The sequence below is a fragment of the Myotis nattereri genome (assembly GCF_964212035.1).
Source record: "Myotis nattereri genome assembly, chromosome: 4".
Taxonomy (NCBI): domain Eukaryota; kingdom Metazoa; phylum Chordata; class Mammalia; order Chiroptera; family Vespertilionidae; genus Myotis; species Myotis nattereri.
The window spans coordinates 112,112,321-112,183,532 of record NC_138079.1 but is presented as its reverse complement, the minus strand read 5'-3'; the positions used below and the strand labels follow the sequence as shown (position 1 = coordinate 112,183,532).

The following is a 71,212-nucleotide window of genomic DNA, read 5'->3' as shown; positions in this document are numbered from 1 at the left end:
AGAACACCCCAGCAGCGGTGGGGCAGCCAAGGCCCTGGAATGGGTTCATGGCACGTGTGTGGGGAACTTGAGGAGGCCTGTGTTGGGAGCCCAATGGTAGCAGCCCAGTCTGGGGGAAGGGAGGGTTAGGACGTGTAGAACCTTGTAGGCTATGGACAGACACACAGTGGGTGCTCAGTAAGCGTCTGCTGAATGACTGACCGACAGCTGCGTGCAGGGCTCGCCCTGAGTCACACCGATAGTTGATGGTTACATCAGCATCTTGCCGGAGGCTCGGCAGCAGGAGGAGTGGTCGGTGTTTGTGTGACACACACCGCATCTCACACTTGCCGTCCCGGACTCACGCATCACTTGCCACGTCTCCACAGGTTGTTATTGCAGCTGAGGACCTGGGCTCCGAGCCACCGACTTCAGTGTCGCCCGCAGGACGGCCACGGCCCGGGGCCTCCTGCCGCCGCGCAGCTCCGGGCCGCCTGCAGCCCCGCCGGGGTGGCGCCTGGAGAACAGCACCCACTTGCCTCTGACCCCCCTGCTCCCTCTGTGAGCAGTTTCCGCCTCCGGAAAGCCCCCTGCGGCTGTTTTCAGCGACCACGCATACACCAGGTAGAGGGGCGGCTGCATGTACTTGCTCAATCCCTTGTGATTGGATCTGTGGCTGTTTCCATGTTTTTACTATTGCAAACAGCTCTGCCAGCGGGTGCCCTGGATCTGACATCGTCACACGTGTGTCTGATTTTGCTCTTGAGGTAAACCCCTGCCGTGGACAGCTCGGTGGCTGTAAGCAATAAGGCGAGCCCCCGATTCAGGGTCCTGGGGGCACAGGGGGCACACGAGGCGGCAGGCAGACATCTTTCCTTCTCCGCAGAAAGGCGCACGCGTGGTCTGGGAGCAGCGCCCACCGAGCAGGTCTGCTCGGCTTTTTAATCCAGACACGTGACCTGTCCTCACTCTTGATTGGAGCTCAGGTGCAGAGTCTTGCGCCATTGGCTAATTCAAGGGGCGGGGCTGGCCTTTGCTGTTTCAAGATGGCGGCCCCCAGGAAGCTGCAAGGCCTGTGGCCCACGTGACGGCTGCCTGAACTGCGCTCTGGCAGGAAGGACGTGTCTGTTCTCACGCGACCGAGATGCGCAGTTCAGAGTCGTGGAGACACAAACCCAACGGCCCTTTGGCAGCACTGGGTCCATTTCAGCGTTTTCCGTGGGGCGGCTGCCTGTGAGGGGCACAGATGAGCCGCTGTGTTCACGGGCAGGACCCAAAGCTCCCCTGTTCCGTGAGTGAAGAAGAGAGCCCCATTGGGCGGGAGGCGATTGCAGAGCCCAGGCCACACCCGAAACCACACTCGGGACAGAGGTCTTGTCGCCTTGGAGCAGCAGAGGCCGTGGGAGACACGGGGAGACACGGGGAGACATGGGGAGACATGGGGAGACACCACCGGGAGACATGGGGAGACACCACCAGGAGACATGGGGAGACACCGGGAGACACGGGGAGATGCTGGGAGACATGGGGAGACACCGGGAGACATGGGGAGACATGGGGAGATGCCAGGAGACACGGAGATGCTGGGAGACACGGGGAGACATGGGGAGACACCGGGAGACATGGGGAGACATGGGGGGATGCCAGGAGACACGGAGATGCTGGGAGACACGGGGAGACATGGGGAGACATGGGGGGATGCCAGGAGACACGGAGATGCTGGGAGACACGGGGAGACACGGGGAGACATGGGGAGACACCGGGAGACATGGGGAGACATGGGGAGATGCCAGGAGACACGGAGATGCTGGGAGACACGGGGAGACATGGGGAGACACCGGGAGACATGGGGAGACATGGGGAGATGCCAGGAGACACAGAGATGCTGGGAGACACGGGGAGACATGGGGAGACACCGGGAGACATGGGGAGACATGGGGGGATGCCAGGAGACACGGAGATGCTGGGAGACATGGGGAGACACGGGGAGACATGGGGAGACACCGGGAGACATGGGGAGACATGGGGAGATGCCAGGAGACACAGAGATGCTGGGAGACACGGGGAGACACGGGGAGACATGGGGAGACACCGGGAGACATGGGGAGATGCCAGGAGACACAGAGATGCTGGGAGACACGGGGAGACATGGGGAGAGGGCAGTCCTCCAGCAGCTGAGAGTCCTGGCATAGACGTCACTTGGTGGGTTTCCCATTCCCTGTTGTCTCGGGAGGCAAGTTGAGCTTGTGGGGTGACTGGGCTTTGGGGATTCCAACCTGGGTTTGAATATGGACTTTATTTCCTCACTGTGTTGTGATGGGTAGTTTCAAAACACCCTGAGCCTCAGTTTTTACATCTGTTAATTGGAGGTAAAACCATTGCCCGTAGGAAGGTTAGAGACTAGACAACGTCATCTCCATGTGCATCGTCCAGGTGATGGGAAGTGAGGGACCCCGTTGTGCCCCTAGGCCCAAGGTGTCTCCTTGAGTATGTCTGGGAGGCTCGGAGGCCGCCTGAGCAGCATGTTCTCCTCCCATCCTTCCCCGTGTGCCATGGTGCTGCCTCAGCGAAGCAACCTGAGGGTGGCCTCTGCTGATGACCTGGGTTGCTCTGGCCTCAGGAGAGGGGCACAGTCTCATTCCTTCAACAGATATTTATTGACCACCTACTATGTGCCAGGTACTATCCTTGTACCTGCCCTTGTGGTACTTACAGCCTAGCAGAGGAGTAAGATACTGATCAAACAATCCCAACCAATAAATATGTAACTACCAGGAATATGATCATTGGGCTTCTTGAGAACCTACTGGGCTGGGGAGTGGGAGTTAGGAGAGTGGGGGAGTTTTCTGGAGGAGGTGGCACCCTCGATGATAGCTCAAGTAGCAGCACCCACTTGCCTCTGACCCCCCTGCTCCCTCTGTGAGCAGTTTCCGCCTCCGGAAAGCCCTCTGCGGCTGTTTTCAGTGACCACGCATACACCAGCAGCAAGCGTGTCAAAAGAGAGGTGAGTGCGAAGGCCCGAGGCAGGGAGGAGCGTGCATGCCTGCGGGACGGAGGGGAGGCCGGAGTGTGCATGCCTGTGGGACGGAGGGGAGGCCAGAGCGGCATGCCTGCGGGACGGAGGGGAGGCCGGAGCGGCATGCCTGCCACCTCCTCAGTGGGAGGCGCTTTGCCTCCCTTTGCCTCATTAGCACAGAGACCAAGACACATTAACAAGCTGTTGCTGGTGATTTGGGACTCGTTGAAAAGAAACACACAGAAAAATGTACAATGACGGAGCAGGTGGCTGGTCTCAGCTCCTACCTCCTGGCTCCAGTGTCTCTCAGCCTGCACTCCATGCTGGCCGGGTCCCCTCCTTCCCTCACCAGAAAGGCTCCAGGCATCTCAACACGGGAGCCTAGACCCAGTGGAGCCCAGTCAGAGAGAAGAGACAAGTTTCATCCCCCCACTTAAGGTCTATTTACAGAATCCTCATTCCTTGCTCTAGGACTGACCACCTGCCAGGGGCTGACAGTGGGAGCTGTCACCCACCCCCAGGGATACGGTGATCTCCCCAGGCCACACAGATAAAACACTGCACATCCTCTCCTTTGGCTATTTTACATTATGTGAAGTTGGAAGCGAGGCGTGGACCTCCCGGTAGCTATGGTGATACCTCTCTCAGAGCATGTGTCCATCACAGGTCCTTATCACAGGTCCGAAAGCTCAGGGTCTCACTTAGAATCGTCTTGTATGACACAGCATCTTGCTGTTCTGTGGTGCCATGGTCCTCATCATCCTCTTCCATAGTAACAGAGCCTCTGATTTCTAACAGGGGCTGCTACCTTGATTGAAGACTACATTTCCCAGCCTCCCTTGCAGCTGGGCATAGTCAGCTAAGTCTGGCTGATGGAAAATGTCATCTATAAGTTCACGTCTTTGAAGGAAAGGGGCATTCCTTTGCTCTCCTTCTCTTCCTAAGGGCTGGCATGTAGCGATGCGCTGTTTGGAAAGGCAAATGAGGTCAGCATCTAAAGATGGCAGCAACACGAAGGAGGCCCTGGCCTTCCTGCCCCTGCCCACGTCCCTGGCAGCCTTCTCCTAACTGCCAAATGGAGAGAAATGAAATACAACAGTTAGCCACTGAAGTGTGAGGGTCTTTGTTTTAGGAACCAAACGTATGTCCTAAATAACATAATTTATCACTGTGTAAGATCCATGGCACGTAGTAGGTGCTCACTAAATTGAGCTGTCATTATTTCTGAAATTCTCCAGCAACAGTGAAAATGCAATTGCAGGCACTTAAGGAGTGTTCTTACGGGATGACCTTTAAAGGATGTGCCTTAATGGAGATGAAGCAATATTGGATTAAGATAGATCTTTACAGAAAAGATGCAAAGGACAGTAATACATTTGGTCAGTCTGTGAGATACACAAGACATATTTTATGGTGCAATGGGATGTAAATGTGGATTCCGGCTTAAGCAAAGTGAAAGCATTGATCCCCTCCAAGGAGCCTGGAGCTGGGAGGGAGGAAGCTGCGGAGACACTGGAGGCTTAGCCTGAGGAGAGCAGCACCCTTTGGGCCGCATCTGACATCCCACCCTGAGCATGCCCTCCTTCCCCAGCAACCATCAGCCCTGAACTAGAAAGCTACCTTTCTGTTCGACCTCTGTTTATCAGTCTGGGCAATGGGCATGGTGAGAGCTAAGGTTTTCCCCACAGACCCACTGACCCTCAGAGAAGGAAAGGAGGGACCTGGGAAGGGGGTTGAGATGGCGTTAACCTCCAACAGGGCTGAGCCTTCATCCAGACTGTGGCCTTTTGTCCTGGAGGCCTTTCTTTCTTTCCCCCCTTTAATTTATTGATGAGAGAGGAGAGAGAGAGAAACATATTGACTTATTTTTTCACTTACTTATGCATTCATTGGTTGATTCTTGTATGTGCCCTGACCAGGATCGAACCCACAACCTTGGCAGGTGGGTCGACGCTCTAACTACCTGAGCTCCCCAGCCAGGACGAGGCCTTTCTGTGCGGCAGAACTCCAGGCACATCTCCTTAACCCCCACCCAGAACCCAGTCTCTCTAGGTAAGTGCTTGGGTTTGGACTCAGAAGACCCGAGTTTGAATTGAACATTACAAGTTCCCCACCAGATGCGTGAACGTAAGTGCTTATTGCTAAGTCCGAGTTTGGTTTGGAAAGAGGACTTGTTCGGCTCATAGCAAATGGACTCACAGCCTGCTCAGAGGGTGTGCAGTTCAGCTGCTCGAAGACCCACCGCCGCCGCCCCGTGAGGGAAGGTGGGAGCGGCTGCACCACGAAGACAGCTGTGCCCAGCCCTGAGTCCACTGCTCACTTAGTGCTATGGGTGCAGAGATGAGATATCATGGCTCCTGCCCCCAAAGGGCTTAAACTCAGTGGTGAGACACACACAGAGAACTCGCCAATGCCCGGGAGCTGGTCTGTCATTCCACATGCAAGGACAGGCCTGTGGTTCCGGAGAGCTGCAGACACACCCTTGCCTTCTGCTGGTCCCAGCAGCTCTGCTCTCTGCTCATCTGGGCCTTTGCAAGTGCTGTTCCCAACACACGTGACCCTCTTCCTCCTAACCTGCTGGCTCGTCTTGCTAATGTTTATTGGGCTCTGGACCATGTTGAGTGCTTAATTTTAATAATCCCTTTAAAGCCCAACACTTTATGCAATATGGACTGTTATTTTTAATCCCATTTTGCAGTTGAGGAAACTAAGGCACAGAAAAATTTAATTAACTCACTCAAAACACAAGGTCAGGACGTGGCAGATCTGGGATTTGAACCCTGTGCGGTCTGCCCACAGGGGAGGAAGCCACTCTGTGTGCTACGCTGACATGAGTGAGATGCTGCCTGCCCCTGCGTGTGCCCCCTGTGTGTGCCCCACTTTGCCCCCAGAGCTGAATTGTCAGGCCCTCAAAGCCAATGGTATCCCCACTTCTGTCCCCGTTTCAGTCAGCTCCTGCCCGCAGTCTCCTCCAGGCCACTGGCCTCCTAACCTTCAGGCCACCAGAGGGCGTGCCCCTCCTCAGCTCTAACAGGTTATTCCAAACAGACAGCAGAGGCCTGAATCTGCCCACTGCACTGAGCATGTCCCAGCAGAGGGGCGGGGAGGGAGGTGGAGAGAGAGAGAGAGAGAGAGAGAGAGAGAGAGAGATAAAGCTCTGAGAACCACTGCCTTCAGTCTGCTTTGCTTCCCTCTTTCAAATGGGTTCTGTTCAACTGGAACTTGAGAGATTGACTTTGAAGTCAAAATTAAACCCTAGGAGCAGGTCTCATCTGATGTTCAACAGGCCCCTAAGGAGCCGGGAGAGCAGCTCACTTTCTCACAGGGGTTGGGACGGAAGCCGGGAGGGCAGCAGGGGGAGCCCAGAGGCTTTCTGCACACTCTGAGCCCAGGCGAGCTCCCACTTGGGATGGCCCAAGTCACGCAGTGACAAGGCTGAAGCTGAAGCGATCGCCTTCCTAATGCCGCAACCCTTTAATACAGTTCCTCGTGTTGTGGTGACCCCAACCATAAAATTGTTTTCGTTGCTACTTCATAACTGTAATTTTACTACTGTTATGAATAATCATGTAAATATCTGATATGCAGGATGTATTTTCATTGTTACAAATGGAACATAATTAAAGCGTAGAGATTAATCACAGAAACAATATGTAATTATGTATGTGTTTTCCGATGGTCTTAGATGACCCCTGTGAAAGGGTCGTTCAACCCCCAAAGGGGTCGCGACCCACAGGTTGAGAACCGCTGGCCTGGCAGGATGCACTTGGCAGGACCTGAGGGGGGTGGGGAGCTGAGGCTTCCAGGCCTGGCAGGGGAGGGGTAACGGGACCAGGATGCTGGGCCGATTCTCACACGTGCCAGGCTCGCTCATGTCCATCTCACCTTTCACTGTGCCTTTCGGTGGCAAAGAGAGTGTCACTTCTTCCCATACGATTTTGCCACAATCTGATCCAGTAACCGCTCCTTGCTCCAGCCTCCGCCAACAAGACACTTCTGTAGCCTCGTGAGTGAGACACAGCGGGGTCATCTGAGGCTCACTCACCGCCCCCGAGCCGGTCCGTCCCTCACACCCACACAGCTGCCCGCGGCCGGCTCCGGCTCCGGGGTCCTGAGTCCCCCGCGCTGAGAGCCTGGAGCCCAGGCCTCGCTCACACAGGGTTCACTTGCCTTTTTCTCTGCCTCGTTTGGAGTGGTTCCTCACAAGCCTCAGGGGAGACTCTGAAAATGAGCTGTGTCTCGGGGCATCAAAATGTCTGGACTCATGCGTTTTATTTGTTCGTTTAGTTTAATTTAACTTTCCCCGCCAGGTGCTTTTCTCTGCCCTCCTAGCGACCACCCCACACATTAGGAAACATGTCCACACCCCACCTGGGCAGGAAAACCTGGCCACACGCAGCCATCTGCACTGGAAGCCCCACAAACACCGCCCACTGGCCAACGAACAGACAACATGCCACCTATCCCACAGCAGGTGCTGCTCAGGGTGGAAGGGCGAACCTGCACATCGTTAGAGGACATCGTGGGGAAAGCCACACACGAAAGGCTGCATGATGCATGTGCATTCACAGGAAACTTCTGGAAAAGGCGAAATCAGAGCGCAAGGAAGCTGGTCAGTGGGCATCTGTGACTGGGGGAGCTGGGTGTAGGGAGTCCCAGAAGGGGACAGGGTGAGTGCAAGGGGACAGGGACTGGCGATGCTCCCCTAACCGGAAATTTACTGAAACCTGTTGAGCCATCCGCACATGGTAAATGTTACTGTGCCTCCGTGGAGAGGTCTGGCAACTAAAGACCCCCGGGCTGTCTTCTTCCTTCATCCCTGGCTTTCTTCTTCTCCCTCCCTCTTTCTGTTCCTTCCAAATGCCTTCTAAACCTCAAAAATGCACTAGGCACCACCGTCATCGTGCATCCATCCATCGGAACGTATCGATTGGGCATCTGCTATGTGCCAGACACTGGTGTGGGGCGGGGAGAAAGCTGTGACTAACATGAAGCCCTGTTTTATGGAACTATGTTTCAGTGGGACAAACAGACAAATATAACCATCGCGTAAGGAAGCCGGGGTGCTTCCCACAGGGGAGGACTGCCCAGGGCGAGGCCTGCTCTTTGGGGGAGGGTGGGGAAGATGAGACCACAGCAGGGAGCAGCAGCCTGACTGAGGGCGGGACACAGTGGCAGCAGGGGGAGAGCAGGCCAGGAAACCAGGGCCACCTGTGGGTGGGCACTTGCTCTGTGTGCCCGGGAACGAGGGACAGGGAGGCCAACACGAGTGGAAAAGGGGCAGCCCCAGGAAGAGGGAGGCAGGGGCCTCATAGCTGCCATCAGGACTCTGGGGTTTAAGAACAGTGGGGCCCAGAGCAGGATGGGACCCAACCTGATTCCTCTCAGAGGATCGATCCCCTGACTGCCGAGCACAGCTGAGGGACTGTGAGCCCAGAGGCTGTCAGGATGGGTGTCTGGGTGGGAGAGGGGTTGCTCTCTTGGCTGGCACTATGGATACGGTGCCATGTGCTAAGAAATGAGGTCTATTTTAAAGGTAGGCCTGACAGGATTTGCAAATAAAGAGCTCACAAGCTACCTGGCCAGTTTTGCTCAGTGGATATAGCACTGGCCCATGGACTGAGGACTCCCAGGTTCGGTTCCAGCGAAAGACCGTACCTGGGTTGCAGGCTTGGTCCCCGACCCGGTTGGGGTTGGTGTGTGCAGGAGGCAACCAATCAATGTTGCCTCTCTCATATCGATGTTTCTCTCACTGTGTGTCTCCCCTCCTTCCACTCTCTCTAAAAATTAATGGAAAAAATATCCTTATGTGAGGGTTATAAAATAAAAAACAACTCACAAGCTAAAAGGACTAGTGCCCAGTTAGAGGAGACAGAGCTGTGATGCTATTGGAGACAATGAATGCATGTTGTATGTTTACTGCTAAGCACAGCAGTGACTCCTCCTGCAGCTCCTGGTTGATGCTATGAATATCATCGTGGGAAAATGGAGCATGGGAAATTACAGAGAGGGAAACTGAGGCTCCCAAGAGATTAAGCAACTTGCCCAAGGTCAAGTCTCTAGTGAGTGACAGAGTTGGGATTTTAACCCAGTCAACTAACCCAATTCAGGCCCTACTTTCCTAACCACTCCACCCCCCAGCCATGTCCATGTAAAGCTGGAGTGTACACATGGAGTGTGCACGTGGAGAGCTGAAGTGTACACAGGGAGTGTGCACGTGGAGAGCTGGCATGTGCACATGGAGAGCTTGGGTGTGCACGTGGAGAGCTGGGGTGTGTAAGTGGAGAGCTGGGGTGTGCATGTGGAGTGTGCACATGGAGAGCTGGGTGTGCACATGGAGAGCTGGGGTGTGCACGTGGCGAGCCGGGGTGTGCAAGTGGAGATCTGGAGTGTGCACAAAGTGTGGGAAGGCTTTGGATAAAGAGGGCACAAAGGGCTTCCTGGGGGATGGGGGGCAGGGTGGGCAGCCCAGGCTAGGACCAGAAGGGAGAAGGTGGAGTTCTCTGGGGACCAGGCAGGGTAGGGACATGTGTGAGGGCATGAGTGAACCTGGCATAAACCTGACACAGCTGATGATTCCACAGCCTGGGGCACAGAATGCCTGAGAGATGAGTGTAGAGCAAGTATGTCAAACTCAAAGGCTAACACGGGCCAAATAAACAAGACTTAAGTATACGTGGGCCGCATAAAAACAAAAGCTCCAATTTTCATAGAAACATAGGTTTATTTCTATAGAGACATGCTGAATACAAAGTGCTGAAATAAATGAGTCATTGTTAACATAAAATAATAGAACATCTTAATAAAAATTAATATTTTTTCTTGAACATTAACTTACTGGCTACTGAATAACTGCACAAATTAATAAGAGTAACGCAAATAAACCAATTTTTCTTGTTCTTGGAAAGCAAAATACTTCCTGTTGCGCACACCAAACAAGTCAGTCCAAGACTAATGATGTGGCCATCGGCTACTAAAATATTCGCTGCTGGTATTAGTGGAGAGAAATGGTGCGTCTGTGTAAGGCACGTAAGGGAAATAAATGCAACATGATGATAGTAATCAGTCATTAGCAAATGTTGTAGTTTGTTATTAATAATTATGTATAACAGGGTATTGTAAAAATTAAGTGACAAAATTTTTATTAAAACGTTTCTCACATACTGTTATATTGGCTGGGCTGCAAAAATATTTGTTGTGGGCCACGAGTTTGACATGCTTGGTGTAGAGGGAAGCAGAGAACAGTGCCTGAAGGGCCGTGCACCTGGTCAGTGAGTTTGAAATGTCTGAGAGGCCAGTGTCTCCCTGAACAGTGAGAGCAGGACACAGGGGCCAAGGAAACCCCTTAGAGGCGATAAACAGGCAACCCTTCTTATTTTCATGGCTATTGGTTTGTCTATTTATACTAATGTGAATTAGAAAAATATATGCTTTCTCCACCAAGCTTGCGACTTATACGTATTGCTTAGGATGGAAGAGAACTTTTAAAACAACCGTTGAGAAAAAGAGGTTTCCTCACACACAGTGTAATTGAAAGGTTATTTGTCCTGTACTGTTTGTAACATTAAAAGATTAGGAAGCATCTAAATGTCCATTAACTGGCTCAAGAATGGAGCCACTGAATAGAAAGTGGCCTTATACGTAAGGAAGTTTTTTACATTCTGATCTAGAACGAGCTCTAAGGTGTATTGTTAAGTCCTAAAATCAGTTGGCATAACATTATGCCTAACATGCTTCCATTTGTGTTTGAACAGTATGAGTGCGTGTGAATGCGCACACTGACAGCAGCTGCCTTAGTCTGCTCAAGCTGCGGTGACAAAATGCCGCACACTGCACAGGCACGGCGCCGTGGAAAGCCTCGCTCTCAGTTCTGGAGGCTGGAAACCTGAGATTAAAGTCCCAGCGTGGCCACGGCCTGGGGAGGCCTCTTCCTGTGCACAGTGTGCCTTCTCCCTGTGTGCTCACGGGGAGGAGGGAGGGGTCTCTCCGGGGTCTCTGGTCAGGCATGAATCTCATCCCTGAGGGCTCCTCCCACATGACCTAATCACCTCCCAAAGGCCCCCCTTCTGACACCCTCTCCCTGGGGTGAGGGGTCCCCCCTGTGGACCTGGGGACACACACTCACCACAGCAGCGGCAGTTGTCTCTGGCAGGGGCTGGTGGGCAGGTGGTGGTAGTTGTTGCTGTATAGTCTGTAGAGCTTTTGCATTCTGAATCACATCCATGCATTTAAAATAAAGTTCAATTATTTAATAGTATGAGTGCACGTCATATATGGTGACGATCACCAGGAGAGAGCAAGCAGGCGTCTGGGCCCCACACAGCCTGCAGCGGGGCCACTGAGCTGCAAAACAGGTGCAGGAGCTACTAAACTCATCAGTTTCTTCAGTTCTGGCCTCATTTCCTCCCTCCCACCCCTTTTCACTCTGTGTCCTCATTTTATTTCCGTAAGAATCCAATGGGATGGGGCTCCCTCCCCCTGCAAATGTGAGACTGTTAAACTGAATGTGTGTGTGACTCGGCCGGACACCCCACTGTCCCAAGGTCGGAGGTGGGGGCTGCCAGCCCTGCCGCTCTCAGCCCTGCCTCTCAGGTCCCGGAGGAACCTCACCAAGCATGTCTCTCCTCCGAACCTCGTTGCTTCTGTAGAAGTGAGGTGACAGCCCTCCCTCTGTCCCAGGGTCATGAGACGCCGTGGGGCCGTCGTGAGGATCTGGCAGGGTTCACGGAAGATGTTAGGGATGCAAGTGATCTCCGCTCCAGTGGGTCGTGGAAGTAAAAAGTTTCCTTCCTGCGGGTGCTGCTTGGTATGCGAGCATTCTCCCTGAGGGTCTCAGCATGGCTCCACTGCTGACCCTCCAGAACCGCGCAAGGAGCACCCAACACACGCCCTGCTGGCACCCTTCCTGGATCAGAGGCATTTCAGGGCTGCACGGACCCTGGGCCCACAGTTCCCCTCGCACATCTTCCTGATCTCTGGTGTGTCAAGGGGACTCTCAGGATGCTGGTGCACCTTCAACACCCTTCGGATGTCACTGAGATCGGCCGGGCCCGGGGGGCGGGGATGGGTGGGTGGGTGGGGGGGGGGGTCTGCTTCTGGCTGGCCACTCGTGTGTAGGCTCTTGGCTTCGTGCAAGAAAGAGTTGCACTAGGAGCCCAGGTGGCGTGGAGAGGACCTTTAATCAGCCGGGGCAGTGAGACAAAGGGAGGGCGTGGGGCAGAAGGCGGAGCCTCCAGTGCTTTGCTTTGGCCCCCAGAAGCGCCATGGGAGAGAGGGGAGGCGAGGCAGAGCCCTGTTAGCTCACTGGGAAGTCAGAGAAAAGGGGAAGTTGGAGGCAGGATCAGGGGTGAGCCCAGGACCAGCACCCACTGCTCCCCTGGTTACAAGTCCCCCCACCGCCCTAGAAAGACAGCGGAGATATGCACCTGAGAAAGGGAAGAAAGGCCTGGGCGTGCTCCCGAGGGAGCCCGAGCAGCTCCCTTCACCTTGTGGGTCTTACATGCCTCTAAAGACAGGTGTTTAGGGGTCTCAGAGGAGATCTGATAGGACCATCACCAGCCTTCCAGATGCCCTTTCTGGTCCTGATGCCCACAGCTGGTCCACGCCAGGGCAGGGGGTTTAGTCATTGCAGCTGGTCCTGCAGTCACCATGGCTCTGCTCCCTCTGGTTTTGCTGCTTTTCGGGGCCTGGAGCTGAGGCACAGCCGAGGCCTCAACATCTCCTCTAGGTTGACCCAGCTGCCCCTGTGGTCAGCTGCCCAAGGCTTTGTTCCTGAGGTTACGGTGGGGGTCAGACCCTCAGGGTCCTGAGGGCTTCGTATTTACAGTAGGGGTCGTGCATGGGCTTCTGGGGAGTCTGTGAGGCCGTTCTCCTGCCCCTGCTCCTCCACGGAGGGCCCTGAACCACATGGCCAGCAACATGAGAGGTCAGGGGAGGAGAGGTCAGGGGGGAAAGGTCAGGGGAGGAGAGGTCAGGGGAGGAAAGGTCACCCTGGGGGCAAGGTTGTTATTTCCCCAGTTTTGCCTGTTGCTAAGCACCTGGGGCTTTCTGCCCTTGTGACTGTGGTACCTGGCCCATCTTTTTTGCTCTGCTCACGTCTGTCTGCCAACCACACTAATATCTGACAAACTCCCTATATGACAAAAGGAGAGTCATAAGAGTTACTTTTATTTGCCTGTTTTTATGGCATATCGATGGCATTATTTATTTTTGGTTTTCCTACATGATGTTGGATAAAAGTTTCCTTTAAAAATGCATTTATATAGATAAAAATAGAACATAATTAAATCAACTCAAATGGTGCAGTTAGTTGAGTATGGAAAACATCATGAGGGGGGACCCAAGTGATGGGACGGGGAGGGACTAGTGACGTTCTAGAGGCTCTGGAAGAATGAGGTGGGAGCTCAGGGTGGCCAGAGTGGTCTGTGGGCCATGGAATGTTTGCTGGAGGCTGAGCTTGATCTGGGGTCAGGTAGATGCCGGAGGAGCAAGTGGGAGGCAGGGAAGCCAGAGCCGTGGCTGCTGACTCCAGACACCGCCCCCCAGCCGGCCCTGCCCTAGTCTCCAGGGTTCCAAGGTCAGGTCATCAGAGCAGCCTTCCTGGCCTCACTCTCCGCCCATCCCTTCAGATGCTCCTAGACCTCCCTTCGCCCTTTGTGCTCACAACCCTCACCTCAGTGTGTGATTGCATCCCTTTCGTATGACGATTGGATTGATGTCAGGGCCCGACAACAGCCCCCACACACTGCTAGCTTTCCCAGGGCACAAACTGCCCACTTTTGTTATTGGTACATTCCTGGTGTCAAGTAGAGGATTTAGAACAAGGTCGGACTGTTCCATTCGTCTAATCCAGCCGTGGGAAAACTACGGCCCGCAGGCCGGATCCGGCCCGTTTGAAATGAATAAAACTAAAAAAAAAAAGACCGTACCCTTTTATGTAATGATGTTTACTTTGAATTTATATTAGTTCACACAAACACTCCATCCATGCTTTTGTTCCGGCCCCCCGGTCCAGTTTAAGAACCCACTGTGGCCCTCGAGTCAAAAAGTTTGCCCACCCCTGGTCCACCAAAGAGCGAGGGCGCCTGGTCCCCTGGGTGTGGGGCTGCGTCTCCAGCTCCCAGATGAAGGATGAAATGTCTGGGAGGGTTTTATTGTTTATCTCAGAGGTGCATCAGCAGGTGGTGTTCCGTGCATAATATATCTGTTTGTGTGGATCTAATAGTCATGTTTCCAGTGACTCACCGATGAAATAATTGAATCTTTTCCCCTAAAACATCTCCTGGTAAATGGATTTCCAGGAGGACCCGGCATCTCCAGCAGGGCCGCTCCTGCCATGGGTGCTTTCAGAGCAAGTCCTAGAGGCTCTGGGCTGTCCAGCAGGCTCAGCGCTGTGATGCCCAGGCCGGACTCTGCCTGGCTCACTTATCTGCACTGTCCCAGTTTTGCCCAGGCTTCCCCTGCTCCCACCAGCCCTTTCCCCTGCTCCTTTGAGGAACAGCCTATAAAACAAGCACGGGAGCCCATCAGAATCACCCTGAAGGGGGCCTTGTTTATATTGCTGAGCCAACCCCCCCCACCCCCCCTTTCTGATTGTGCATTTCTGACAACTCCCAGGTGACACTGGCTTGCTGGGTCAGGGACTACGTTTGAAAACCCGCATTATACCCTCAATCCCAGTCCACATGCAAACACCTGGAGTCTGGACAGGTTGGCCGGTCCCGGACCAACTGAATCCGAGTCTCTGGATCGGGCTGTGCAGTGGCTGGCGGTGTCTCTACTGTGGAAAGGACAGGCTCTGCTCCAAAGGGACCATGTCCATCCCGTCCTCACGTCGGGCCTCCTGGGACAGGAGGCTCAGCTCGACACTTCATTGCACATCTGGGGCAGAGACCCTGAGTGCGAGTCCCAGGCTGGTCCCTGACCTTGGCAATGTACTCCACTTCTTTGAGATTCAGGTTCTTCAACTGAAAAATGGGGATAACATGCCCACCAGAGCTGTCAGGGAGCTCAGATAAGATAGCCAGTCCCCGACACCCGTAGGGCTGCTCCTCTTCTGCCCACAAGACCTTTCCCCACCAGGGCTGACAGGTTTAAAATAGTCACACAGTAATTTCACTTCTAAATGCACTTTTACTTCTATCCTCAGTGAAGGCCCACAGTACCCCCGTATGGATATTCCCCGGGCCCTACTTCCGAGGGAGACACTGAGTCAGGGAGTGTGCACTGGCCCAGGCCCAGGCCCAGGCCCTCAGCGAGGCTCAGCACCACCTCTGAACTCTGAGCCTCTGCCTGCGGCTGGGGAGGCTGACACTGTACTGCTAAGCCCTGGCGACAGCAGCCTGGAGGCTCCCAGCTCTCAGAGGAACCCTGTCCTTACCCTTCAGTCATCTTGGGAGGGGCTGGGAAGGAGGCAGAGGACCCCTGCCCCCTCTCAATCCCTGGCTCTGGGGATCCCTGCCATCACTCAGAGACTCCGGGAAGTGGGGAATGATTCCCCCCTTCCCCACTCACATGGTCTCTTCAGGGGAGAGAGGCGGGGAGGTGGCAGTGACTCAGAGCTCCAACCATCCCAGCCAGGCATCCATCTGGCTCTGTGTTGCCATGGCAACAGCTCTTCCACTGGGGAGAGATCAGCTCAGCCACTGGGAGACCTTCAGCCCCTCCCTTCCCTGCAGCCCCTCCCTCTCCTCAGCCCCCAGCTCCCGCTCTCTGTCTTTGTCACCTTTCTCTCAGCTCCTGACCATTGTCCTGAAGCTGCCACCACCCTCTCCCCTCATGGTGCTCCTCCTTCTCCCACTCTCTTCTCTCTCTACACTGGGATCCAGTACCATTGTCCCTCCCAGGGTCGCCCTGCAGGCTTTGGGGCCCTTCTCCTGGTCTCTGGGAGAGCAGGGCTCCCTCTTGGGCCAGTTTGCTGGAGGCAGTCTCCTCCTTCCCGCAGCTGCTCTGCCCCTGCTCCTGCCCGCAGCCTCCTTCAGGGGAGCAGCCTCTTTCATGGGGGTATCCTCCTTCAGGGGAGCAGCCTCCTACAGGGGAACAACCTCCTTCAGGGGAGCAGCCTCTTTCATGGGAGTATCCTCCTTCAGGGGAGCAGCCTCCTACAGGGGAACAACCTCCTTCAGGGGAGCAGCCTCTTTCATGGGGGTATCCTCCTTCAGGGGAGCAGCCTCCTACAGGGGAACAACCTCCTTCAGGGGAGCAGCCTCTTTCATGGGAGTATCCTCCTTCAGGGGAACTGCCTCCTACAGGGAGCAGCCTCCTTCAAGGGAGCATCTGTTCGTTCATCTGTAAAATGCAGATCATTCCCACTCTGTCTCGAACTCTGACCAGCAGTACCCTCCTCTTTGGCCATGTGCCCACAGTGCCCTCTATTGGCCATTCAGTGCAGAGCAGGGTCTGCTCAGAGGACGGGGTCTTGAGTTGTGGGAGGGGATCTGGGCCTGCTCACTGCCCCTCTCCCGTGGGGATTTAGAACCCCTGGGGCACAGGTGGATCAATGCACCAGGATAAAACTCGGGAAATCTGACTTCCCAGAGTCACAGGATTTTGGAAAGAGTAACTTACAGACTATTTATTGTGACGACAGCAATGTTAGCTAACGTTTGTTTAGTGCCAACCACTTACCAGGCATGGATTAGATGCCATGTGTAAAGGGGTGAGCACAACAGGCAGAGAGACTGCACTGAGGCCCAAAGGATGAGCACATGCCCATCCTTCAGTTGGAAAGATGACAACAGGCCAGGAGAACAGCATGTGCAAAGGCCCTGATGCAGGTCCAGGCCTGTTGAGCTCGAGGAATGAAAGGAAGTGAGATCAGTTGCTACTAGGTACTGGAGGATAAAGAATCTTGGAATGTTAATATATGTGCTGCCGAAGCGAGCACAGAATCTTGGGATGTTAAAACCATGTGTCTAGTGGAAATACAACCACCGTGGAAACTGCTTGGCTGTATTACTGACACTGCGTGTACACACCTCACCAGAAATGGGAGCCTACTCACCAAAAGGTTTGTGCAAGAAAGCACCACACTTCTCAGCAGCCTATCTGCCCATCAGGAGTAGAAAGGATCAGTAAATTAGGCCCTTTTCAATAGAATAATGTCAGTGAGTAGAATGATCAAACTATGATTAAACACAACAATGCAGATCAAGTTCACAAAGTGCTGTTGATCAAAGATGCCAGGCTCAGAAGGTGGGCATTGTAGCATTTCTCTTACAGGAAGTTCAAAAACCAAACTGCTCTGTGGGGCTGGACACAGGGACAGTGGCTGCCTTGGAGGGGCTATGCTAACGGGCAGGAAGGAGGCCTTTGGGGCAGTGTGCACAGTTCTATTTCTTGAACTTGGTACTGGTTGCGTGGGAGTGCTCATTTGGCTAAAATTCACCAAGTTGTATATGTGAGACATGTGCATAACATGTAGATTATCTGTACTAATAAAAGGGTAATATTCAAATTAGACCAGACATCTTCCAGACGTCCTTCGGACAAAGCCACAGCAGCTGAGAGTGCCAGAAGCTGCTGCGAGGGCCTAGGGCTGATGGCATGGGAGAGGCGTCAGCGTGGGGCAGTCCAGCGCCATGGCAGAGGCCGTGGGAGAGCCGCAAATAGCTGAGGCCAAGCTAGAGGGCGGTGCCATGGCCCCTTTCAGGGAGGCAGCAGGAGAGGGGGCTGTGCAGACCCAGTGCTGCCCCTTTCACAGAGGCAGCTACAGAGGCGCAGTGTGGGCTGGTCCTGGTGCCACACCTCCACAGAGGCTGGACAAAGTGCAACCTGCTGTGCCTCAACCTCCCACAGCCACTCCGCCAGCCAGCCTGGCCCCAGATCACCACCCACCCACCAGTGAGCGGGGGGCGAGGCAGTGCTAAGAAGCAAGGGCCCAGGGCCTTCAGTGGCAGCAGCAGTGGGGTGATGGGGTCAATGCCTTCCCCTGATCCTCCCGGTCGCCTCCCGCAGTGGGAGGCCAGACTGCTGCTTAGGCCTGCTCCCCACAGGCATAAGCCATCAGTAGGACAACCCCTGAGCTCTCCTGGACTGTGAGAGGGGGCAGGCCTGACTGAGGGACCCCCCCCCCCCCCAGTGCATGAACTTTCATGCACCAGGCCTCTAGTAAGTCAATAAAATATGACGTGGCTGCATAGTGACACCACCCTTTTCATGTCAGCTGCACTCATGCCACCATCAGCAGGAGCCACACAGCCTGACTATCTTGAGGATGAGGCCTGAAGTGCCACTCTTACCCCTGAGAAGCTGCAAGCAGGGGGAGCACCTGACAAGGTAACCAGTTCCACGAGTTCCTGAGCAGCAAAGACAGACTGGCAAAGGGACTGGCCCGCTGGCTCTTCGGAAGGTGCTTGAAGGACTCTGAGTCCTGAGCCGCCTCTCTGCCTGGCTCATCCTAACCAGAGGTGCTGTCCAAGCTCCTAAGCCAGCTGCAGGCTCTGGGGTCAAGCTCAGCAGGGGGCCTCTGTCCTGAGGCAGCCTAGGCCTAGATAGGAGAGGGCTGCGCTGAGGCTGGAAGCAGCCCATGACAGTGGTGGAGGGAAGTCATTACCTTAACTCACAGACGGTCAGGGGGAAGGTAAGAGGCATTTTGAACTTGCACATCAGCAGATGTCAGACTGAAATATGAATTTCTTAACTCCTGTTCGGTGCACGCTGAGTGTCAGTTTCCTGGGGACACTCTGGGGAGTAGGATTCGATTATCTGTGAGTCTCCTCTGGGTCTCCCAGGGCTCTGACTCTTCTGAGTTCCTGTTGGGTGTGGAAGGATCCAGATTCTAGAGGCCATCTCAGGATATATAACTTAGCCTTGCCACAGCTAACTGTAGTGGCTGCCACCACATACACACATGCACACACATACAAACATGCCACACACATAAATATGTCCTGTGTACAGCAGAATCATTAGGAAGTGCAGGGGGGACACTAGGAGAGCTGTTATAACAGTTCTTCCTGTAGTGCTCTGCCAGGGACAAAGGGTGAGAGAGCTCCCCCTGCAGGCCCTCCTAACACCCATGTAAATGAGGTTTCTGTTTAATTTTTACACTGTGCACCCTTGAACAAGTTGCCTATTTCTGAAGGATGGGCATGTGCAGCTAGTCTGTAAAATCTGAAAATTGAAGCTGACTTACCTACCAGCACAAAATCAATGACGGGCTCTTTCAGGAGTTTCTCACACCTCTCTGTGCCTCCCAGGTGCATGACCCCAAATGGTCAGTAGGAGATTCAGGACGGAGTAGGTGGAAGCTACACTCGCCTCCTCCCAGGACAAAACTGGGATTACAACTAAAGTATAGGAAACCTTCCTGAATAACCACTGCAGACTCGCTGGAGAAGCCTTGTAACCAAGGACAGAAGCACATCGACACTGATAGGCAGGGCCGAGGCGCAGAGGGCTGGCCTTGCACCCACCAGTGAAGGCTGAGTGCCAGAGGGATAGCTCAGCTGCGGGGTTTCCCCTGAGAACTGTGGGGTCTCAAGCTTAGGCTGGGCTCCCCAGCCCAATGCACCCAAGCCAGGAGAAGGTGCCCACATAACATCTGGCTGTGAAAAACAGCGGGTTGTCCACCAGGGAGAGACACAGGTGCCCTCTTAAAGGGCCAACTCACAAAATTCCACTCATAGCCGCCCACCCTGGGCTCCAGTGGATGGAAGGCAGAACTGTGTGAGGAGAGTCGGGTTGGTGGCTCTGGGGAGGTCAGCTGCCAGGTTCCCTGTGCTGAGTCATTCCCCCATGCTGCAGACGCCATCTTTCTCAGACAGAGCATTCCCTTCCATGCAGCATCAGCCTTGGGGGAAGCAATAGCCCCGCCCCTTGGAAGCCCTCTCACCCCACCCTGTGGAGCTCACACCCTGCTGAGTACAGCCCCGGGCCCTTTAAGTGACAGCCTAACAGGCAGCCTGTAGGCAGAGGCGGGTCTCTGGGTGCTTTGAGACTTTTGCTGACCTGCCCTGGGCCCTGTGCTGGGAAAAGCAGACCTTGGTGCACATCTAGGTTCTTTGCTCACACACCCAGCCCCGGCAGAGGGAGCCATAAGCTGTGGATCGCTGATAGCTCCAAACAGGTTGCCCTGGGCCAGTCACAGACAGCTCCTGGCATTGGCCTGCACTGGAGTCCCTCTGAAGAGGCCCAGAACCAACACACCCAGTGGCCATCTTCAGACAACTACAGAGCAGGGTCCAACTAGCTTCAGAAGCAGCACATCCACAGGGAGATCTCAGCAGGCACCAAACCTGCTGAGGCAAATTCTGTTTCAAGTGGTCAGCAGCTTGAATGCTGTGCTGTGTGTTAAGCCTCACTTTAGCCAGCCTAAGGATAGATCCCACACACAAATAAGCCGATAGGAATCAAACGGAGGCCCACACAGCACATACAGGGGGCATGCTTAGAGCACCCAGCTCTGCTTATCTTATCAGGGAGACTGCACCACTGGGGCCCACAGGACATATAATACATAAGGCCACCCCACCAAAACTGGGAGTTATAGCAGATCTACCTAAGACATTGAAACAAACACAAAGAGGCAGTCAAAGTAGGGAGATAAAGAAACAGGTCCCAAATGAAAGAACAAGAGAATTCTCCATAACAGCTAAATGAAATGGAGAAAAGCATATATAGGTATATAGAGTTCAGAATAATGATTATAAGATGCTCAAAAGCATGAAAAATGACATAGAAACCATAAAAAAGGAGCAGTCAGAAATGAAGAATGCCATATCCTATATAATAAAAGGCTAATATGCAAATCAACCAAACAGCAGAACAACTGGTCGTTATGATGCACACTGACCACCAGGGGGCAGATGCTTAACGCAGGAGCTGCCCCCTGGTGGCCAGTGCACTCCCACAGGGGGAGTGCTGCTCAGCCAGAAGCTGGGCTCACAGCTGGTGAGTGCAGTGGTGGTGGCAGGAGCCTCTCCTGCCTCCACAGCAGCGCTAAGGAACAGTGAGCCGAGCAGTAAGGAACAGCGAGCAGGTGGGTGATAAGGAGCAAGGGGTCCTGGACTGTGAGAGGGATGTCCAACTGCTGGCTTAGGCCCACTGCCCCCAGCAGACGTACATCCCCCGAGGGGTCCCGGACGATGAGAGGGTGCAGGCTGGGCTAAAGGACCAGCCCCCCTTACCCAGTGCACAAATTTCATGCACCAGGCCTCTAGTCTATAATAACAAAAGCATGATATGCTAATTAGACTGGATGTCCTTCCAGATAAAGCTGGGGCTTCAGGAGAATCCCGGATTCCAGGTGCCTGCCGATGGCTAGAGGGAAGCCTGGGTTCTGGGTACCTGATGGCAACCAGAGGGAAGCAGCATATCCTGATGACTCCCAGGTGCCTGATGGGCCTCTAGTCTGACATAAAAATAAACTGGAAGGAATAAACATAGGCTCAATGAAGCAGAGGATGGAATCAGAAATCGGAAGGCAAGCTAGGGAAAAACACCCAATTAGAGAAACAAAAAGAAAAAAATCCAAAAAATGAGGATAGTTTGCAGCGTTGTGTATGTATGTTCCCCCACGTCCCGCGTGGTTCAGGGTTCAGGATCTGGAAGAGGAGCCGCACACAAATGAAAGAGAAGAGACAAGAGATAATTTGGAAATATTGGGGGGCCAGGCAGGCAAGTCCAACTCAAGGGGAAGGACTTCCATCAGTGCCCAGGCCTCGCCAGCCTTTGATTCAACTTTGGTTAAACTAAAACCCTTAGTCAGGCAGGTAATTGCAGTAACAGACAGGCTATCTTAAAGGTCAGTAAATATTAGAAGGATTTACTCTAAGACTATTTGATCAGGATATAGCTTGAGCCCCCATTGTCAGGACTAGACAATCGGTGCATAACTCAGGCCCTGTCGTGGGTTCAAGGGTCACCAGCATTCCAAGATCCTTGTGTGTACTTCTCTGCTAGTGAAGACAACGGGTGGCTTCCCACATCTTCCCCGTTTCTTTTCCTTAGTAATTCTTGAAAGGTGAATGCTGCTTGAAGGGTTCGAGTCCTTTTAAGACTCTTTATTCGGCATCTGAAGACTATAAATAAACATATGGGAACAAAAATGAGACAAGCAATAGTGGTTATGCTGAGAGGCAAATATAATGAGATCCAATGGAAGGGGTTGAATTCTTGCATGTCCTTTTTAAATTGTTGCCAGGCATCTAAGGAATTGGTTTGTAAGTTTGCCTGGGATAATTGTACAATATACTGTTGTAATTCTAAAATATCAAGGGTTGTGTTACCTTTACCCCAAGCACCATGAAGGTAATTTTTTACTGATTCCCAAGGGTGCAAGGTATGAGGGTAACACAAATCTGAAAAAAATTATAATGACATTGCAAGGATATTCTTTGCTCTAGGCCATGGATTTTATCACCCATCCACAGGACTACAGACTTCAGTGCTGACAATTCAATCTCAAACTGGCTGTCAATTTTCTTTTGTACAGACAAGGTCTTAGTTACATTTTCTTTAACTTGTTGTACAAACTAAGAAGTTTGAACAGTTTGTACCATTGATGAAGCAGCGATGCCCACAGAATAAGTAACACTGTGAGGGCAAAGATTCCTGCAATTAACATTCCAAGAAATCTTTTTTGTCTTTTTAAGATTTTTACTTTGATGAGATTCCCAAGGCTCGGTTAGGTTAGTAGGAACCCAAGCGAAAGCTGGTTGTTTTAAAATCATGAGGGAATCCGTTTGGAATGTAGAATTAATGCAATGGGATAGAGTGCAGCCTATGCCTGACACCTCATACAGATGGCTTGTAACATTAAGGTGCATCTGGATGGGGCCTGAGAGGAGTACAAAAGGATCAAATACACAAATGGTGGCAAATACTGTCCTATTGGGAGTTCCCCATAAGGTATGAATGGAATTATTTGTGCCAAAATTAAAGCTATACCATTTGATAGGTGCAAGTGCAGCAGCTAATTTCCATTGCTTATTTTGTAGGGGCCAATTGTCATGTTGTAATTGTGATCCAACAAATCCTCCTCCACGCCATAAAATGGGGTGATTAGCTTTAACATATAGACAAGATGTGTTCCCCTCCCATTTTAGGGTGTGATTGTTACTATATGCAGAGCCGTAGGGGCTCCAATCCACAAAGGAAAAACTGTTACTAAGTTTGCTGCTGTGGGGTGGTCACTATAACAGTCTTGCCAATTAATTTCTTCCTCAGTGAGGTGCCATTCGTAAGACTTTATACATAATGGCTTAGTCAGGGGGTGACTTAGTACAGTTACATTTTCTGCACCTCTCCCCGGAGCAAGGAGTGATAGTAGATGTTTTTGGGCATTTTCTTCCCCTTCCTTTGTTGTCCATGCTAGCCAGAAGCCTCTCATTAATTTTACACACCAAGGAGCAGTGGTTTGATTCTGTGGGTGGCGACACCCGTGTAATTATACTTTGCCCATATACTTCCTTGCCCCACCCGTGGTCCTCCTGGGTGACCAAGGTATTTGGTGTTACTGGTGACTACATTAGGCGGGGAATCAGCCCACGTAAGGGGTGTTACCCATGGTGGTTCAGGAACATAAGTCCAAAATACTTCCCCATTTGCCCCTGGTAGTATTACCGCACAGCTGATTACTGCTAGCATGGCAAGAAAGACGTTTTCAGGAGTTATTGGGGTTCTGGTCTCCTCACAGATTCGCTCAGATTTCTGGACTGTCTTCTTCACCATGCCCCAGGTGACCTCCCGGCTGTTCCCCATCCTCCTCGTCCTCCTCCCATTCCTTATAGTCAATAGATTGTTTGAAGCTGCTGCTATCTGCAGCTGGGTTAGTTGATTGTCTGCAGCTGTAAAGCATGGCTCCAGGTGCAGGGTTCTCGTTAACCTGGCTAGTTCCTCCCTTGGATCCATGTTGAAGTCTAATATTCCTTGCAGGAATCCACATGGGCTTGGAGAAATTTTCTGGAAATACACAAGCATATCCTCGGCCGAATGTTAAGAGGGGATCGGGGCCCTTCCATAACCCAGACTCAGGATCTTTCCATTTAACCAGAACATTTTCCTTTGGCTTATTCTGACACCAGTGTATTTCCATGGGTGTCTTGCCATCAGCATCACAAGTGAAAAAATTTAAAGTAATTAAATCTTGGTGTAGTCTACTTACAGGCGATTTCTCCATAATCCCCCCTTTTTGTTTTTCAAGTTGGGATTTTAACCTTTGGTGCTGTCGTTCAATAAGGGCCTGTCCTTGGGAATTATATGGTATTCCTGTAATGTGCTGAATTTTCCACTTTTTTACAAAATTGCTGAAAATGACAGCTTGTGTAAGCAAGCCCATTGTCAGTTTTAATAATTTTTGGACTTCCCATGATGGCAAAGGCAGCTAGGCAATGATTAATAACCTGTTTTGCCATTTACCCTGTAGATGCAGTAGGCCAAAGGACTTTTGAAAAGGTGTCTACAGAGACATGCAATGCCCCAAGACGTCCAAAGGAAGTATAGTGTGTCACATCCATTTGCCAGATATGGTCCCTTAGCAAACCTCTAGGGTTAACTCCTGTGTTAGGCCCTTGAGATAGATGTAACATGCAAGTGGGACATTCCTTGATAATCTGTTTTGCCTGCTGTCAAGAGATTGAGAATTGTTTGGACAACATTTTGGCAGGCTGATGTAAAAGCTGATAAGACTCCAAGGCCTCTTTTAATAAAGCAACCAATTGATCAGCATGTGTATTTCCTTCAGTTAATGGGCCAGGTAATACACTGTGAGCCCTGATATGAGTGATATAAAAAGGGTATTGTCTCTGCTGCACAATCTGCTGGACTTGTTTAAATAGTAAAAATAAACTTTGGTCACTGAGCCATTTCAAACGAGGAGTTTCAATTCTATTCACTAGGCCCAAAGCATAAGAAGAATCAGAAATTATGTTTACAGGCTGTTGGAAATCTTGCAATGCAGCCTTAATAGCTTCTAATTCAATTATTTGCACAGAAGTATGACTGGTCAGTATGACTCAGTCTGAATTCATTGTATGATAGGCGGCTTTCCCATTAGATGATCCATCAGTAAAAACAGTTAATGCTCCAGGAATAGGTTCCTGCCTAGTATTTTTTGGTATAATAATGGGGGTATAATATAAAAATTGTAGTAATTTGTCTTTTCATAGGTGACAACTAAGTTCCCCTGAATATCCACTTAGTCCCATTTGCCAATTTAAGTCAGTTTGAAATAACATTTCTAATTGCTTCCCAGTGAGGGGAAGATAGATGCATTTTGGTTCTTCTCCTCTAAGCTGCCTGCAACACTTTCTAAGCTGAGATATCAATTGTGCCATCAGTTCTACATAAGTAACAGCAGTTTTAGAGGACTGATGCCCTAGGTCAGTGAGGGCGAAACTTTTGAGCTCGACGTGTCAGCATTTTGAAAAACCCTAACTCAACTCTGGTGCCGAGCCACATATAGAAATTTTTTGATCTTTGCAACCATAGTAAAACAAAGATTTATATTTTTGATATTTATTTTATATATTTAAATGCCATTTAACAAAGAAAAATCAACCAAAAAAAAAATGAGTTTGCGTGTCATAGGTTCGCCATCACTGCCCTAGGTGGACCAATTCAATAATAGCGGGAGAGTCTTTATTCTGGAAGATGCCTCCAGTGGGACTATTTGCAGTATGGTTAGTCTGTCCCAATAAAGGCAATTCAGGCTGTACCTGTGCCACTTGGGCTGAGGATATCACCTGCTCAATTCTTAGCAACTCCTTTCTGGCGTCATCTGTTAGTGTTCGGGGTGAGGAAAGGTCAGAGTCACCCCTAAGTATATTAAATAAATTTATCATTTCTCCCATAGAAATTTTCAGATAAGGTCTTAACCAGTTAATGCCCCCTAATAATTTCTGAAAGTCATTTAAAGTTTTAAAGCAATCTTTTCTTAGTTCTACCTTTTGCGGCCTAATACATTGGTTTTCAATTATGGTTCCCAGATACTTGAAAGGTCTATTTCTGTACCTTTTCTGGGGCAATTTTTAAGCCCCACTTAGGGAGCTCCTTTTCTAATTGGGAAAACATTTCCAAAGTCTGCTCTTCCCGTGAACTTGCTAAGAGCAAGTCATCCATGTAATGAATAATGTAACATCAGGAATATTTGTCCCTTAAAGGCTGAACAGCTTGAGCCACATATTTTTGACACAGGGTGGAGCTTTTGGCCGTTCCTTGAGGCAAAACCTTCCATTGATATCTTTTCATGGGTTCTATATTATTAATAGATGGCACTGAAAATGCAAATCTTTGTTTATCTTGAGGTGCCAAGGGAATGGTGAAAAAACAATCCTTAAGATCTACTACTATAAGAGACCAGTCTAGTGGGATTTGCAAAGGTGCTGAGAGTCCAGGCTGTAAAGCTCCCATGGTATGCATAGTAGCATTAACCACACTAAGATCATGTAACAATCTCCATTTTCCTGCCGCCTTCTTAGGTATAGTAAATATAGGCGTATTCCAAGGGCTATTGGAAGGCTCTATGTGACAAGCTTCTATTCGTTCCTGTATTAATTCATGAATATCACCTAATTTCTCCTTGGTTAAAGCCCACTGATCCACCATATAGGTTGATTATTTTTCCATTGTATAGGATCAGCATGAGGGTGAGGAAACTGAACAGTGACCACTCCTAAAAAGGTTGATATCCTAATCCTTGTCTTCCTGGGTTTCCTTTGGCTTGGATGGGCTCTTTAATTCCCTGATTATTTTTTCCTAAGCCTTGACCAGTCTGGTATCCTATCTGAGTTCTTAACTGCTGTCCTTTGCTGGTAATAATACAAGCTTGTAAACCTTCTAAAACATCCCGGCCCCATAAATTGACTGCAATTCCAGAGACAATGTAGGGCTGGAACCATCCTGTTTGTCCTTCCTCATCTTGCCACCTTAAGACTGCAGCACTACGTTGTGTGTTATCAGGAACTCCCACCCCCTAATTGAGTCCATAGCTTCTACCATGGACCAACTTGGAGGCCAGAATTCTTTGCTGATAACACTGATATCTGCTCCAGTGTCTAGTAAGCCCTTAAACATTTTTCCTTCTATTCTTGAATTAATCATAGGACGGGTTTTGCTAATTTCCTGTATCCAATAGATGTCTGAGCTTCCAAATCCTTGCGCTCCTCTTTTCCTGTTTATAGCCTTGCCCTGCTGAACATAAGGTAAAAGTAGTATCTGAGCAATCCTTTGTCCTGGAGTAACTTGCATAATATGACTGCATTCTAATATAACTTTAATCTCTCCCTCATAGTCTGAATCTATGACCCCAGGCAAAACAGTTAATCCTTTTAGAGTGTTTCCACTTCTCCCTAAGATTAATCCTAAAGTTCCCTGTGGCACAGGTCCCCAGATTCCTGTAGGAACAGCTTGCCGAGCCATATCGGGGGTCAAAGTACTGTTAAGATCTAGGCCTGCTCTCCCTGGAGTGGCTCGGATCAGAGTCCACTGTGGGCTTTGCAGGGCAGATCTCCCCTTTTAATGATGGGGCTGGGGAAGCCCCTCTGGCCGTTTCCCTGCGGTTGGCCATACCCTGTGTCTTGATTTAACGGCTGCCCGTTTTTATGGAATCTCGATTTACAATGACCGGCCCAATGGTGGTCCTTCTGGCACCTAGGACACCCAGAGGTTGGATCTGTGCTGATCCGTTCAGGAGGCGGGATGTTCGCGCCTTTCCCTAGAGCGCCACCTTGTGTCCTTCTTAGTTGCCTACATTCTTTTCTAAAATGTCCTGTTTTTCCACAGTTATAACACTTTTTATTTCCTACTGTTACAGTGGCGGGGAGTAAATTTGCTTGAAAAGTGCCTGACCCCACATTCTGACATGCTCGAATCATTTCTGTAATGGTACTACCTTTTCTCAGAGGCATCAGGCATTTCTTACAATCAGCATTGGCGTTTTCATAAGCTAATTGCTGAATTAAAATGTCTCCTGCTGCCTCATGCTGAATCTGTCATTTCACTGCTCGAGTGAGACAAGCCACAGAATCAGAAAATGATTCTAAAGGCCCCTGCATGCACTTACTAAACGCTCCCTCAGGGTCTCCTTTTGCTAGTAAAGCCCACCAAGCTTTCCTTCCACAAGCTCTAATTTGCTCATTGCCTGTTGCACATAATTTAGCTGATTTTGCACGTCATTATATTGTCCTGCTAAAATTTCATAAGTTATTTGAGCATTCAGCTCGTGGTTTGCATGGGCTTGTTTCTGACATTTCTCCACAAATTCTCCCTTCCATAGTAAATAATCACCTCCATCCAGGATTGCACGAGCCAGGGAATACCAATCATAGGGAGCTAAGAATGCTTCAGAAATACTATTCATAATTTCTCCTGTAAAAGGAGCCGTTGGACCATTTTGCACTATGCTTTCGCATAAGGTCTTTATCATTTTAAAGTCAAATTTTTCATGATACCTTATTATTTGATTCGGGAGCTGTGGGTCAACTACCTGCATGATAGGAAAAGCAAGCCTCTCTTCCACCGACATGTCCTTCACTCCTTCTCTGATGGCTCTTTGCACATGTGATTCTATTAACGGTGAATTAAATATTTCAAGATTAGGACATGGAGGTGGAGGGGGCCATGAAAGCCATTCCTCCAATTTTTCTTTTTGCTCCTCTTTAGGAGCGGGGGGTGCACGGGAAGGAGATTTATCCTCCTTGACATCTCTCAAAGGCTCTAGCAAATGAAATACCGTGTTCCACAAGGAGAAGCAATTTGGAGGCAAGTTTTTCCCTTGCTGCTGAGCTTTTTTCAAGTTCTGGCCAACTCTTTCCCAACATTCAAGATCTAATGTACCTTCTTCAGGAAACCAAGGGTTGTGTTCTATAATGACATGCAAAAACTGTAAGAGAATACTTTCTGAAACTTTGATTCCTTTATCCTTAAGCATATAAACCAATAGTCTACAATAAAGCTTTTCTCCTTTTGATGAATTCTGCCCCATTAGTCTGGCTAAAGAAACATTCCCACCCTACTTACAGATCACAATTTTTGCAGATGATCGTGGGCTTTGCGTACAGTGAAATATCTCTCCACCTATATGGTGAATTCTTTCCCATCTTGCTGGTGAATCTTCATTTCTTCGCTCTAGGTGAAATCTTCTCTTCCAGATTTCCCATTGAGGCACCAGATGTGTATGTGTGTTTCCCCACGTCCCATGTGGTTCATGGTTCAGGATCTGGAAGAGGATCTGAACACAAATGAAAGAGAAGATACAAGAGATAATTTGGAAATATTGGGGGGGCCAGGCGGGCAAGTCCAACTCAAGGGGAAGGACTTCCATCGGTGCCCAGGCCTCGCCAGCCATTGATTCAACTTTGGTTAAACTAAAACCCTTAGTCAGGCAGGTAATTGCAGTAACAGACAGGCTATCTTAAAGGTCAGTAAATATTAGAAGGATTTACTCTAAGGCTGTTTGATCAGGATATAGCTTGAGCCCCCATTGTCAGGACTAGACAACTGGTGCATAACTCAGGCCCTTGTCGTGGGTTCAAGGGTCACCAGCATTCCGGGATCCTTGTTTGCACTTCTCTGCTAGTGAAGACAATGGGTGGCCTCCTGCACAGCGTGGTCTGGAGGTTTGAAAGGTTGGTGACCGCTGGTTTAAGGGACCTTTGGGACAACATGAAGTGTAACAATATCCACATCATCGGTGTAACAGAAGGAGAAGAGAGACAACAAGAGATAAAAACCTATTTGAAGAAACAATGACTGAAAACTTCCCTAGCATGGTGAAGGAAAAAGGCATGCAAGAACAAAAAGACATACATTCTTCTGCTTTGGAATGAAATGTTCTGTAAATATCAATTACATCCATCTGATCTAGTGTGTCATTTCAGTTCACTGTTTCCTTATTGATTTTTTGTCTCAAAGACCTAACCAGTGAAGTCAGCGGGGTAAAGTCCCCTACTATGACTGTATTGCTGTTGGTCTCTCCCTTAAAGTCCATATATATATTTAGGTGCTCCTATATTGATTGCATATATGTGTACCAGCATTATAGCCTCTTGTTGGATCAATTCCTTTAGTATTATGCAGTGAGCTTGTTTGTCTCTTTTATGGCCTTTGATTTGAAATCTATTTTGTCAGATATAAATATTGCTATCCCAGCTTATGTTTTATTTCAAATGGAATATTTTTTCCATCTCTTCACTTTTAGCCTATGTGAATCTTTTGTTCTGAGGTGGGTCCCTTGCAGACAGTATATATATATGTATGGGTCATGTTTTCTTATCCATTCAGCTCCCTGCGTCTTTTGATTGGAGCATTTAATGCATTTACACTTAAAGTTAATATTGATAGGTGCTTATTTATTGCCATTTTATTCTTTATGCCTATATTCTTCTCTCTATATATTTCTTCTTCTTCTTATAGTAGTACCTTTAACGTTTTTTTGCAATGCTGGTTTGGTGGTAATGTACTCCTTCAGCCTTTTTTGGGGGGTCTGGGAAGCTCTTTATTTCACCTTCAATTTTAAATGCTACCCTTGCTAGATAGAGTAGTCTTGGCTTCAGGTCCTTGCTTTTCATTGCTATGAATAGTTCATGCCATTCCTTTCTGGCCTGATGTGTTTGCTGACAGCCTTATCGAAGCTCTCTTGTAGGTAATGGACTGTCTCTCTCTTGCTGCCATTAAGATTCTTCTTGTCTTTGACCTTTGCCATTTTAATTATGATATGCTTTGGTGTAGATCTCTTTGGGTTCATCTTGATTGGGTTTCTCTGTTCTTTTTGAATTTGTGTGACATTTTCTTTTACCAGGTTAGGGAAGTTTTCAAACAGGTTCTCTAGTCCTTGTTCACTTTCTTCTTCTTCTGGTAACCATATGATACAGATGTTGTGATGAGCCATGTTGTCCCAAAGTTCCCTTAAACTATCCTCATGATTTTATTTCTTTTTTTTTTGTCTTTTTCCTGCTCTGATTAATTTTTTCTACCTTGTCTTCTAATTCATTGATTCAATCCTTTCCGGGGTTCTTGTCCCAGCATCAAGAAGGGTTCAGGAAATCTGGAGAAGGCTGTGCATAGATTAAATAGGAGTCCAGAGACAAAAGATAATTTTGAAAGGCATTGGGGGTCAGAGAAGCCTGAAAGAGCTAAGATCTAAGTTTTAAGTTCTCAGGTCTAAGGCCTAAGGTCCAAGCTCCCCTCATCCCAGGACCCCATACTTTTTATTAACACAACTTGTCCTGAGGCGAAATGGAGATAGACACTTCGAAGGGTCAGGGTTTCAGTACAGAGTCCATTGTCAGAATGGGGGAATTAGCTTATGGCTGTTCAGGTGTTTGGCCAGTAGGAGGCAATAACATGTAGATTAAGATGCTCTTTAGTTGTCTGGCAGCCAAGAAATCAATTTAATGTATCCTATTCAGGTTTGGGGAAATGCCATCAGCCATTCCCAATGCAGCCCCGCTGTCATGCTGGAATTGGTCTCCAGCAAATCCTCTGTTTATCCACCCTATTGTTTATTCTTTCCAGTGTACTAATTTCTCTAAATATGTATTTATTGATTTTTTCAGAGAGAGAGAAACATCAGTGTGAGAGGGAAACATCAATGGGCTACCTCCTGTACATACCCCAATGGGAGATCAAACCCACAACTCTTTGGTGCATGGGAGCTCAACCAACTGAGCTACACCACCCTTCCAGTGTATTCTATATTTCAGATATGTTATCCTTCATTTCTGAGTGGTTATTTTTATGGTTTTATGTCCTTTTTTGTGCTGTTGATAGTCCATATAACCATTACTTTGAATTCTATATTATAATTTGTTTTGCCTCCATTTCATTTAGCTTTTTTTCTCGAGATTCCTCCTGTTCTTTCATTTGGGACCTGTTGTCTCCCCATTTTTGCTGTCTCTTTGTGCTTGTTTCTATGTATTAAATAGAACTGCTATGACTCCCAGTCTTGGTGGGATGGCCTTCTATAGTAGGTATCCTGTGAAACTCAGTGGTTCCATCTCCTTGAGCTCCTGAGCTGGTGTTCTAAGACTGTCCTTTGTGTGGGTTATGTGGGCCCTCCTGTTGTAATTGGGTCTTGACTGATCTTGTTCTGCTCATAGATGGGCTCAACCCTCAGGCTGGCTGACTGTGAGGATCAACCCCAACCACATCATGAAAACTGTTACATAGGTACTGACAGAAAAAAACAAGACAAGACAAAACAAAACAATATAACTACCCCCCCCCCCGCAAAAAAAAAAAAAAAACCACAAGGAAAAAACCAACAATAACAACAAAAGTAACAACAAAAAGAGTAAGAAAAAAGAGAGACAAAAAAGAATAATAAAAGTCAAGAGATAAAAAGAATTAGAGAAAAAAGGAAATGGAAAATAAAACATGAAAAGAAAAGAGGATGAGAATATAACGAAATATAAAAGGGAAAAAACAAAAAAAAAGAAAAGAAAAGAAAAATGTAAGTAAATAAATAATTCAATAAAAATAAAGAACAAGAAAAGAAAATGGAAAAAAATAATAAGAAAAGAGGAAAATAGAATAAGAAAAGGAAAGAGAGATATTAGAGATATGAAAGAAAAAAGAGAAGAAAAGAATAAAGAAAAGATTAGAAAAGGAAATGTGGGCTTTTCCTCAGCAGCTTTGTGGCTGCTATGATCACTTTGGATATGCTGTTTGTGGAGCTTATTGGATTCTGCTCCGACGGCCACTTGGTGTGTCCATCCCGGGCCCCCCAGGAGGTTCTCCACTGTCCCCACCTGGCCATGGCAAAGTCCAGAGTTCAGCAGGGTGGACCCCCTAGTAGTCTAGTGGTTGGGCCTCATGCCCACTGGTTGGTTCTGCCAGAAGCTGGGAAGGTGTTTCTATCAGCTCTCCTGTTGGCAAGGACAGCACATGCAAATGCAGTGCAAGGTGAAATAAAACAGGGCAGGCAATTATGGGAAATTCAGAGCAGAAAGAATGTGAGGTATTGATAGAGTAGGAAGTTACACTGTCATGAGCAGAGCAGGAATGCTAGGCCAGGTATGAAATGTCACCAGGGAGGAAAGTCCCAGGTGCCTAGCAATGGACAAAATTGGGAAAACAAGTATTATAGGGTAAGACCTTACCCCCAGGGTGACCTTTCTCCCCTACATGTCACTAGTCTTGCGGTTTAGACCCTTTGACTTTTCATATGACTAGTCATGTGCTTTAGACCCCCTGGCCTTCCCTCCCCTAGCATGTCATTAGTCAAGTCGTAGACTCCCTTACAGGAGGAACAAGGGCGGCAGAGAATAGCCTCATACAACTCCCATACAAGCCCTTGTACCACCACTCTCTTAAGCATTAAATACTCAGGACAATGAGGTTCTGACCCTCATCAAATAATTTTGGTGAAACTAGAGATGACATTTAGGCACAGCAAAACCAGATAAAGTGATGCCATGGCTGACCTCAGGACCAACTGCAATGACTAAGGACCTCCTGTCCCAGCACCAAGCAATCAATAGAGACCGGAATCCTGGAAGGACATACCTGGAAGGCTGATGAATATTCTATTGAAATCCTCCCTGGAGACCTTCCCTAAACTCCCTTCCTCTAAAAGCCCTTAAGAGGAAGGAACCAGCTCACATACTCGCACTCTCTCTCTGTCTCTCTCTCTCACTCTTCCTCTCTCTCTCCCTCCCACTCTCTCTCTGTCTTGAGCACGCCCATGCCCTTCTCCCCCTACTTCCCTCAGGCATATCACCTTTGCTTTTGTCTCCTAAGCTCTAAGGGCTCTTCTTTTGCCTCTGTAACTTGTTTCCTGAACCCCTTTCATTCACAGTTCACTTATCTTACCTCTGTGACTTTCTAAATAAATTCCTTGTGGATATTCACTGAGAGAACCAAGATGGTGGTGTAGGTAAATGTGGTACCCACCACCTCCCATAACCACATCAAAATTACAACTAAAATACAGAACAACCACCATTCAGAACCACCTGAAACCTGGCTGAATGGAAGTCCTACAACTAAAGAAGTAAAGAAGAAAGCACATTGAGACTGGTAGGAGGGAAGAGGCATGAAATGGATTGGTCCAACACACATGGGAGGGATATCTCCAAGGCCTCCTGTGAGAAGTAAGGGGTCCCACCATGATCCAGAGCTGGGACGAGAAGTCCCCATAACTTCCTATCTAATAAAAGAGAAACATGGTAATTGGCGTACGACCGCTACCCTTTTCATTGGCTAATCAGGGCGATATGCAAATTAACCACCAGCCAAGATGGTGGCTAATTTGCATACTGCAGGCAGGGCGGGACAGTGCCAACGCCAGCTCACCTCTATCAGGGGCTGGCAGCAGAGGTCCCCGCCCTCATCTGGGCCTCCGGCGGGGGGACCCAGGGCTGGCGGGACCCAGGGCTGGCGGGTGGGAACTCGGTAATCAGGCACCTGCCCGCCCTCATCCGGGCCTCCGGCGGGGGGACCCAGGGCTGGTGGGTAGGACCGCGGTGGTCGGGCACCCGCCCCACCCTCATCCGGGCCTCCCGCGGGGGACCCAGGGCTGGCGGGTGGGACCTGCCCAGCCCTCATCCAGCCCTCCCGCGGTGGACCCGGGGTTGGCGGGGGGTTGGGGGGGGAGCCGGGGGACCGTGGTGATCGGGCACCTGCCCCACCCTCATCAGGCCCTCCCACGGGGGACCTGGCCGTTGGCTGGTGGGACCGCAGTGATCCGGTACCCGCCCCGGTATCTCCTGTGTGAAGGGACATGGGGCGGCAGCAGGGATCGGCCGGCCAGCGCATCCTCTGTGTCACCTAACTCGGAGTGGGTAGGTCGCCCGCAGCCTCAGTCAGTGCCTCAAACCCCAGCAGCAGCAGCAGCAGCAGCAGCAGTGGCAGTAGAGGTGGCAGCAGTGCCCTCTACCTGCCCGCCCAGGTGTGAGCGGCCCCAAGCGGGCAGTGCATTCCATCAGCCGCCACCCGGTGCACATGCATGCAGTTGAAGTCACTGGCCCCTGCTTTCCCACAGGCCTCAGGCAGGTGCTGTGAGCTGGTGATCCCAAAGGCCTGTTAGCCCGGCAGTGGAGGCGGTGTTGGGACTGGGGAGTGGTGAGCAAGCAGAACATGGCCCTGATTGGGCCAGTCGCTATGACACCCACTGTAGCCAGCACACGCCTGATCAGGTGGTGGGGCCAGCAGCCAACTTCGCAGCCTCTCCCAGCTGCAGGCCTTCCCCTGATCAGACTCTTCCATCCACATCAAGAGCAGGGCGCACAGAGCCTGGACCCTTCCTGGCAGCCCTGAGTCCCTGGGGTTGAGAATTCTGATGGCCCTGACCAGAGAGTAGAGGTGCCTGAGTGGCAGGGACAGGGACCACAGGCCTCCAGGGAGCACTGTAGAGTTGGCGATGAGAGGAGAGGGCCTGTGAAGGGGGAGAAGGTGAAGCCAGTGGACATCAGCCCAGAATCCAGCACTTCCTGTCCAGAGGCAGCAGGACCTAAACCCAGAACCCCAGCCCAAATTGGAAGAGCCTGAGAGAGCTTCAGGAAGCTCTATGCAAAGCTGCACATTGAGAACGAGAGACTTCGTGAGGCCCTGATCCAGACCATGCTGTGGCTGGCACAGCTCAAAGTAGAGCTGGAGCGCACCATGCAGAGGCAAGAGCGCTTTGCAGAGAGGCCGGCCATCCTGGAGCTGGAGAGATTTGAGTGCAGGGCCCTGGAGTGCAAGGCCGCTGAACTGCAAGAGGAGCTAAAGGGCCTGTCCAGTCTCTGAGCTGACAACCAGTGCCTCAAGGATGAGAATGTGGCCCTGATCTGGGTCATCAGCAAACTGTCCAAGTGACCCCAGAGGACTTGCCCCTGCACTCGCATTTATACAGCTGCTTTTGCCACATGCACCCCTTCCCTGTGTGAACATGAGTGACAGGGCTGTCGAGGAGTCTCTGAGAAGCCATAACCTTCCTTGAGATCTCCAGGTTAGGAGGGGAGGACAGAGCCCCCAGGAGCCAAGGAGGCCATCTGAGTCCAGGATGGAGACAGGAGGCTGATCCAGGTAGGGGGACCAGGGCTGCAGGAGGGACCAGAAAGGAACTGGGGACCAGGAAGTGCCAATACCAGTAGCCAGGACCAGAGTGGTCACCCAGAGGTCCCCTCTCACATGTGCTGCCACCAGTCACCCCTCCAGCCCCTGAGCAGGGATCCTAGAATGTGCCAAGCATCTTGCCGGCCTGGGCCAGGTGAGCCTGTATATAGGGCCCGTGTGCAATAGGAAGGGATGTCTTCTATTTTTTGCTGCCCGCTTCCCATCGTTGTCCTGGGCAGGGGGAGAAGGTATTTTTCAGACATAGCACAGGCACCACAAGTAAAAGTTGTGAAGTTGCCAAAAAAAAAAAAAAAAAAAAAAAAAAAGCAGGCCGGCTGGCCAAATACCCCCTCTCTTCCCACCACCACGCCCCCACCAGCCCCACCCTTGATCAATCTGCCCCACCACAATAGGCCCACAGTTCCTCCCCGTGGCTGTCTGCCCCTGATTGCACCCCCCACCCCAAGAGGGGGCAGGGCTGGGTGGCCAACGTCGTGCAGCCCCTCCCCAGGCCAGTCCCACCCCTGATCCCCCTACCTCAAGAGGGGGCAGGGCTGGCCAGCCAATCTCCTGCAGCCTCTCCCCTTGCCCAGCCTGACCCCAGATTGCCCCCCCCACCCACACCACCACCACAATCAGGGGCAGAGCTGGCTGGCCAACAACCCATGGCTCCTCCCCCAGGCCACTGGCCCCAATCGCCACCCCCCAACCCATTTGGGGGGTGGCTGCCCAGCCCACCAACCACAGCCCCTCCCCATGACCAGCCCCTCCCCCAATCGGCCCCCCAACCCCAATCAGGCTGGCGAGGGGGGGCAGTTGGGAGCAATCAGGCCGGTGACAGGGGTAGTTGGGAGCAAACAGGCTGGCAGGGAAGGCAGTTGGGGGGGATCAGGGCAGCAGTTGGGGGTGGTCAGGCTGGCAAACAGAGTGGTTAGGGGCAATCAGGCAGGCAGGCAGGCAGGTGAGTGGTTAAGAGCCAGTGGTCCTGAATTGCGAGAGGGATGTCCGACTACTGGTGCAGGATTGGGCCTAAACCGGCAGTCTGACATCCCCCAAGGAGTCCCAGATTGGAGAGGGTGCAGGCCCGGCTGAGGGACCACCCTCCCTCCAGTGCACGAATTTCGTGCACCGGGCCTCTAGTTGGGCTATAAAAGAGATTGTAGCTGAGTGACACGTAGGCTGCTGGAGTCCCAAGTGTTCCTCTTAAAGGGCCCACACATGAACTACATGGTCTTGCTTCTTCTGAGCTCCAGTGTTGAGCAGCAGCTTTGGAGGAATCCAGGACATACAGAGAGGAATTGGACTGTCTGATATTAGGACAAGAACTCAGGGGCTGCTTTCTCCCAGATGGGGGTGCTCACAGGGATCATTGTTCCTGTGCTAGGACCTCCCCTGTCACAGAGATGACTGGCAGCCATTACTGAGTTTCAATAGCATGGCCCACACTGCTTGCTCCACCCTGGTGATTCCCTGAGACCCTTTCCCATCCAATTTGCAGCCCTACCCAAACTGTTTGCAGCTGCTTTTCCATATGAATGGCCTGTCCTGGTTCAGGCTTCACACTTTGTTAAAATCTCTTAAACAAGCAGCAGCTGGAGTCAGTGTGCCCTATACCTATCAATAAGAGGCCCAAGACCAGGCACTAGCACCAGCCTGCCTTGCGTCACAGTGGGCTTTGCCTAAGCACTTTCTAGCTGAATACAAATAGCAGCCATCTGCAGATCTCTCTGTAGCTCCTGCCAGGTGGCCCCAGGCAGTGCCTGATTTTGCACCTCCCAGGAAGCTCCAGAGCCAGTGTACCCTGTAGACAGCTTCAGATCATAACAGATTACAACTCTACACATCCTTAAGCAACACACTCAAGGGGTAGACTCAGTGAGCACCAAAGCCCCACTGAAGCAAGTTCTGCTCCATATGGGTGTCTCCTACATGGCAGCTCTTCCATTGTAGACACTGCTGGTCCTCAGAGCCAATTGGCCTGGAGGTCAATTCCTCCAAGTGATGCCAACAGCAATCAAGGCTCAACTACAACAAGACTGTGCACACAGGGGTGCACCTAGATTGACCAGCTCAGATGACTGGGGAGGCTGCACCACTGGGCCCTACAGGACACTACTATCCAAGGCCACTCTACCAATTTCAGGAGATACAGCAGCTCTACTCAATACATAGAATCAAACACAGGGAAGCTGCCAAAATATGGAGACAAAGAAACATGTTACAAATGAAAGAAATTGAAGCAAGCAAACTATTGGATACAGAATTCAAAACCATGGTTATAAGGTTACTCAAGGATCTTAATGAGAGCTTCAAGGGACTTAATGAGAGCTTTAAGAAAATTAATGAGAGTATCAAGGAACTTAGTGAGACAGACTTTAGGATCTTAGTGAGAATGTCAAAGACATGAAAAGGATCAGTCAAAAATTAAGCAACCACTAACTGAAATAAAGAATAATTTACAGGATTCAACAGTGGAGGATTCTGAGAATCAAATCAATGACTTGAAATATGAGGAAGCAAAACACACCCAATCAGAAGAGCAAAAGAAAAAAGAATTTAAAAAAATGAAGATAGTGTAAAGAGCCTCTGGGACAATATCAAAGGTACCAACATCTGCATCATGGGGGTGCCAGAAGAAGAGAGTGAGTGAGATATTGAAAACCTATAGGAAGAAATAATAAGAAAACTTCCCCTACCTGGTGAAAGAAATAGACTTACAAGTCCAGGAAGCAAAACGAGAGTCCTGAACAAGAGGAATCCAAAGAGGTCCACACCATGTCATAATTAAAATGCCAAGGGTTACAAAGAGAGAATCTTAAAATCAGCAAGAGAAAAGGAGTTAGTTACCTTCAAGGGAGCACCCATATGACTGTCAGCTGATTACTCAACAGGAACTTTGCAGGCCAGAAAGGAGTGGCAAGGAATATTCAAAGTAATTAAAAGCAAGGACCTATAACCAAGATTACTCTACCCAGCAAACCTATCATTTAGAATTGAAGGTCAGATAAAGAGCTTCATAGACAAGAAAATGTTAAAGGAGTTTATCACCTCCAAACCAGTATTACATGAAATGTTGAAGGATGTTCTTTAAGAAGAGGAAGAAGGAGAAGGAGAAGGAGGAGGAGGAGAAATCAATAAGAAATCGGAGGCATGGAGACTTGGAACAGACTGATGAATCTCAGAGGGAAAGGGCAGGGAGAGAGGTTAACAAAAGATCTTATATGCATACTAGAGGCCCAGTGCATGAAATTCTTGCACAGGTAGGGTCCCTAGTGACTGCAGGATGGGGCCTCCCTTCGTTCCGCACTGCCTCCTGGTGGTCAGCGCACATTATAGCAAGTGATTGAACTCCTGGTCAGTCAAACTCCCAAGGGGACACTTTGCATATTAGGCTTTTATGTATATGGATATGCATTAATTATGGACACAAACAATACGGTGGTGAAGGCCTGGGATGGGACATGAACCAGGTGGAGGGGGCAATGGGGGGAAAATGGGAACCTCTGTAATACTCTCAAAAATAAATATTTTTTAAATAAATAAATCAAATATAAAAAATAAAATAAATAAATAAACGCCTTGTGCCAGAATTCCTGGCTCTGAATTACTTCTTAGCTGTATGCAAAGGGGATAAGTATGAGATGCAGGCAGGGTTCAGACAGTGGAGGACACTGTCCGTTAGCTGGCAGGCAACCTCGCCCCACAGAAGGAGCTGCTGGAGGGACGCAAAGAGAGAAGTGAATTTGCTTCAAGTGGTCACCAGCTGCACAGTAGGGGACTGATGGGGAGGGGAGCCTGGAGAAAGGCCAGTTGGAAAGCTGTTGTGGGTCCAGGTAAGAGACGACAGCTTGCCAATGGGGCTGAATGGAGTGGAAGCATTTGCTGGAGTTTTTACAGGAGAGTGTATGGTGATGAGGAGGGTATAGCAGGGTTTCTAGCCCTTCCTGTGAGAAAGAGGTTAGAACAGTGGTCCTCAACCTTCTGGCCCTTTAAATACAGTTCCTTATGTTGTGACCCAACCATAAAATTATTTTCGTTGCTACTTAATAACTGTAGTGTTGCTACTGTTAAGAATCATAATGTAAATATCTGATCTGCAGGATGGTCTTAGGCGGCCCCTGTGAAAGGGTCGTTCGACCGCCAAAGGGGTCGCGACCCACAGGTTGAGAACCGCTGGGTTAGAAGGAGCAGATGAGGCGAGATTATGAAATGAGTTAGATTGGCTGGCATTTATTTTGGGGTTCTCATTCCACATTTCCTTCAGGTGACCAGCTTTCAGGGGATCGCCTCTCTCCCCGCCTCCTCATGCCAGCTGGTACAACACATCTTACAGCTTCCCTTAGAGGACTATGAACGGCCATGACACTTCGCTTTTTAGAGTCTCAGTTTCCAGCTGGAAAAGGAAGGGATGAAACTCCTGGGACGGAACCCTTCCCTCTTTTCCAGCTGGGCTGAGTTCTTTCCTTTGCTCCTGCCTCAGCGTCTGTCTCAGCCTTACCCGCTTCACTTTCGTGCCCGCTTTCCCAGCAGCTGCTAAGCAGGCTGCCTACCCTCTCTGAAACCCCACAGGCTCATTCTAGATGGTCCCTCAGCACAGACGCTAGTTTTCCTGAATGGCGGTCAGGTTGTTTCTCATGTCTCCATCACTCTTCTACTCCAGAACTTCCAGAGTCTGGGTCCAGGCCCGTTTCCACTGTGTCCCCTGGTTTGTACTTCTTGTCCCAGTGCCCAGCTGGGAGGAATGGGAGATGGAGAGGAGGGCAGCTAATGGGGGAGGAGGCATGGCTGGAGGCCTGGCCTGGGGAAATGGAATCCAGGTCCTGTGTCTTGCAGGCATGCATGCATATGGCTATGTATCCGTGCGTGTGTGTGTGTGTGTGTGTGTGTGTGTGTGTGTGTGTGTGTGTGGCATAGGCTATAAGTGTCTCTATGGGTTTTTTTTCTGTACTAAGGTGTATACTAGTATGCATAAGTGGGCATGTATATGTTATCATCTGTGTTATCCATGAATGTCAATGCCTGTGTATGTGTGAGGGCCTCTGTGTTGCAAATATGTTGGCTGTCCACATGTGTCAGTGCATATGTGTATGTTCCCATGTACCTGCATGCTCCTGGGTGTGTGTATGTATGGTGGTATATGTGTGAATATGAGTGTCTGAGTGTGTGTGTGTGTGTGTGTGTGTGTGTGTGTGTGTGTGTGTGTTGTGTATAGACAGGCAGAATACTGCATCTAGTTAAAAGCATATGCTCCAAATTCAGGCTACCTGGGTTCAAGCCCTGAATCCAGCATTTAACAGTGACAGGCCTGGGTGAGTAATTAACTTCTTTACACCTTAGTTTTACTCACTTCTAAACCAGGAATAATGATAGTACCTGCCTTAAATAGCTAATGTGAGTTGGATGCTATAATGCCCATAATACACTTTGAATAATGCCTGGTGCACAGGACATGCTTAAAAATATGTTTGCTGTTACTAAATTGTTCATGGCCTTGGCAATGCATATGAAAGTGACTGGGCTAGCGGGCCCAGGTGAGACGCTGTGTAGAGATGGGTCTCTGGGGCCACGAGGTGGATGTGCACAGCCATTAGAGCCTGTGTCTCCGTCAGGTGTGAGCCCTGCGTCTGAGTGTCAGTGAGCATGTGTGCCTGACTGTGCTGTACCTGGGAGTCTCTCTGTGTGTTCATGTCCCACCAGATTCGAACCTCTCAGCACAGGGACTGTGTTTCATCATGTACCCCGGCCTGGGGCCTGGGACATGGCAAGTTTCCCAGCAGGTTAGTGTTGATCAAAAGAATAAAGTAGACTGGATATTCTGAGATTGGCAGTCATGGAGCACACCTATCAGCAAAAAACAAAAAGCTGAAACTAGCCAGCTAGATGATAGGTAGATGGAGAAAGAGAAAGACAAGATAGGAGGTAGATGATAGAGAGATCAATGATAGATATATAGATTATAGATAAGTAGATATAGTTAGATGATGATAGATAGATGATAGCTAGATGAGAGAGAGATAGATGATAGATGATAGATAGATGATAGACGATAGGCTCTATTTAGGTAGAATCCCAAGTACGTTGTGCTGGAAGAGACCTTGAGGCCATATGTCTCAGGGAGTCCCACCCTCCAAATTGTGTTATCATGGAGCTCCTCTGAGGACTAGGGAGGAGGGGACCACAGACATCAGCAAGATTCTATTTGCTTTTAATCTCAACCTAATGGATATTTAGGTAGAACTGCATTTAAAGAACGAGTTCCACCATGTGTGTTTGAGGACCATGGTCTAGCCCCGCCCAAGCCTGGAGAAGGGACATGTGAGGACTCCTGGTCTCTCCCTCCCTCAGCCCCTCCTTGTGCGTGGCCCCTGGGACGCAGCAGGTCCGAATCCTGAAGCAGGGGAACTGGGAGGCACCTCCTCCTTGAACGTCTCCGTCTGAAGGAAGCCACCATCCTAGTGGCCTTGGGGCCTGCCCTCAGGCCCACCCGGCTGTGCTGAGGGAGATGAGCCCACGCACACGTGCCTCGGGCGATGGGACCAGGGAAACCTGGGCTCAGGCAGGAGTCCGACCACCCAGTGCCATTGGAGGTGGAATAGCACAACGCGATCCGTCCCGTGGCCCCTGAGTGAGGGAGCAGTGTGAACCTCAAAGCTGTGCTTATCACGTGATGACAAATAAACAGGAAATGCTCCTCTCAGAGAGGGCAGGACAGGGGACACAGATAAGCAGATGTGAAGGTCTGTGGTTTCAGGACTTGGCAGATGAAGAGACACACCAATGGGCTTTTGGGGGGAGCCTGGGTGCCAGTGGGCCTTCTGTCCCAGGGGTGTCTGTCCCAGGGGTCGTCTGTCCCGGGGACTGTGTGTCCCAGGGGCCGTCTGTCTGTCCAAGCCTGGAGCTCCTGCATCCTTGTCTTACCCAGGGGCCACCAGTCTCAGGAGCTGTCCGTAGCGGGGACCATCTGTCCTGGAGGTGTCTGTCCCAGGGGCCATCTGTCCCGGGGCCGTCTATCCCAGGGACTGTCTGTCCCTGGGTCCATCTGTTCTGAGGGCGTCTGTCCCAGGGACTGTCTTGTCCAGGGGCCGTCTGTCTGTCCCAGCCCAGAGCTCCTCCATTCTTGTCTTATCTCAGGGGCCATCTGTCCTGGGGGCCATCTGTCCTGGGGGCTGTCTGTCCCAGGGGCTGTCTGTCCCAGGGGCTGTCTGTCCCAGGGACCTTCTGTTTGTCCTGCCCCAGAGCTCCTGCATCCTAATCTTTTCTCATCTCCGCCTGAGTTCATTGGGTGGGATCTCTTTCCTGAAACCCCCCGTTTCTGCACAGGTGCCTAGTGGACAGTCCCTGCCCTTACCCAGCCCCAGCCCTGGGCTGGCCCTGACCTGGTCATTTCCCTGAGGCCAATGTGGGCAAGGGGTGCACTGCCAGGGCTGTGAGGGCTCATGCAGAGGGCTCATCTGCCTGGTGGAATGATGCATCATCCTCTTCTGGAATTGGGGGCGTGGGGGGGCACCACTGCGTGCAGCTGGGCTGTGCTCTGGCCGACAGGTCTCTGCACCCCATCAAGCAGTCCCCCCAGCACCAGCCCAGGGCAGGAGTCTGTGCAGCTCCAGGCACATCCAAGCAGGTCAGCGGTGCCATGGGGACGGGGAGCAGTGGGACCATCTCTCCTGGGGCTGGGCCTCTGAGGGTGGCCCCTTTACGCATGTTCCCTTGTGACTGAGGGCCTGGGATAGAGATGCGCCGGAGGATGCGGTGAAAGCAAGGCCAGTTTGTTCAATCACTAGCACGGGAGGGGCCTCTGTTAGGAGCTCCCCCCGCCCCGCCCCTGTGCCACGGCCCCTCGTCCCTGGTCCCTGGATCACAAAGGCACGCTGCACTGCGGGAAAGGCTAGAGCCACAGAGGCCTAGCAGGTTTGTTTTCAAGAAACGATTACGGGTGAGAAAGCCAGCGCAGGCGGCTGACAGCCTGCACCCCGAGAAAGGGGTACAAGGGCCCGGGAGCCAGCCCAGGGGACGCCATCCTTGCCCCACCGGCCCAGCCTGCAGTCTGCTGACACTGGACATCTGAATCGGGAGGTCCGAGGAGCCGGAGGCTGACCGGAGGCGTCGCCAGAGGGCCCGGTGCCCGGAGCTCAGAAGAGCTGGGCCAGGAGGACGGGCAGGAGCAGCCCAGGACCGGCCCCCAGGAGCCCTGGAAGGAGGAGAAGGGTCAGGGGGGCTGCTGCCCTCTGCTGCCCAGGTCACAGGCAGAGCCCCTGAGGCGCGGCCTGGGCAAGCACTGGGAGGCAGCACAGGGCCTGCTTCGGGGCACAGCCATCGACCGCCAAACCCTTTCTCAGGCTCCTCCGGGCACACGGGCACTTTCCCAGCCTCCTTTGCAGGTAAAATGTAACGGTAGGATGTGGGTAGCCATCATCAGTGCCATGTGGAGGCCTGGCCCTCCCACCCCCCCGTGTGGCTCTCCTGCGCTCTCCCGCTGCCTGGGACACGAAGCTGGGCCGCACCTGTCACTCTCCTGTCGTCTGTTCCCACACTCAGGGCAGCCTGGGCCCTGTAGCTCATTCTGGCACCTTCAGTGCCTACAGCGATGCCTGCACATGACAGGCACTCAGAATAGATCTGTGTCTAAAGCAGTGGCTCCCCTGTGAGACGGTGGGCATTTCCAGTCCATCTGGGAGCTGACTGGCTTCAGTGTCCACAGTTCCAGCGCAGGGCCCGCCCACGGTGGGGCTGGGTGGTGCCCGCATTGAGAAGGGAGGAGAGGATGTGGGGAGGGAGGTGGGAAAGGCAAGAGAAACGAGGTACCTGCAGGGCCGGGGGTCCCGTTCATGACACCAAGAGAGGGGGCACCTGGTGACAAAAGCAGAAGTGAGGGCTCCGGAGTCTCGCTGCAGAGGCCGCACTGTGGCCGGGGTTGCGCCCGGTCCCCCTGGGCCTGGCCACCGTGGCGTAGAGGCGTCTGGTATTTGGCAGGGACCTTTCTAAGCACATTTCATGCACTGGGACCCTGACCTCCCTGCGCGTTCTCATCCCCATTTGACAGATGAGAAGACCAAGGCTCAGTGATGTTAACAGACATGCCGCGCTGTCCTTGCTGGGAAGCAGCAGAGCTGGGATTCTGACCCCAGTCTGTCTGTCTGAGTCCAAATGAGAGTCCCTAAAGCCACCGACTCCCAGCCCCCCCTCGCCCAGCCCCTGTGACACCACCGGGGGCTTCCAGTGCGGGGAGGGCTCGGTGAGTGGGGGACAACCCTGGGCATAGCCTCCCTGCAAGCCACCTCCGTGGCTGACCGTGGAGAAGGGGTAGCGATAACGCTCACTTCCTGTGCTGCTGTGAGCGCTCCGTGTGCTGTAAGTGTGTTCTGTCAGGGCCCACAGTACTGCTACTGTTGTTGTTGTTACTACGATAATGTCACTGTGTCCTCATTTCTTTAGGACAAAAAACAATGCACACGTCCAGGGTTTGACTCCCGGCCAGGACACATACCTAGGTTGTGGGGTTCAGTACCTGATTGGGGTGAGTTCGGGAGGCAACCGGCCAATGTTTTTCTTTCACATGGCTTGCTCTCTCTCGCTCTCCCTCTCTCTCTCTCATAAACATGTGAGGAGCCACAGAAAGCATCCCTGCATCACGCCCCAGTACAGTAACTGGATTGTGAGAAAGTCATTCACCAGCAAACAAAGCTGGGGTGGGGCTTAGCCTTCACCCCAGGGGACTGGGCTGTGGGCCTGGCAGGAGCGATAAGGAGGACACCCGCTCTGGAATCAACCCGGGGTCAAGTCTAGCTCCAGCCGCTCACGAGCTGGGAGTCTGGTGAGTCACTTAGTCTCTCTGAGCTCTGGTTTCTCACCTATAAAATGGACATGGCCAAGGTGAAGTGAGTCAGTGGACACGGCTTAGCCTGGCCTCCAGCGCACAGGGGCCCGCAGTGGCACCCGCTGTCAGTACCACCCAGAGCACCTCACAGAAGGCAGACGCCTGGGCGGGGCTCTGCCTCGTGAGGTGGGAGACTCCAGGTCCCTGAGGCTGCTGGTCAGCCCTGGGCCGCAGGTTTGTCACCAGGACGTGGCCACTTACCCTTCCGAGTGATGGGTCCCAAATCTAGCACCAGGGCCGGGTCGATGGCCACTGCTTCACTGCGGAGTTGGCTTCTTGAGCAAAACTGTGGGGATGGAGAGTTCTCATGTCATCAAAATGCGAAGGACGACCAGCAAGCCTGGGCTGGAACTGCCTCTCTGCCCTCTTAGCTGACCGACTGGGGACAGTGACTGCTCCTCTCTACCAGATTAAAGAGTGCCTTCCCGGCGCGACAGGCTAAAATGTGATGTGGCTACCACATGCAGGCACACAGTAAGCACTCGGCGAAGGCCAAATGTTAGCAGGCGGAGGCCACCATGGGGCCACACCTTAGCTCTGACGGGGTCCATAAGAAAATCTACTGACATGGTTGTTGTGAGGCTTACATTAGACAAGGCGCAGGAAGGTTTAGGCACAGAGTGGGCGCTGAAATGGCACCTGTCATTAGAATCACCTAAGCACGTCTCTCGCCAAGACCTGTGCACAGGGTCTTCCTCTGGGGACACGAGAATCGCTCATACCTGGTGCTTTGGAGGCTTAAAACCATCCGTTCATCCTTCTTCCTTTCCTCTTTTCCTCCCACCCTCCCATGCTCCACCCATCATCCATCTCTTCATCCTCCAGCTTTCTTCTCCCTTCTTCCTTCCCTCTCTCCCTCCCTCCCTCCTTCCCTTCCTCCTTCCCTCCCTCCCTCCCTCCTTCCCTCCTTCCTTCCCTCCCTTTTCTTCTTTCCGTCCATTTATAGTCCAATAAATGCACGTGGGGGCCCATGAGGCCCCAGGCCAGACTCCAATAGTCCACCCAGGAAGACGCTCACCGGCTGGCACTGCTCATGCAAGGAGTGGCACAGGTGCACCTCGCAGTGCAGGAAGACGAGGTCGTAGTTCCCCGCGAACATGAACATCTGGACCGAGAAGCGGCCTTGGGCGGACACCCCGTTCTCCTCCACGGAGATGGTGGAGTCCAGCTGATTCGGGCAGCTGCGGGTGACAGCGAGGGTCTCACTCGGAGCAGCTCAGCAGGCCTGAGGCGCTGGGCTGCGCCTCCCATCTGTGTCCAGCGTGCAAACAGCACCCGAGAGGGGCACAGCCCCGGCTCCCTCCACCAACCAGCAGCTCTGCTCCTCAGGTCCTGAGATGCTGTGCATGGCCCCGAACCCCATTTTCTGGGGGTGGGCCCTGAACAACAAATTCCAGCCTGACTGGCTTCCAGCTGCCTGATCACAAGCCCCAGGCCCGCCTGTCTGGTCTGGGGGACCTGATCTTGTCTGGCGTTCACCCGCCCCCCCTGACCCCCATGAAGTGAGCATCTGTGAGATGATGCAGCGCGGCTCTGCACAGCGGCACAAACACGCCCGGTGCCCAGCAGCTGGTATCATTGCCGTTTGAATCTTCCCTTTGTTCTTGCAGTCTGCAGTGGTCAGTAATGTTTTGTCCCCTCACATCGTACGCTGTTTTCATGTGTATTCGTCAGTGTTAACATCTGTGTGCCAGGCCGTAGTTACTAACGGAGCCCCCCCCCACCCCCCACCCCGTTTTGAGCAATGACCCTACGGCCAAAGTGACGGAAGAATACAGAAGTGAAAAACAATGGGCCTTTCTTGCCCTGCCACGTACTTTGCATTAACGCTTTAGGCTACCATTTCAGGAGGGTATTCCTGGGTCAAAGGGCATGGTCCTGAAATGTACCACCCAATTATTTTCCAGGAGAGATAAGCACATCACACAACTGCCCGGCAGGCCCGGGTGGTCATTTCCCCCAAAACTTCATTTAGGCCAAAAGCGAGCCCCAGAGGCGTCTGGTACCTGTTTCTGATGATGAAATACTTCACGGGGTCAGCCCTGTCCGCAGTGGGGGTGGCATAGCAGTGCCTCAGCAGCAGCTTGAACTGGGCGGTGTCCCCTCTCTCCAGGAGGGCGCCCACGTACAGCATGGACTCCACGGGCAGTGTGGCCGACGCCCCCTCATAAGGCAGCGTGTAGTTCGGGTCTTGGAAGAGGGCCATCGTGACGGTAAACTCTCCCTCGCCAGCCAGGCTGATGTTCACGGAGCTAGACCAGGGCCCACAGGGTGGAGGCGTTAGGTGTTGACCCATAAGAACAAAATAAATCCGGCCCCACTTTTGTCTGAGGTTACGGAGGCAAAAGCATATCGTCGGTCCCCGAAAACACTAGTCGATCGTTCCTTTAAACCAGCGTTTACTATCTTCTAGGCTCTGAACCTGACAGACAGATCGGCCTGTCTCAGCTTCCCCCAGCCTCCCTCCCTCACCCCTCACACCTCCGTCTGCCCCACTGCAGAGCAGGGCTTGGGACCAGGTCTGGGGGTCACCATGTTTAGCAGCAGATCTCTCCCACCCACCCCACAATCCTCGGTAATATGGCAATTTTAACAAGATGAATGGTTTTAATTTTTATGAACCTTGGGCCCCAACACAATACAGTCAAAGAACCATGAAACTGGAAAAGTGTGTAATCCTTTTAATCCTGCCCCTGTGAGCCAGGAGCCACTGAGGGATTGCTGACACCCCCAGGAAGCCCCCCGTGAGTCTGAGGTGCTGAGGAGCTCGCCCTGGGGCACAAACAGAGCCCTGCTGGGTGCAGTCCCTCCCAGATGACTATTGGGCCTGTTTCTGCTGAATGTTCATGGAATCAAAGCTGATCCACCGAAGGCGGGATGCCTGCCGCTCCCTCCATTGCCCCCACCATTAGGTCCTGGGCCCTTCCTTCCTGACCCACAGCCCGTGTCTTCCCTGCGCTGCACTCATCTCACTTGTAGTGTCTAATGCCTTCCTTCCTCAGGAGAAATAAAATTGCCACATGCTTTTATTCCTTAGCTATCTAATTAACACTGGGTCATGCTGCTACATTGTTTCATAATAATAATCTTTAATATCCACAAAGTATTCTGTGTCTGCCTGTGCATTGATCATTAATATATGCTCAACAAACTTTGTAGAATGAACAATGGGAAGAATGGGTGCTCCAGAAGGAGTGAGTGACCACCTCAGGGCCCTGGGGAGGGGAGGTCAGGGCCCCGGGCAGGGGAGGTCAGGGCCCCGGGGAGGGGAGGTCAGGGCCCCGGGGAGGGGAGGTCAGGGCCCCGGGGAAGGGAGGTCAGGGCCCCGGGGAGGGGAGGTCAGGGCCCCGGGCAGGGGAGGTCAGGGCCCCGGGGAGGGGAGGTCAGGGCCGCACCTTACGATGGGCTGCAGGGCCGTCTGCAGACTGACTCTCATGTCCAGCGGATAGGCGCACTGGAAGTTGATGTTGAGTTTGGTGTCTCTGATGATGAGCTCGTCGACCAAGGAGAGGGTGTTTTTGTAGATGGCGTGGGTTTCATTTCTCTTTGGCATAAGAACAACACATGCATGTGTATGGGCACATGTGGCAGGCCGACTCAGTCTGTCTGGCTCTGCAAGCAGGGCTTTCACTTGTTGCCCCCGCGCTCTGATCTCAAGGCAGCACGGGCCTCCTCCCCGGGCACCAACCCTGGGCAGGCAGGGTGTGAGGGCCCAGAGCAAATGTACTGGCTGGGAGTCAGGAGCCACGTCTTGGCTCCTCTCCCCTCCCAGGTCACCCCCCTTACAACAAGCACAGCCTTGTTTGCAGTTACAGAGCTCAAGCCTCAGGCCTGTTGCCGCTCTTTACCTGGACCAACATGTATGATCTCACACACCCTGAAACCCAGAGAGGCGACATAGCCTGCCCAGGTCTCACAGCTTCTCATGTGTCCCCAGCAGCCGGCAGCAGTGGTGCCAGCCGCCCCCAACAGGAGGTTCCCCACCCCCTCCAAGAGGTTCCCCAGGGAGCCGTCACCTCCAGGATGTTCCCGCAGGCATTGGCCTGGGCAGGGCTGACCACGGAGACCCAGTTCCCCTCTTCTCTGTGGGTGATGCTGCTGCAGTTGTGATCTCTCAGGTAGGCGGTGACCTCATCCCCAAAACCAAGGCCTTCCAGCTGACACCGGTCCAGCAACACCTTGATGTCCCTGGCCCCACAGTCCAGCTGAGGCTGCAAGCTGTGGATATCTGGGAAGTAGAGAGGGACATGTGGCGTGGACAGGGGTCTGGAAGCAGCGGGCACAGCCCGCATTCCCTGCCTGGAGAAAAGCCCTGTGCCCACCAGGAGGGTAGGTAGGCTAGAAGGGCCAGGCCAGCTGGGATTCGCCAGGCTCGGTAGGCAAGGCTGGGAAAGAAGCCCTGATGGGAGATGGCCCAGCATCCTACACGCAGGGGTGGCGAGGTGCCGTGTCCACGCACCGAGGGCATGAGGTGCTCCAGCGAAGCAGGGCTGTCCCGTCCCCCAGACTAGAGTCAAAGCCAGACACACGCCACGCCCATCCCCTGGCTTTGCGAGGCCACCTGACCTGGTCAGAGCCACTGCCTGCCTTCATTCATCCAACATATTCAGCAAATACTTCTCAAGACCCTGCTATCTGTCATGTGCTGCTCCAGGCACGGGATGCAATGCTTATCAAAACACAAAATTCAGAGCCTGAAAGGGCTAACATTCTGGTAGAGGAGAGAGAGTAAATTAAGAGAAATGCAATTTCTATGGTACTTATGCATGCACAGATTCACATACATGTACTAACCACCTTCCCCGTGTGCTGGGCACACTCAGTAAAAACGTAAAGAAAACATGGGCCCAGGCCATGAGGACTCATTGGTCTTCTGTGAAACCAACATGCCAGCTGCTTATCACGGAAGTGTTCGAAAGTGCAAACAGGTGTGTGTCAGGTGCAGCAGGCACACAGGCCTGTCTCTGAATTCAGGTCAGTCAGAGAAGGAGGCACTGAGGCTGGGTTTGCAAGTGAACAAAGCAGGTGAAGGCATTGCAGCTTAAAGGAACAGCAGAGTTAAGGTGTGGCCACAGGAGAGGGGATGGTGTCTTAGAGACACAGAGTTCAGAAATATGGGAACTTCGAATGGGGGTGAGCTGGGGGAGATGGGGAGGGGAGATGGGGGAGTAGGGGGAGATGGGGGAGGGGAGTGGGGGAGATGGGAAAGGGGAGCTGGGGAAGATGGGAGAAGGGAGTGGGGGAGATGGGGAGGGGAGCTGTGGGAGATGGGAGAGGGGAGTGGAGGAGATGGGGAGGGGAGCTGGGGAAATGGGGGAGGGGAGTGGGGGAGATGGGCGAAGAGAGTGGGGGAGATGGGGAGGGGAGCTGTGGGAGATGGGGGAGGGGAGCTGAGGGAGATGGGGAAAGGGGGTGGGGGAGATGGGGGAGGGGAGTTGGGGGAGATGAGCAAGAAGCAAAGTCAGATCATGAGGGACTGTGTGTGGAGGCGATGGAATCCCTCTGAGTAACCGCTGGTGAAGACCTGAAGGGCCCTCTGTTCACCACCAGGGAGCACACCATCCAGGCACAGGAGGGTGTCTGCAAGCCCTCATCAGATGCTGAGAGTCCAAACCCGGAAACCACTCGGACCATCTGGGGTCTCATCTGAGCAGAGAACATCGCCAAGGTGACCAAGGCTGTTCTCTCCTGTCCCTGCCCCCATCCCCACGCAGGTCTGCCAGGCACACCCTCCTCCCCCTCCTCCTCCTTTTCCTCCTCCTCCCTTCCCTCCTCCTCTCCCTCCTCCCCCTCCTCCCTTCCCTCCTCCTCCTCCTCTCCCTCCTCCCCCTCCTTCCTTCCCTCCTCCTCCTTCTCCTCCCCTCCTCCTCCCCCTCCTCCTCTCCCTCCTCCCCCTCCTCCTCCTTCTCCTCCTCCTCCCTTCCCTCCTCCTCCCCCTCCTCCCCCTCCTCCCTTCCCTCCTCCTCCTCCTCCTCTCCCTCCTCCTCCTCCTCCCTTCCCTCCTCCCCCTCCTCCCTTCCCTCCTCCTCCTTCTCCTCCCCTCCTCCTCCCCCTCCTCCCCCGCACTCAGTCAGCTTTCCCATGGGCTCTGCTCCCTCTGTCCTGCTGCTTAGAACACTCTTTTCCTAGGGACGGGCATGCTGTGTGGAGGGCAGGGCCAGAGGCCCTGGTTAAAGTCTTTCCGGAGATTAAGGCTTGTCTGTGGCATCCTTCCCCTGGGCCCTCTGCTTCTGCTGTGTCTGGAGTGTTTTACTCACAGCTGCCCGTCTTCACAGATGAGGCCTGAGGGCTCAGAGAGGGTAGGGGACTTGTCCCCGGCCCCAGAGCTACTCCGTGGGAAGCCCCAGCACAGGAGTCTACCCATGTCCCTGTGTGTGGACTCTAGAATTTCGGTGCAGCTCCCACACCCGTCGTCCTCAGCACCTTTGTCCCCGTGGGCCAAGCTCGCTCATGCAGGGCTGCTTCCCGAGGCCTGGAGGTATTGCAGCCCTGCCCGCCCACCCTGCCCCCCCCACCCCCCCACCCCCCCGCTCCGAGAACGCCCGCTCCCTGGCCGTGGCTTCATCCCCATGGATGGGTGCACCCCTGGTCCTCACCCTCCGAAGCCTCCCTGCCCTGGACCTGCTCAGGTGGGCTCTTCCCACCCCCTTGGCCTGGCCCCTGCGGCCCTGCCGCTGACCGCTCACCGGAGCTGTTGAGGTCCCGTCTGCAGGCACAGCCCCAGGTGCCGTTGAGGAAGGTGCACTCCTCCTCGGGGCGGCAGGCATTGTCGCACTTGGTCTCCGCAGTGGACGGGTCTGCACGGAGGCGGGGGGGGGGGGGGGGGGGTCAGGACGCGGAGCAGGGGGACCTCACCTCCACGCCAGCCTTGTCACTCCACCCGGGCACAGGGAACCTGCCCAGGACTGAAGCTCTTTGTGGAGGAGCCAGCCCCCAACCCTGAGCTTTCCTGACCCCCAGCCAGCAAGGCGAGAGCCCGAAGCTGCCGTCTTAATGCTGCCAATGGGCAGACACTTCGAGAGGTTTCCACGTGTCAGCACATGCGGGTCTCCGGGTGCCTGGGGACGGGGTGTGTGGTGGCAGACGCCGTGTTCGAGTCCCAGGTCTGTGGCCTGAGGAGCACTGCTTGACCTCTCTGTGCCCAGAGCATCATCACCTCATGAGGTGACGAGTGGGTCCATGAGTAACTCAAGGGCTTAGGATCGCGGCAAGGACATGGGAAGCCCTGTGCATGAGTTGTTATTTTTCTCATCATTCTTTTTCTTTCTTTTTTTTTTTAGATCAGAAAACTGAAGCTCAGAGAAGTCAATCAAACTGTCCACATGGAACCTGTGCCTGAGTGCTGAGCATTGAGCTGCACATGGGATGCACGTCATACCCATGTTCCCTTACAGAGAGTAATCTCGTTTCTTTTGCAAAATTAAAAAGAGTGGCCAGCGTGTGCTTTGCAGCAGCCACTGCAGAGCAGAGCACCCCGGGCGCCAGGGCGGCCCGCCAAGCTCCCCAGGACCCTTTCTCAGCCCTAGGCCTCCGGCCGCGGAGCCAGGCCAGTGTCTGTGAGCACTGGGCTCTCGCTCACTGATGGTGTGGGCCCGTGGCTGAGGCACCTGAGATGCTGCGTGAGCTGGGAGTGTGATGCCCAGCGGGCACTGGCCCAACCAGGCGTAGGGTGTGGTTTGGTGGTTATTGGGGCCTGGGAAGGTGCCAACTGTCCCCACCTACATTCACAGTCACTGCTCCTGTGCTTGACCTCGCTCGGCTCATGAAAGGGTTCATGAGAGCACCCTACTTTGAGGATCAGGAAAACTGATGCCAGCAACACCCCCTGGAGTCTGAAGGTCAGGTTTTATTGAGATGCCGGAGGAGTTGCTGACACCCTGGGTGACTCTCGGGCTGGGCGGAGACAGGCTGCTTTGCGGGGCCTCCTCCCACCAGCTCCACCAGCTCCCGACATCTCAAGGTAGCCCTGCCCCTGGCTGCCCCTGAGGTCATGGCCACTCACCTGTGCAGTATCTCAGGTTACACGAAGGGGTGCTCTCCAGCCGGTACACGTGGTACCCCCCCGGGCAGGCCGCCACCTGAACCTCAGCCTTCCAGGAGCAGCAGTTGTCGGACCAGTGGGCACAGGCAGTGCGGGTCACGACGCCCTGCCCCAGGGTTGGGTGGGCCCCCTGCAGCCACATGGGCGCGTCCGTCTGGCACCTGTACATGGGCACACAGGTCTCTGGCATCCTTGTGCCTCCTTCTCCCACAAAGCGAAACCAGCCACGCAGGTCCCGGTCACACTTCTGGGCTCTTTCCGTGACCTCTGAGCTTCGCGAGGGGTCGTCCAGGCGGGTGTAGTTCTGGCAGGGGTCAAAGCAGAGGGGGGGCTCCGGGGCGCCCGGAGCTCCGCACACCAGCTCCAGGCTGTAGGCACCGCCGCTGACAGGGGCTCTGTCACCTGGAGAGGACAGTGCGCTTGGCTCACCAAGCAACCCCACACTCTGCTGGGAACCCACTGAGGCCCATCTCCATCCACTACACATCGCCTTCCACACGGGGCCAGGCTAGTAATGAGGCCGTTTTCACAGTATTTTATAGACAAAGGAGGTGAAGGGATTCGCCCCGGGACATATGTGCATGCCCCATGGACACAGGCAATAGTGTGAGAAGGCCAAGGGAGGGGGAGGCAGGGAGGGGGGAGCTGGGCTAAGGGGGTGGAGGGGACCCTGCAATAATGTCAACATTACAATTTTTTAATTAAAAATAAGAAGCCAGCGTGGCTCAGTGGTTGAGCCTCGACCTATGAACCAGGAGGTCACGGTTCGATGCCGGGTCAGGGCACATGCCCAGGTTGCAGGCTCGGTCCCCAGTAGGGGACATGCAGAAGCAGCCGATCCATGATTCTCTCCCATCGTTGATGTTCCTGTCTCCCTCTGAAGTCAGTACAAGTAAATATATTTTTAAAAAGAGCATCGGCTCTCTGCCCGCACGTTGAGCTGGGTGGCCCGGCTTGGGTGGTGGTGCTCCGCGTTCGGCCCCACGCTGTGGTTCTGTCTGACCAGCTGTGGTTCTGTCTGGCCAGCATTGCCTTCCTCTGTGCAGACGTTGGAAACACTCGGTGCCGTTAAAGTGAGAAGCTCACCACCCTCAGAAGTAACCAGAGAAGCTCACCACCCTCAGAAGTAACCCGCCTGTAGCAGAGCCTTCCGGCGCGTTTCATGGGCTCAGTGCTGTGCACTTTCCTCCCTGACATATCACAGAGCTGGTCCCTCATCAGCAGACACAGGTCTGACACAAGGTGCCTCAACCTGACACTCGGGCGGTCCTGCACTTGGGGTGCTTAGCGCCTCCCTGCGCTCTTCCCCCAATGCCACGGCACCTCCTCCCCTCCCCAAGTTGTCTCCAGTCCTTGCCAATGTCCCTGAGGGCAAAGTTACACCCCCCCCACCCCCCCCTCCCCTCTGAACCACAGATGGAACAGAGCCTCCTGGGCAGTGAGTGTGAAGAGAGGGGGAGGGGAAGGGGGCCACAGCTGGTCAGTCTGGGGTTAAAGCCACTCCACACCTGTTGGCTGGATGGCTATGGCATTGGCCGGTGTCCCAATTCTGCTAAGACTCATTTGCCAAACAACACCTGTGGGCTAGTGGTTCCCAACCCCCCCACCCCGACCCCCAACACACACACATACACACCTGTGTCCCTCTGTCCTATTGTTTACTTCATATTCTTTTTCCAATGATTTTCTTATAAATTCATTTCATCCCAAGGAGTAATACCTATTATACCATGAGCATGATGTACTAGTTATATCTGTTTCATACATATGGAAACACAGAGCCACCAAAAACTCCGTAAGAGCTTGCCATGCACCCCCAGGACCTGCAGTCCCCTTGGGGTATGTGTGCCCAATGTGGGAGGTCAAGCCCTAAAGGGCTGTTAGAGGGTTGAGGTAGTGCCTGGCTGCGGACGGGATGCCAGCCCCTCCAGCTGTGATGGGGGAGAGTGCCAGCGGCCGAGGGATGAACTGAGTGCACATGGAGTTTGGGGGAATTTCAAGCCTGGGGTGCCTGTGCTTGTTTTAAGGGAAAGGCTCTGCACTTGTTCCTGGAGCAGTTCCTGTGCACACTGGGTTTTCCCAAGGGAGGCCTTGAACTGAGTCCCACCCCCCACCCCCCTGCCCCCACCCTGCACAGGTGACTCCTGCAGAAATTTTCACCGAGTGTGACCCTGGGACCCTTCCTGTGGCGTCTAAGTGCATAATCCGTGGGTTTCATGAACCACAGGGGTCACTAAACCCTCGATCCATAGGTGGGCACACGGGTCAGAGGCCAGCGAAGGCCACAGCCAGGCCCAGAGCGTTGGGGCTCCCGCCCTCACACACCCAGTCCCCATCTCCCCACACCTGACATGGGAGCTATGTTAACTGGCTCCCACTCTCCCACTCTATGTTAACTGGCAGGGGGACTTCTGATTTGGCTCTTTGAGGGACAGTTACTTGACCCTGCTCCTCTCATTGGGCCACAGCTGCCTTCGCTGCACAGCCCTGCTCACTCCCAGGTGTGTGTGTGTGTGGGGGGGGGGGTGGTGCAGTTGAGACGCAGGCGAACAGAGCACTCACCTGGCTGCTCTGTAGAGGCCAAGGCCAGAGCGCAGGCGGCTGAGACCAGCCACAGGACCGGGAAGCCCAGCATCCTCTCCACAAACCCAGGCTAAAGCTCACTCAGCGGCTCCGACTCTCCATGCAGCTGGGAGGGGAAGGCCAGTGCGGTCAAGGGTGCGAGGCTGGAGGGAGCTCACACAGTGCCACCCAGGACGCATCCTCATCCCTGGCACAGGGCTCATCTAAAGCTCCGAGCCACCCTCCAAGGAGGTGCCATCACTGCTGCCACTGCAGTATGAAGACACTGAGGCTCCAGAACACGGATCCTGGAACCACGCAGTGAACCTCCTGTAGGCGGCTCGCAGGAAGGTAAACAGTTTGCTTAAGGCACAGAAGTGGACACTCTCCTTCCTGGAGGCCCTATTGTTTGAGAGCAGGTGGGACAGGCAGGGAAGAGCTGGGGCAAAGGAGAGGAGGCTGAGGCGAGAGGAGCGGGAGCTTCGTCAGCTGCTCTGCGGAAGTCCTCGGGATCTGGGACAGGTCCTGCTCCTCCTCAGGGCGAGGTGAGGGTCTGGAAACTGGGTGGGGGGGGTGGTGCTGGGGACACCTGCCGACAGGGAGTGGCCCTGTCCTGTGCTGTGTGCCAGGCCTGGCTAAGAGCCCCTGCGTGCCCATGGGGAGCGGTGAAGTGAGCCGTGCCAGGCTAGGCTGGGCGTGCTGGTGGCAGCGTCTGGCATCCCAGGTGCCCAGTCAAGGCTTGAGAAATGAGTGCATACATAAGCCTGCAGGCAGGCAGAGACGCATCGCTGTGAAGCGCCTGCCTGCACTCACGTTAAGGACACGTTCTGTTCTGGAAAACCCTTTCCTCCAATGGGCAAACCTTCAGAGGCTTCCGACCACCCCTGGGGGACGTGGGCTAGAGAGCGAGCTGTGTCTGGAAGGGTGGCGTGAAAATGCGAGGAGAGAGCACCGGACAGGGCCTAAGTGGCGTCTGGAGCTGGAGTGGCGTCCGGAGTGCTGGACAAGGGCCAGTGTCCAGACTCCTTGGTGGGTTCTGAGAGTTTCCAGAAACAAGCGACCCTCACAAGCCCAGCGGGGAGTCTGGGGCGGCCCCGGGGCCTGGAGAGCACCAGGTGGGCTTGCCACAGGACTTACCGTGGACAGAACACAGCTCCTCCTCTGGCCTGGCCTGGTGTGCAGCCTGCTGGCCACCAGCCTTTTATTGCCCTGCCCTCCCATGTGGCTCTCCGCCATTGGTGCCCAGGAGCCTGGAGTCACTCCCGGGCATTGGCTAGAGGCGAGATAAGTGATTTGCCACAAGGATGATGAAAGGCCCTTTGCCCGTCTCCCTCCCCAGTGTAAACGCGGCTTCCCCTTTCGGCAAGGTGTCCTCGTCACCCCTTCCCCGATCCCGTGGGTGCCTGAAGCCGCAGGTAGCACTGAGCCCTACACACGCGCACACACACACACACACACACACACACACACGTGATGAAGCTTAACTTATAAAAGAGGCTCAGGGAGATCAGCAGTAACTAGTAAGGAAACAGGACGACACACTGCAATGGAAGGTGTGAGACTCTCTCTCAGTGTCACACGGCCCTGCGCACCCTGTGGAGACGATGTGAGGGCCGCCGTGCCCCTGACAGGAGGAGTGAGTGAAGGGCGCGCCCTGTGGCCTAGCGCTGGGCACTGCTGGCCTCCTGACCACCTCCTCCTAGCGCTGACCTCCTCCTGCCAGAGGAGGGCCGTGAGCCTCGCGAGGCCTTCTCCGTCCTAACTGAGGATGGGTCACTCGCTGTGGCCGTAACTCTTCCAGTGTGAGGTGTGACAGCAAGACGAGCACTGTTTTCTTTTCCTGCTTCACAATTCCACGGGACATGGTCTCACCAGAGACCTGACCGCCTCCTTATGAAGTCAGGAACGTTCACCTCTTCACCCGCAGGCAGCACCCCGGCTTCCGGGCACTCCTGGGCTGCCGGCATCCCTGCTCCTGGGCTCAGGCATCGTTAGGCAACGCCAGGGTGGTTGGAGCTCAGCCCAAGACACGCAGCGTCGATTGACTAACCGAGGCAGCTACAGAGGGAGGGACCGATGGGGTAGTGCCTACAGCGTGCAGGTCACATCCCAGGCACCTGGCGCAGGATGGACGGTGTGAGATTTCATCACACTATGCAAATGGTGCAAAATGCATGAATGGTTTATTTCTGGAATTTTCCGTTTCAGATTATTGGACTGTGGTTGGCCACAGGTAACTGCAACCTCGGAGAGCAAACCCGTGGCTAAGGGGAACCACGGTGTGTCCTGAGTGCTGGCACACTGCCCACGCCGGGTCTCCGTGCACACAGACCCATCGCCACCTCAGTGAAGCAGAAGCAAACACTGGTCAAGGGAAGCTCAATATCCAAAGGGAAGTGGGAAGAAACCAGCAGGAACTTGCTTGCACAATGGTGCCTGTGTTCCTACCTAACCAGCTGACCCAGCTGCTCAGGCCGGGGCCTCTCGGCAGAGCCGGCAGAAGGGCTAGAAACAACAAGGTGTGAGGCGCCCGGGCAGGGCCACCACGGACCGTGAACAGGGATGCAGTGGATGACGAGGGCCTGGGCAGAACGAGCGTCAGAAGAGCCTCCCCCGTCTCTGTGGCTGTGTGGGTGCCCTAGAGGTTGGAAGGTAGGAAACTGGGAGGTGGCTGTGCATCAAGGACTTACAAACTCCAGGCCCAGCCTGGAGTTCGTGGCCTGAGAGACACCAGGGAGTCGGTAAAAGAGCCGAAGCTCTTGCAGAACAAGCGGCCGCTGCCTCTTCTGTGTTAGACGCTCTGAAGAGCCATGGTCACTGGAGAGGGGCAGGGGTCTTGGCATCGGTAACACCTTCTAGCCAAACCTCAACCTGGACACAGGAAAGGCGATGCAGCCAGTTCTCTGCAACGAGCGCATTTGGAGGAACACGCGTCTGGGCCCACAGAAGGCCCTGAGCCATTCTCTGTGGACGGACACTAGCCTCCTCCCCCCGGCAGCCACTCCCTTCTCTCAAGCAGCCTCTCAAGGTGCCGCCACCCACTGCCTCCCCCGCTTCTCAGAGGCGGGGCACTGACTTCAGGAAACATCAGGCCTCAAACTGACTTTACTCAGTGCTGTCCCCTTCCCCAGTCAACATGCAGAGCCGCCTCCACCCTTCACTTCCTCCCAACACCTGACAAGGCGATGGCCTTTTCAACGCCAGTCCCTGCATCCTCTCGGACGCCTCCATTCCAGGCTGAGCCGGGAAGCTGTAGAGTCCATAGGCCCTTGTCACTGGATAGCTTGCTGCCCCTCCAGGCACTGTGTCCTCACTGCCTGGACAACAACTTTCCTGGTTCTCTTCTGCCCACGTGCAGAAGGTCCCCTGATCCCTTCCCTCCAGCTGTCCTTGGGAATAACGGTAGATCACAGTTTTCTTCTCACTCCCTTTGCTCTCGTTAGGAGGCATCCCGGGATTGCATGGTGTCTGGTACATCCACAGGCTGGTGGATTCCAAATCTGGAACCCCGATCCTGACTGCTCCCCTGAAACCCAGGCCACCTACGCTGCTGCGTGCTGGACCTCTCTGTGTGGGCTTAGATGCTGGGGTCATTTTGAACTCAGAAGTTCCAAATATGACCTCATCAATTTCCCTAAATCTTTCCCTCCTCATTGCATCATCTATCTTTTTAAAAATTACATTTGTTGGGGTGACATTGGTTAATGGGGTTATATAGGTTTCAAGTGTACATTTCTATGGTACAGGATCTGCACACTGCACTGTGTGCCCGCCACCCAAAGTCACATCATCTTCTGTCACCACATATGCGACCCCTTTTACTACCTCCCCACCCCTTCCCCCTGCTAACCACCACACCGTCATCTGTGTCTATGAGTTTCAGTTTTATATCCCACATATGAGTGAAATCATACAGTTCTTAGCTGTTTCTAAGAAAACATTTGTGAATAAATGTTTTCGATTTTTTCAGGTAGATACCCAAGAGAGGAATTGCATCATATGGTACCATTAGTCATAATATTTTGAGTAACTGCCACACTCTTATCCACAGTGGCTGTGCCAGTCTACATTCCCACCAGCAGAGAATGACGTTCCTTTCTCCACAGCCTCTCCAGCACTTGCTACTTGTCTTGTTGGTAACAGGCATTCTAACAGGTGTGAGGTGCCATCTCATTGTAGCTTTGTTTTGCATTTCCCTAATAGCTAGTGAAGTTGAGCATCTTTTCACATGAGTCTTCTTGGGAGAGGTCCTCTGCCATTTTATACTGGACTAGAGGGCCGATGCATGAAATTCATGCAAGAGTAGGCCTTCCTCCCCCCAGCTGCCAGCAATGGCTTCCCTCTGGCACCTGGGACCTGGGCTTCCCTCCCAGCCCTGGCTTCATCCAGAAGGATGGAAGGACATCCAGAAAGACGTCTGGTCTAATTAGTTCTTTTATTATAGACTAGAGGTCTGGTGCATGAAATTCGTGCCAGGGGAGGGGGGGGTCCCTCAGCCCAGCCTGCACCATCTCTAATCCAGGACCCCTCAGGGGATGTCTGACTGCCATTTAGGCCCGATTGGCCTAAACCGGCAGTCAGACATCCCTCTCACAATCCTGGACCACTGGCTCCTAATCGCTCACCTGCCTGCCTGCCTGGTTGTCCCTAACTGTCTCTCCTGATCGCCTCTGTGTGCCAGCCTGGTCACTCCTAACTGCCCCCTGCTGCCAACCAGGTTGCCCCCAACTTCTCCCTCCCTGCCAGCCTGATTGTACCTAACTGCCCCCCCCCAGGCCTGGTCACCCCTTACTGCCACCCCTGCTGGCCTGGTTGCCCTCAACTGCCCCCCCCCCCAGCCTAGTTGCCCCTCACTGCCCCCCCTGCCACTCTGGTCACACCCAACTGCACCCCTCTGCCAGCCTGGTCACTCCTCATGGCCCCCCTCCAGGCCTGGTTATCCCACACAGCCTGCTGTTCAGTCGTTTGATCGTCCCTCACTAACCCCCCTGCTGGCCTGGTCACCCCATGCAGCCTGTTCTTCAGTCGTTTGGTCATTCCTCACTAACCCCCCTGCAGGCCGGGTCATAGGCAGCTGTCTTGTGAGGGCATGATGGTTACTTTGCATATTACCTCTTTATTATATAGGATTATTTATTTGCTTAGTGTTGACTTGTATGAGTTCTTCATATTTTTTTTTTTTGGATATTAACCTTTTGTCAGAGCTGTTGTTTGCAAATATCATCTCCCATCTGGTTGGTTACATTTTTGTTTTGTTGTCCATTTCTTTTGCTGTGCAGAAGCTTTTCATTTTGCTGTAATCCCATTCATTTTTATTTTCCTTTATTTCCCTTGCCTTTGGGGTCAAGTTCATAAAATATTCTCTACAGCCAAAGTCCATAAATTTAGTACCTGTTTTATTGTATGTAATTAATTGTTTCAGATCTTGTATTTAGGTTTTTTATCCATTCTGAATTAATGTGTATATATGGGGACAGACTATAATCTACTTTCATTCTTTTCCATGTGGCTTTCCCATTTCTCAGCACCATTCACTGAAGAGGCTTTCTTTTCTCCACTGTATGTTTCTGTTGAAAATTATCCATCCATATATGTATGGTTTTATTTCTGGGCTCTCAGTTCTGTTCCATTGATCTGTGTGTCTGTTTCTCTGCCAATACCATGCTGTTTTGATTATGTAGCTCTGTCGTATAATTTGAAGTCAGGTAGCGTGATGCCTCCAGCTTTGTTCCTTTTTCTCAGGATCACTTTGGCTATTCGAAGTCTTTTGTGGTTCCATGCAAATCTGGTAACTTTTTAAAAATCATTGAGATTTTGATGAGGATTTCATTGAATCTGTATATTGCTCTGGGTAATGTAGCTATTTTAATTATGTTGACTCTTCCAATCCATGAATACAGAACATCTTTATATTTTATTCTGTCCTTTTCAATCTCTTTTAATAACTGCACTTAGTAGTTTACAGTATGTAGGTCCTTCACATCCTTCATTAGGTATATTCCTAGGTATTGTATTCTTTTGGCTGCAATGGCAAAAGGAATTGTTGTTTTTATTTCTGAAGTTTCATTGTTAGTATATAGTAAAGCAGTGGACTTTGCACATTAATTTTTGTATCTTGCAAGTTTTTTGGTGGAGTCTTTAGGGTTTTCTATATACAGAATCACGTCATCTGCAAAAAGTGACAGTTTGACTTCTTCCTTCCCTATTTTGATGCCTTTTATTTCTTTCTCTTGCCTCATGGCTCTGGCTAAGCCTCTATGCTGAAGAAGAGACATGAGAGTGGGCATCCTTGTCTTGTTCCTGATCTTAGAGGAAAAGTTTTCATTTTTTCACCGTTGAGTATATTAGCTGAGGGTTGCCATATATGGCCTTTATTATATTGAGGTACTTTCCTTCTATTCCTATTTTCTTGAGTGTTTTAATCATAAATGGATGTTGTATCTTATCAAATGCTTTTTCTGCATGTATTGATAAGATTATATAATATTTACCCTTGGTTTTGTTAATGCAGTGCATTACATTGATCAATTTGTGTATGTTGAACCACCATTGTGCCCCTGGTATAAACCCCACTTGGCAGTGGTGTATTATTTTTTGGTGTGATTGTATTTGATTTACTGCTGTGATGTTTAGGAATTTCGCATCTGTATCCATAAGAGATATTGGTCTCCAGTTTTGTTGTTGTTGGTGTTATCTTTGCCAAGTTTTGGTATCAAGATTTTATTGGCCTCGTAGAATGTGTTAGGAAGTATTGTCTCTTCTTCAATTTTTGGAAGAGTTTGAGAAGGATAGGTTTTAAATCTTCTTTGAACGTTTGGTAGAATTCACTGGTGAAGCCATCTGGTCCTGGACTTTTAATTTTGGGCGAGGTTTTTATGGTTGTTTCAATTCCTCACTGCTGATCAGCCTATTTTAGATTTTTCAATTCTTCATGATTTAGCCTAGGCAGGTTATATAATTCTAGGAACTTACCATTTCTTCTAGCTTATTGAATTTGATGGCATATAGTCTTTCATAATATTTCAGTATGGTTCTTTGTATATCTGTGATGTCTATGGTGACTTATCCTCTCTTATTTCTGATTTTGTATATATGAGTTGTTTCTCTTTTTTCCTTAATGAGTCTATCCTGGGCTTTGCCAATTTTATTAATCTTTTCAAAGAACCAGTTCTTTGTTTTATTGATTTTTTTTGTATAGTCTTTTTGTTCTCTATTTCATTTAAGTCTGCTCTAATTTTTATTATTTCCTTTCTTCTATGAACTTTGGGTTGCCTTTGTTCTTGTTTTTTTAGTTCTTTGAGATGTAATATTAGGTTGTTTACTTGGGATTTCTCTTGTTTCTTGAGATAGGCCTATAATGACATAAACTTCCCTCTTATTACTGCTTTCGCTGCATCTCAGAGGTTTTGATATGCTGTATTGTCATTCTCATTGCCTCTATATATCTTTTGATCTCGTATTTTATTTCTTCTTTGACCCAGTCATTTTTTATGAGTATGTTGTTTAATCTCCACGTATTTATTGGTCTATTTACTTACTTTTTTGTGATTGATTTATAATTTCAAGGCATCCTGGTCAGAGAATATGCTTGGTATAATTTCAATCTTCTGGAATTTGATGGTGTTAGCTTTGTGGCCCAATACATGGTCTATCCTTGAGAATGTTCCATGTGCACTGGAGAAGAATGTATAATCTGATGTTCTGGAATGAAAGGTTCTGTAAATCTCAGTTATGTCCAAATGGTCCAGTCATTTAAGGCCAATATTTCTTTATTGATTTTCTATTTGGCTGATCTGTCTAGAGCTGTCAATAAGTATTAAGGTCTCTAACTATGATTGTGTTTTGATCTGTTTCTCCCTTTAGTTCTGTGAGTAGTTTTATATCTTTTGGTGCTCCCTGGTTGAGTGCATATAAAGAAGTGTTATATGTTCTTGATGTAGTTCCCTTTATTCTTATAAAGGCTCCATCTTTGTCTCTTGTTACCTTTGTTCTCTTAAAATCTACTTTGTCAGATGTAAGTGTCAGATGCTTTTCTGTGGGTGCTATTTGCTTGGAGAACCATTCTCCACTTGTCCACCGTGAGCCTAACTTTGTCTTTGCAGATGAGCTGTGTCTCTTGAAGGCAGTATATGGCTGGGTTTTGGTTTTTTTATCCAACCCTCTACTCTGTGCCTCTTTATTAGTGAATTCAGTCCATTTACATTTAGGGTAATTATTGATGTATGAGGATTTTTTACAGCCATTTTATCTTTTGTTTTCTGGTAGCTCTGTGCCTTCATTGGTTCCTTTCCTTTATGTTTCTGCCTGTTGTTTTTGTTTGGTGGTGTTCCATACTTCTTTCCTACTTTTTTAAGCAATGTGTCCCAGGTGTGTATGTGTGGTGTGTGTGTGTGTGTGTGTGTGTGTGTGTTGTGTGTTTACCATTAGGTTTATGACAAAGAAAGTTTCATATATACAGTAGTCCTTTTTCTTTTTAATGAATCTGATCTCCATCCACCTTTGCAAATTCAGACCTTTCCCCCATCTCCTTGTACATTTTGGTTGTCATAAATTGTTCCTGCTTATGCTGTTAGTTTGTTGGTGATCTTACTCATAGTGTTGTGACACTATGTTCTTTGTTTTAGGTAGAATAACCCCCTGGAGTATTTTCTGCGATGGAGATCTTCTGGTGATGAATTCCCTCAGCTTCTGTATGTCTGGAAAATTCTTTATTTTGTCTTCATATTTAAAGAATAACTTTGTTGGATATATTATGTTTGGCTGATAATCACTCTCTTTCAATCATTTGAATATTTGGTTCCATTCTTTTCTGGCTCATAGAGTTTCTGTGAAGTCCCAGGATAAACTAATGGCCTTTATTTTGTAGGTCACTTTCTTCTTTTCTTTGGCTGCCTGAGAATTCTTTCTTTGTCATTAATTTTTTACTCTTTTAATGCACTGTGCCTTGGAGAGGGCCTATTTGGATAGAAGTATCTAGGTGTTCGGTTTGCTCCTTGGATTTGAGGATCTAATTCTTTCCATAGGTTTGGGAAGTTCTCATCCACTATGTTTGAATAGGCTGCCCATTTTCTTCTCCCTCTTTTTATCTGGGCTGTCTATTATTCTAATAGTAGGGATCCAGTGCACAAATTCGTGCACCTTGAAAGGAACTGTGGGCTGTGAGGCTATGGTAGGCACAGGGGTTGGTCTCGGCCCATCCTCCACACCCCTGCCCAGCCTCTCCTACTGTGGTCCCCTGTTCCCCTGTCTGCCAGCAGCCCTGCTCCTGCAGCCACTGCTCCAACATGCTGATGGTGCCTGCCCCACTGGCACCCACAGAAGGTGCAGAGCAATTGGGGCCAGCACCAGCAAGCTGGGCCAGCACTGTCAGTAAGTGCAAGCTGCAACTGCTGCCCTGATTGCCCCTCAGGAGCAGGGGGAGTTGGAAAAGCCCTGAGGGGCAATTGGGGCCAGCAGCCACTGCTCACACCTGCTGACAGCACCGAGCAATTGGGGCTGGCACTCAGCACTGGCAGTAGGTGGGAGCAGCAGCTCTGGCACCAGCAGCAGGTGCAAGCACCAAGTGGGACTGCGGCCTGTGGGAACAAAGAATTTTCAGTAACCACCAGAGATTCACCCCAATAACAGCCACTGGTGCCCCTCCTTGGTCTGGCACCCCTGCTCACCTGCTCCACCATCCTGCCATGGCCAAAGCCCACCATGTTCTGCACATGCCCCCTGGTAGTCAGTGAACATCATAGTGACCAGTTGTTCGGTTGTTTGGTTGTTCTGGTTGTTCCGCCATTTGGTCTATTTGCATATTAACCTTTTATTATATAGGATTGTTCTTTCTAATGGACTCAAATAGTTCTTGTAGAGGTTTTTTTGTGTGTTTTATGCTCAAGTCTCTCTCTTCTTTCTTATGCTTTTTTTTCTATATTTTTATCTCGAATATCACTAATTCTTTCCTCCATCTGCTCCATTCTATTTCGCTGGTTCATTATGGATCTCTTTTACTGAGTTCTTCATCTCCAGAATTTGTTTGTTTGTTTGTTTGTTTTTTAAAGTTTCAGTTTCCTTGGTAAAGAACTCATTTTGTTCATTGATTTGTTTTCTAAGAGCAATAAATTGACTGTCTGTATTTTTTTTTCATCTCATTCAGTATTTTCAGAACTGCAATTTTGAATTCTCTTTAATTTGTGTCACATATTTTTATGTCTTTAAGTTTGTTTTCTGAAGATTTTTTATTTTATCTCCAATCTGCCTCACTACCTTGGTTATTCATGGTATTTGATGGATCCCTTCTCTGTCTAGGCATCAATACGTGAGTGGAAGTTCTCTAGCAGATTAACAAAATGAGGTCTTCTCTTGTTTCCCAGTAGATGGCACTGAATCACAAGGTTTTAGCTCTGTGAAACCCTAGTACTATCCACCACAGCCAGGCCCTGCCAGCAGTGTAGCTGTGGTGCATGGGGGGGTGGGCTGGGCTGGGGAAACCTGCCAGCTCTTTTGTTGTTTTGCCCTCCCAGTAATGGTGACCTAGACTTCTGTGGGGTCCCCCTATGCCATGCCCAACCCCACAACCAGTCACAGAGTGCACCCTTTGCTCAGGGAAGAAAGTGATTCTGTAGCACCAGTTCTTGGGTTTGCAGATAATGTGCTCTCCAACCCGACACCAGGGGCAAAGGGAGGCAAGCTTTGGGAGGGTGCAGGGTGGCAGGGCTCCACGCCTTTGTTTCTCTGCCTGGAAGGTGGACCACCTGACAACCAAAGCAACACCCCATGCTGTGTCCTTCCCAGGTCCCTGGGCTCAGCTGCAGCTCATGCTACTGGCTCCTACAGGAATGCCTGCGGAATCCTCTGCTCTTCCAGCCTGAAGGGAGCACCAGCCACAACCGGGTTCTTCCTTGCTCTGCGCTGAACCCGCTGTGAGCTCCTGGCTGCAGGGCTGGGTCCGTGGCTTGTCTCAGCCTTTCTCCCTTCTCATCTCCCCCTTTTGTTCTCATTTGCTCACCTTAAATATGTCAGTGTGTGGATACTCAGGCTTGCTTGTATGTTGAGCAGGGAATCCTTTGTTGAGGCTGTTCAAATTGTTGAAACTTCAAAGGGGAGAGACCAAGGGGAGCTCCCATGCTGCCGTTCCTCTGATGTCCACATCACCTATCCTAATCAATAGCACCACTGCTTTTATAGGTCACCTGGTTACCCAAACTGGAAACCTGTCTTCTTCCCTGCAGCCAGATGCCACAGTATCACCCCTTAGCATTCTCCCCACTCCCGGCACCCTGTGCTTCCTGGAACCTGGCCTGCCCACAGCTCCTGCCTGGTCCACAGCTTCTACCCCACATGTCCTATGCTCTAGTCAATCTGTGGTTCTCTAGACTCTTCCCACAACTAGTCCTTTGCATGTTCCTTCTGCCCGAGTCCCTCTACTCCCAGCTTCCTACTACTTATCACTTAGGTCTGCCTCTTCCAGGAAGCGTTCCCTAAGACCCGCAGGCTTGCTAGGCTTTTCTTCTCTGTTCCTGCCTGTCTGAGCTGATTTCAATCACACCCTCTTGCCTGCTAATTTATCTGTCGCTCTCTGAAAGCTATAAGATCTTTGTGGACAGGGATCCTGCCTTTGCAGTTTTAACCAGTACCTAGTACTTGTTGAATAAACAAGTTGACAAAATCACAATATGCATGCTTCAGACCCTCTCCTGTGAGGAATGCCCCATTTATGGCTTAGTACAAGTCTCTGTCAAGCCTTGGTGGAGCGAGACAAGACCCTGCCTCAGGGACTTGCATCAGCTCTTCCCCCCGCCTGTAGTGTTCTTCCTCAGATATTCCCACTTCATCCTCTTACTTCTCTCAGCCTCTGCTTATCAGAGAGACTTTCCCAACACCCAATGTGAGGTAACACCCTATATTTCTATTACCCTTAGTTTTTAGCCCCAAAAGTGTTTATCACCACCTGACATTTTAATAGTTGTTGTTTCAATGTGTCCCCCTTTCAACAATAAGCTCCTCGCCAGCCAGGGCTGTGTTTTGATTACTTGCTATTTCCCTGCTGCCTGGAAAAGTGTAGCCTTGAATTTATGCTCAAAATATCTATTAAATATTGAGCAAAATAACTGAAAGAAAACAGGAAAGAAAAGAAACCAAGGGATAAGAGAATAAATTGGGACCTCCTTCCTTTGCCCGTGTTTTTATTTTTCTTTGTCCTCTTGTACCTGAGTTGGAGTATAATGAGTCTGCACCTGGTCCAGTCAGGCACAACTAACCGTACACTGAGCCCAGACGGGCTGGGCTGCACACGTGGTCCCACGCAGAGCTTCACGTGAAAGCTGCAGGCATGGGGTTTGGAGTGTGTTTACATGTGATAAGAGGTCCCTACTCAAGACACGCTGTCCCTGCAGGCCCTTTGTCAATAAGCCACGTGTGGCTTTCCCTGGGGTCAGAAGCTCTATACTGCGCTAGGACCTTGGTCTCCTGGAAAGCCGCAGCTGGAGTCCGGGAGGCAGCTGGCATCAGGGCCCACATTTCCCACCAGCATCGGCTTCCTCCGCCCACTTGGCAAAGAAGTGGAGACCTTGGGGATGTCTCGGTCCCTTGGCCCAGTGGCCTCTTGGTTTCTGCTTGTGCCTCCAAGGAGCTTCCAGGAGGTCCTCCTTGCAAAGCTCCTGAGGGGGAAGGACCTGCTCTCTGCTGTGTGGCTCTGTGAGCAGGTCTGCATCCTCGGGAACTGCGAGGGAGACATGCAGCGCAGGGGAGGGACCCTAGGACGTGCCAGGGACATCGTCCCTAAGGATTGTGAGACATCTGAAGGCAGGGACTGTGTCTATCTGGTTCACTGGTGTTTCACCAGCACTAAGTCTAGTGCCTCGCACATCCTGGTGATAGAGAACTGAATGAGCCCTATGGGGGCGTCTCTGTTATCCATCCCCGTTACAGAAACCGCAGCCCCCATTTTCCCTCCATTCATGCCTGCCTGACGTGCTTGTGACCTTCTCCTTCCCCTGCAGACCTTAAGATCCAAAAGGGCAAGGAGTGTGTCACCTTCACTCATGCTGTAACCCCAGCAGCTAGCACATAGTAGGTGCTCAGCAAATATTTCTTGGCTAAGTAATGAACAGATGGAGGAATGATTGGACAGATGAAGCTCAGAGACACTGTGTATTTTGTCTAAGGTCACACAGCAGCACCAGCGTTGACCACACTGGGGGCTCCATGCAGGAAGGGCGGGAGTCTGGCTTTCCTCACATGGGGTCCTGGGCACATGAACAACGCCAACAAAGAGCAGGTGCTCAGAACATGCCACGGAGCGCACAAATGGCCTCACAGGCTGGGCGCTCTTCACGCTGTGGTTCTGCCACACTCTTTAAGGAGACGGGCTCCGAGGGCAGGCACAAGTCCCATTTTGAGAGAAGGCAGCATTTAAAGACACAGGCTGTTTTTCGGTAGCAAGGATCAAAGGGGAGAGAAGACAAGCAGGCTGAATAAAGTGTGAGCCCCCTTTCTGCACCACCTCCCCAGCCACAGGAAGTGGCCTGGGAGCCAGAGCACGGGCTTTCCAGCTGCCAATCACTGTGACATCAGGGTCAAGGAGGACACGAGGAGCAGAGGCAGCCAGCCCTTTGCGACCTGGAAGGGCAGTGGTTACGGGGCAGCGGCAGCAATGCGGGGCCTTGGCAAAAACCAAGTGTGGACGCCTCTCCTAGACGGGCCATTAGGAAAGAACACCTTCTCTGGGTGGGTCACGTAGAAAAGAGAAACTTCTCTTTATCAGTCCTAAGAGCCAATTAGGAAAAGGTGCCACTCTGGGTTGAAAAACAGGAAAAGGAGCCGCCCAGGTGGATCGGTTGGAAGGAGACGGCCTTCCCTCTGGCACTGGGCATGTCTATTGTGAACAGGTCTGCAGTGTGTGTGTGTGTGTGTGTGTGTGTGTGTGCATGCAACTCCAGCTGTCTGTGCATCTGAGTGTGCAAATAGGAAGGCATGCATGTGTGCAAACATGTCTGGACAATGCATGTTCTTATGTTCCTGTCTGTGCGTGCCTGTGCTGTGTGCAGGTTATGCACCATTGAGGGACAGCGGGTCTATGTGCACAGGCACAGCCCAGGCCCAGGCATTCCATAGAGGCAGAGCTGAGGCCCAGAGGCTGGCTCTCCCGCGTGCCCAGGGCCCAGAACAAAACCCAAGGAAGGTTCTGGTGACCTGAATGTACTCCCTGTGGCCTGGACGCCCGTCAGGGAGAGGATCAGTGGGAGGAGATGGCAGGTGCTGGGCCAGAAGTCGGGAGACTCCCCTTCAACCTGCCTTCCTCCTACCAGAGCTGACATTTCATTGTTGTTAATCCTCACCCGAGGATATTTTCCCCATTGCTTTTCAGCCCCAGGAATTGAACCCATGGCCCTTCAGTCAGAGGGTGGATGCTCTAACCACTGAGCACCCGGCCAGGGCCAAGGTTGGCATTTTAAAGCACCACATGCTCCCTATCTGAGTTAACTTTTCAATTCTTCACAGCAGCTCTGTGAGATCTGCATCTTACTGGGGCTGTGCCTATGCACATATGAGTGGTCTTTCTGAAACCCCAATGGGATTATGCTGGGGCCTTTCAGGAACTCCTGGCTACTTTCAGAAGAAAGGCCCCAACTCTTAGTGAGAACTACAGGCCCCACAGGGTCTGTGCTCACCTGCCTCAGCTCACCCCCCTCCCACTCCTACTGGCCTGCAGGACCTGCTCTCCAGTCCTCTAGCAGGCACCCGGCCCATAGGCCCTTTGCCCATGTTGTACTCT

At 51.7% G+C, this 71,212-nt stretch overlaps 1 protein-coding gene across 1 annotated transcript; it reads right to left on the bottom strand.

Annotated features, from left to right (window-relative positions):
• Positions 1-44,103: 44,103 nt before the first annotated feature.
• Positions 44,104-56,524, bottom strand: LOC308518790 (pancreatic secretory granule membrane major glycoprotein GP2-like; the record flags this gene model as incomplete). Its single annotated transcript, XM_081090542.1, has 10 exons — positions 44,104-44,162; positions 44,777-44,821; positions 46,050-46,134; positions 46,867-47,029; positions 47,855-48,100; positions 49,244-49,392; positions 49,865-50,076; positions 52,535-52,645; positions 53,851-54,291; positions 56,452-56,524. 10 exons carry the CDS (start codon positions 56,522-56,524, stop codon positions 44,104-44,106), a joined length of 1,584 nt encoding a protein of 527 aa, XP_080946668.1.
• Positions 56,525-71,212: the final 14,688 nt, after the last annotated feature.